The 60,948-nt window shown below is 48.5% G+C and overlaps 2 protein-coding genes and 1 long non-coding RNA gene across 8 annotated transcripts; 1 reads left to right on the plus strand and 2 right to left on the minus strand.

Annotated features, from left to right (window-relative positions):
- Positions 1-6,644: 6,644 nt before the first annotated feature.
- Positions 6,645-23,961, minus strand: TGIF2 (TGFB induced factor homeobox 2). Of its 5 annotated transcripts, none has more exons than XM_057702192.1 (3): positions 23,923-23,961; positions 19,138-19,363; positions 6,645-9,433 (listed from the first exon to the last, which is right to left on the minus strand). In XM_057702192.1, the coding sequence occupies exons 2-3, from the start codon at positions 19,327-19,329 to the stop codon at positions 8,912-8,914; spliced, it is 714 nt and encodes a 237-aa protein (XP_057558175.1). In that variant the 5' UTR covers positions 19,330-19,363; positions 23,923-23,961; the 3' UTR covers positions 6,645-8,911. The 5 variants fall into 5 exon arrangements, with proteins under 5 accessions (XP_057558175.1, XP_057558172.1, XP_057558171.1 ...); XM_057702189.1 differs by lacking the exon at positions 23,923-23,961 and adding an exon at positions 23,794-23,898; XM_057702188.1 differs by lacking the exon at positions 23,923-23,961 and adding an exon at positions 23,700-23,876.
- Positions 23,962-24,061: 100 nt separating this feature from the next.
- Positions 24,062-32,062, plus strand: LOC130832845 (uncharacterized). Of its 2 annotated transcripts, none has more exons than XR_009048384.1 (3): positions 24,062-24,340; positions 25,979-26,084; positions 31,750-32,062. It is a non-coding gene; the product is annotated as an uncharacterized LOC130832845 (long non-coding RNA). The 2 variants fall into 2 exon arrangements; XR_009048385.1 differs by having other exon boundaries at positions 31,796-32,062.
- Positions 32,063-52,345: 20,283 nt separating this feature from the next.
- On the minus strand, positions 52,346-59,799 carry MYL9 (myosin light chain 9). The gene is made up of 4 exons (XM_057701756.1): positions 59,665-59,799; positions 56,372-56,581; positions 54,029-54,190; positions 52,346-53,125 (listed from the first exon to the last, which is right to left on the minus strand). The coding sequence occupies exons 2-4, from the start codon at positions 56,553-56,555 to the stop codon at positions 52,953-52,955; spliced, it is 519 nt and encodes a 172-aa protein (XP_057557739.1). The 5' UTR covers positions 56,556-56,581; positions 59,665-59,799; the 3' UTR covers positions 52,346-52,952.
- Between the last annotated feature and the right edge of the window lie 1,149 nt (positions 59,800-60,948).

The raw sequence follows: 60,948 nt of genomic DNA on the forward strand, positions 1-60,948 counted from the left end.
TATGTCATAGCATGTCAGAATTTCCTTCCTTTGTAAGGCCGATTAAATAACTTTGTTAAATGTCTATGGTATATACATTTTGTTTATCCATTCATCTATTAAGGGGCATTTGGGCTGCTTCCACCTTTTTGCTATTTTAAACAATGCTACAGTGAACAAGAGTGTACACATATATGTTCATGTATCTGCTTTCAATTCTTTTGGGTATATACCCTGAGTGGAATTGCTGGATCACATGATACTATTTTTAATTTTTTGAGAAATAGCCATACCATTTTCCATAGCAGTTGCACCATTTTACAGTCTCACCAACAGTACACAAGAGTTCTAGTTCTTCCACATCCTCATCAACACTTGTTTTCTGTTTTTGTTTTTTTAACTGCCAATCTAATGGGTATGAGGTGGTATCTCATGTGGTTTTGATTTGCATTTCCCTGATGATTAGTGATGTTGAGCATCTTTTCACGTGCTTACTGGCCATTTGCATATCTCTTTTAGAGAAATGTCTATTCCAGACCTTTGCCCATTTTAAGTCTAGTCTTTTGGGTTTTTGTTGTTGAGTTTTAGGAGTTCTGTGTATATTCTAGATATTAACCCCTACCATGTATATAATTTGCAAATACTCCTGTTCTGTGGGTTGCCTTTCTACTTTGTTGATAGTGTCCTTTAATATACAAAGGCTTAATTTTTTTTTGTCCACGCCAAAAGGCATGTGAGATCTTAGTTCCCCGACCAAGGATTGAACCCGTGCCCCCTGCATTGGAAGCACAGAGTCTTAACCACTGGACCACCAGGGAAGTCCAAAAGTTTTAAATTTTAATGAAGTGCAGTTTGTCTAATTTTTTGTTGGTGTTGCCTGTGCCTTTAGTGTCACATTCAAATAATTGTCAACTCCAATGTCGTCAAGTTTTTCCATGTTCTAAGTGTTTTATAGTTTTAGCTCTCATGTTTAGATCTTTGATCCATTTTGAGTTAATTTTTTTATATGGGGTTAGGTAAGGGTCCACCTTCTTTCTTTTACATGTGGATATCCAGTTTTCCCAGCACCATTTGTTGAAGACTGTTCTTTCCCCCTCTGAATGGTTTTGGCACCATCTATGCAAGGGTTTATTTCAGGGCTATTTTATTCCATTGATCTGTTTGTCTGTCTTTATGCCAATACCACTCTTTTGATTACTGTAGCTTTATAGTAAGCTTTGAAATCAGGAAGCGTGAGTCCTCCAATTTTGTTCTTATTTTTCAAGATTTTTTTTGGTCATTGGGGATTCCTAGAGATTCCATATGAATTTTAGAATGACTTTTTCTGTTTCTGCAAAAAAAAAAAAGTCATTGGGATTTTGATAGAGATTTCGGTGAATCTGTAGATTGCTTTGGTAGTAACAATATCAAGTCTTCTAATCCACGAGCGTGAGATGTTTTTCCATTTATTTGTATCTTTAATTTCATTCAGTGATTTTTTTAAGTCTTTTTTTATGAATTAATTTTTTTGGCTGCATTGGGTCTTCGTTGCTGCGCATGGGCTTTCTCTAGTTGCAGTGAGCAGGGGCTAATCTTTGTTGCGGTGTACAGGCTTCTCATTGCGATGGCTTCTCTTGTTGTGGAGCACGGGCTCTAGGCGCACGGGCTCAGTAGTTGTGGCACATGGGCTTAGTTGCTCTGTGGCATGTGGGATCTTCCCGGGCCAGCAATCGAACTCATATCCCCAGCAATGGCAGGCAGATTCTTAACCACTGCGCCACCAGGGAAGTCCTAGTGAATTTTTTTTTTTTTTAGCCACGCCATGCAGCATGTGGGGATCTTAGTTCCTGGAATAGGGGTTGAACCCCCTTCCCCGCTGCAGTGGAAGCATGGAGTCTTAACCACTGGACCACCAGGGAAGTCCAATGTTTTGTAGTTTTTGACTTGAAGGCTTTCTCTTCCTTGGTTAATTCCTAAGTATTTTATTCTTTTTGATGCTATTGTAAGTGGAATTGTTTTCTTAATTTCCTTTTTGGATTTTTCATTGCAACAACAGCTGATTTTTCTGTCCTGCAGCTGTGCTGAATCCATTTATTACTTGAACAGTTTTTTGTGTGGAATCTTTAGGGTTTTCTACATATCTGATCATATCATCTTCAGAGATAACTTTATTTCTTCCCCCCCCAAAAGAGTTAATTCTTTATGTCATATTGTATCATATTTTGAAGCTCTGATCTTAACTCCAAGATTCACTAAGTTTCTATTTACATGGGAGGAGAAAGGGGTGTCACAGAAAGTTACATTTGGAAGGGTGCTTAGATCCTGCAGTCCAGCCCAAGGTTGCATGGCAAAGTTAGAGGTCCAGTAGGCATGTGAAACCTCATCTGTGTCCCTCCTCTTAGCTTTCTAGGAGCAGACAAAGCCAAGCTGGCAGCATGGAAAGCCCTTTCCTTGAAGGTATTCATGGGACTGAGATTTGTTCCCTTTCTTGCTCTCACCCAAAGCTTTCCTTATCTTAGGAAGTAGGGAATTTGGCTGAAACCCAGGGCATCCATCTGGTTAAAATAAACGTCCTGGGTGGTCTAAGATGGAAAAGAACTTGATGAAGAGTCAGATTTGCAAGAGGGAGAGACAGATTTAGAAGTAGGAGAAATGTTGCCTTTGTGAGGTTGGAGCTTTTTAGCACCAGTTAAACACATGATGTCAGTCTCGGGCCTGAGGGTGTCCTCCCAGTTGAATGCCCCTGCACCACTGCCAGCTGTTTGTAGCAGGGTTTGGAGGAAGGTGTGCTCTGAGGGTTAAGATTGTGGCTTCAGACAGAGAGAGATGGAATCACAGAAATCAGGAGCCATGGGTGGGGTTGCGGGGGGGAGCGGGGGAACCAAGGAGCTGTGGAAAGAGCACTGGCTGTAAAGCAGAGGCCTGAGTTTGTATCCCAGTCCTCTAATTTTTGCCTACAAGAAGTATTTTACTAGCATTATTGAGCCCTTAGCAGGTGCCAACTTTACTAAATGTTTTCCATACGTTTGTCTCCAAAACCTGGCTGGGCTCTTAGTCACTATACTGAACTCCTCTCCTTTTCCAGGAGCCCGTCCCTTATCCACAGGTTATGTGTTCCAAGACCCCCAGTGAATGCCTGAACTGTGGTTAGTGCCAAATCCTATGTGCCCTATGTTCCTTCCCAGGAGTGCATGCCTGTGATAAAGTTTAATTTATAAATTCGGCACAGGAAGAGAATATCTGAATTGCCAGCATCACTACTCTCGCACTTTGGGGCCCTTATTAACTAAAATAAGGGTTACTTGAACACAAGCACTGAAGTATAGCAACGGTGGATCTGATAACAGGGCAGGCTCCTAAGTGACTAACAGGCAGGGTGGGTAGCATACACAGCATGGATAGGCAGAACAAAGGGATGATTCACGTTCCAGGCCTGGAGGGCAAGAGATTTCATTATGCTCAGAAGAGCATGCAACTTAAACCTTATGAATTGTTTATTTCTGGAACTTTCTAGTTAATATTTTTGGATTGAGGTTGACCATCGGTAACTGAAACTGTGGAAAGTGAAACCATGGGTGGGGGACTACTGTACCTTTACTTAAAATTTTTCTAGGGGCTTCCCTGGTGGTGCAGTGGTTAAGAATCCGCCTGCCAATGTGGGAGATACGGGTTCGATCCCTGGTCCGGGAAGATTCCACATGCTGTGGAGCAACTAAGCCCGTGCGCCACAACTATTGAGCCTGCGCTCTAGAGCCTGCGAGCCACAACTACTGAGTCCACGTGCTGCAGCTACTGAAGCCCATGAACCTAGAGCTCATGTTCCGCAATGGGAAGCCACTGCAATAAAAAGTCCGCGCACTACAACAAAGAGTAACCCCCGCTTGCCGCAACTAGAGAAAGCCCGTGGGCAGCAACAAAGACCCAACACAGCCATAAATAAATAAATTAAAAAATTCTTTTTTCTACAGTGAATGTGGACTACTTACATAATTAAAATGAATCTCAGGAAGGCTACACTTGCCCTTCAGGCCACTATAAACTCTTAATAGCCGAGGGAAGTCAAATGGTCTTGGGGGACTACTTGGTGGTACCCTTCTTCCTCTCACCTTGTAACTTTGAAAGATGAGATGCTGTCTTCCCAACCCAGCATTTCCTGGGGCTAAGTCAGTGTCCTGATTATAAATGATCAGGTCCCTGGAACAACAGCATGAGAATCTCCCATGGCATCAGTGAAGGGTGCAGATTCCTGGACCCTCTGGGGGTAAGGTCTGGGAATTTGCATTTTTGTAAGCTCTCCTGATGCATGAGAACTACTTCTCTGGGTAGTCTCAGTTCTGCCACTTAAAAGCTATGTGAGGTCAGATAAGAACAATAACACATGGATTATCCTATTTCATCCTCCTAAGAGGTGGATATTACTATTCCATTTTATTGATGAGAAAACTGAAGCTTGAAGTGGTGAACTGACTTCCAATGGTCCCAACAGCTAATTAAGTGATAGAGCCAGAACTTGTACCCAGGGTTAGATCATAGAGGGGTGCTTTGGAAAACAGTAACACTGATAGTAGTGATTGTTTCCACATCTCCCCTGAGTTGCAGACCTTATTCTCTGAAGTTCCAGTGGCTAACATAGTGAGGTTACAGGCACACCGAGGCATACTTGGCGCCTCCCTTCTGGGAGCTTTCACTTTCGCAGCTTCCAAACTAAAGCTAACTTTTAAAATCCAGAGTCCTGAATCCTACCCTAGGGATTCGTATTCATGGGGCTGAGTTGGGTAAAAGTTTCCCAGTGGGGTCCATGAGGCTGGGGTCCATGGAGAAACCAGCACTGTCAAAAACAGTAGAAAGGAAGAGGCCTTCCTTGACCGTCAGTCTAAAGGCATACCCCGCCCCCCCCCCCATCATTACCACTTTTACTTTTTTTCCTTTACTGTTGGACACAGGGTCTAAGTTTACATGGATACCCAAGGGACTTGAAGCATCATCAGCGCTCCCTTGTGAAGAACAGGGGCAGAGATAGGTATTACACAGCCATCCTGACAGCAGGTACTCAAGACTAAGGAGCAGAAATGCCTTTAAAAGTTATTTCCTAAATGAGACTGTTACAGGAAAGGTAGATGTCCTTATATAACATTGCTAGCTTCAGGGGACTTCCTTGGTGGCGCAGTGGTTAAGACTCTGCACTCCCAATGCAGGGGGCCCAGGTGCGATCCCTGATCAGGGAACTAGATCCCACATACATGCCACAACTAAGGAGCCCATGTGCTGCAACGAGGGGGCCTGCCTGCCACAACCAAGTAAATACATAAATATTTTTTAAAAAATTCCTAGCTTCAGAGGAGAGGGGCCCTAGCCACATTACCCGTCACCTTTCATTATCTATAGTGCTTGCTCACTCCACGGCTCATCAGTCTGAAGCTTGATACAGAAGATACTTTTCAGTTCTTTGAAAAGTATTTGTAAGAAGCTCTCTCTCCTGAGACAGCTGAACCATCCAAATCACTTCCCCTTTTATGGGAATAATAGTACTAGTTTCCAGATGTATAATCAGTATCAGACTTATTTTGGAGAGTTCTTCTAGCATGTTCCTATTTTGCCAAGCCCCAGGGCCAAGTGTCCAGCTTGAGGGATATTGACAGAGGGAACTGGGAAAACCAGGACCCTAGATGAATGGCTAAGGGAGCTGGCATACTTTAATCTGGGGAAATTGAGCAGGGAGGCTCCACCTCTAAATTCCTAAAGGAGTGACCTGTGGGAGAGATTCGATATTCTCCATCCAGGTGTACAGGGGAGAGATCAGGAAGAAGGCGACTTGGTTCAATGGAAGAGACTTCTAGTGCTTAGCCCAAACCATGTTAGACAGCTGGATGCCAGTAGGCAGTAAACTGCCCATCGCTAGTTTATATAGGAGAGGGACAGACTTCAGGATGACCTATAGTAAGACAGACTTGAATTCCCATCCTAGTTCCACTTAGTACTGGCTGTGTAAGTTCAGGCAAGTGACTTAACAAATCCCATTTACCTATGAGAAGGGCATCTCATTTGTGTGTGTGTGAACATCTGTGTGTACAAAAGTTAAGAGAGAATGTTTGGGCTGCAATTACAATGCACAGTCATTTCATTATAACAGAAATGCAAGCCACAGCTAGCTTAAGCAAAAAGGGGAATTTACTAGCTTACATAATAGGGAAGTCCAGAGATGGTACTAGTTTCAGACACGACTCGAGTATCCATATATCACCTCTGCTTCTTTCTGTGCTGGCTTCATACTGTAGTCGTGCTCCTTCCTCATTAGGAGAGGGGGAGGACAAAGTTCCCAGCTCCCTAAGTTCCCTTACCACTTAGAAACCCCAAAGCTTGACTGTTGACCCCAGGGAACATATGCCAGCTTGGGATACATATGCCCCCTGCACACTGTGATGAAGAGATATGGAACGAGGGTGAGGCCAAGGAAATAGGGGCACAGAGTGTACAACACTAACAAGCAGCTACTAGAGGGAGGGTGAAAGAGGAAAGGCAGAGTGAAAACTCAGCAAGTGTCCCGTCTACAGGCTGGGCCCAGGGTCAGAGTGGATCAATCTTTCTGCTTTGAAAAATAAAAACAAAAAAAACAAAAACAAAAAAACAACTTTATTTGACAAAAGACAAAAAAAACAAAAGTTATTTACAGTAGTTTTTTGCTCAAATAATTCAATGGGATAACTGTGCTTCTCCTCCAGGTTTACCTCACAACCAAACCAAGCAGAGGCCACCCCACCCCTAGCCTCCCCATCTTGCACACAGGGGAATGCCAGCCAGAATTCAGCAGCATGGCTCCCTCACCCCTCACCCCCTCCACTGCTCAGTGCACTGTGGGAAGGGAAATTCTCACCCCAGCCCAATATACTTCCAGAGTCCCCTGCTACAAGTGTCTTGCAACAGTCACACCAGACCTGGGCTCACAGACACGCGTGGGGTGGAAGAGGCCGGGGTGGGGTGGAAGCAGCAGCTTCAACTAATCTTGAGGCTGCCATGTTCATTCTTCCCCAGCTGGGCCTCAGGAGGGTGAGGATCCCTGATCCCCCCGGGGCATGCAAGGAGGGGGCACGGGGAGGGGAGGAGGCAGAAGAGAGAGCCTAGAAAACTCGCCCAAAGCTCCCTCTCTTAAATAACCAATCCCCATTCCCACAGCAATGGGTGGGCCGAGCCTCTTAGAAGTTGGGGAGCCTCCCTGAACTCTTCAGGGATCATCCCAGAAAGGACAGAACACACATTGCTGCCTTTCTCCCGGCCAGACCCACCCAAGTCAGCCAACACCGAGGAACTCTCCCCCTGTGCCCAACCTGGCAACTTCAGGAAACTACAGGCTGAGGATCCCGACCTGTCTTTTGGCCCAGTAACAATGTTATTCAGAACAAAAATATTTCAGCTAATAACCTAGGATTAGTGTTTCTTAGGATATACTAGAAAGATGGGGTATATTGCTGTTGAATGCTATCAGCAATGAAACAGCAAAAAAAAAAATAAGGGGGGGGCGGGGGAGGAGGGAGGAGAATAAGACTAATTGTGATCTGTTTCACTGTGAAGTTCAGGGCAGGGGCTTTTGCAACTCCAATTTAAAGAAAGGTGCAACAAAAAGACACTCACAGGGACAGGCTTCATAACTGATTTCCAGCCCCAGCCTCCTCCCAAGGCAGTTCCACAGGCAGCTGGGGGCACTATTCCACGTTTCCTCTAGGAATAGTTTCCGGCCACCATCATGGGAAAAGCCGCCTGTCTGGGTCAGCTAAAAGGGCTTCCTGACCAGCAGATGGCTCACTTCTCTCCAAGCAGGAGCTACAGGGAGCTTTTGCTATTCTGGCCCCACTAATGCAAGTTTCCTAGAAGGAATTCAAAACTCAGGCCGTGGGGTGAAGCTTTCAAGGATAAAGAAGGGGAAACCATTAAAGAGGGGAAAAAAAAAAGAACAAACCAACCACCCCACTGCCTCAGTCTAGCTTCCTTTCCCTACCCCTACCCCCAACAATACAGTAAAAACAAAACAAACAAGCCAAAAAAAAAAAAAGAAAGAAAGAAAACAAAAACAAAAACACCCACACCCCTCTGTTTTTATCATCCTTCTCTGCTCCACACCTAGGTTTGGTCAGATTCTTGGTTGGACCCTCTGTCTGGCTGTGGCTTTATGCCCTTCTGTGCATGATGTAGAAAAGCCAAAGCCCGTAAGTTTTTTCTGTCTTTTGTTGTTGTTGTTGTTGTTTTTTTGTAAACCAAACCAACAAGAAAACAACCATCTGGAATTCTGCAGAGATTTAGCTGGTCCCCCAAATGAAAATACTCCTTCCTTGTAAAACAATCACCAGTTGCAGTGGTGGATTGTTCCCAGTTCATCAGACTCCATCACGCAATGCATTTTCATTCTCCACACCTGGGCTACCTACGCCTGTTAATGCAAACCACAGCAAAGAGGGAAAAATAAACACAAAGTTTAGCGAAAACCTAAACATTCAACTGGAGTCGGTTCTGTTGCATCTGCTGGGTTCCTCTTTTCTTTCATTCGCACTTATGAACCTGGAATGCCCACACTTGGCTTAACAAAAAGAGGCCCTGTCAGGGGCAACTTGGACCCAGTGCAGGTGTGAACTTGGCAGGTTTCCTGTGCCCAGCCCAGGAGAGCAAGCTGGGACACAGGTGTCCCAGGGATTCTCTGAAGCAGCAGCAGCAGCAGCACCACGCCTGTCTCCAAGCTCTCGGTCTCATCACTGAGGAGGCCTGGAGGAACGGCAGAGTCAGCAGAGGAGAGGTCCCATCACGGTGCAGGGACACCGGCTGGCATCTTCCTGCTAAAGACCTCTGGACAGAGGAGATGATCCCGATGTCTGGCAGTGATCCGAAGAAAACCCTCTGTAGGAAGGGGAACCAAAATGGAAACCCAGGACAGCTGGCTCGAGCCTCGAGCACCCCTGTTAGCAGATGCCTATTTGGAGTTTTCAGAGACTAAGGAAATGGGAGTGTGCAGCAACGGGGGCGACGGGTCCTGCTGCTTCTGGAGCTCCATCTCGGCAGCCCTCTGGAGCGCCACCTCCACCAGCAGCTGGAAGCTGCTGAAGTCCTCCTTGTCCTGCTCTGGGGGTGTGGGCGGTGGTGTGTTGAAGAGTCCACCCGTGGGGCTTCCAGCTTCAGCCCTGGTCAGCAGGGTGAGTGTGCTCCCAGGGGTCACCAGGGGCTTGGGGGGCTCCAGCTCCCCTTGTGGGAAGGTGGCTGCTGGCTTTTCTCCCTGGCCTGAGTGGAGCGGCATGGAGCACACGGACAAGGAGAGCACATTGGTGGGAGCTGGTACGGACACAGCCAGCACTGAGGGGCTGCTGCCTCGGGGGAGGGCCACATCGGAGGCCTTACCCCCCCGGCGGGAAATGGTGTACTGGTTGGGGTCTTTGCCGTCCTTCCGAAGCATGTCTGGGAGAAGCCGCCGCCGGGCGTTGATGAACCAGTTACAAATCTGGAACGAGAATGAGTATGAGAGGCTGCGGTCAGTTTTACTCGATCAAAACCAGCTACAAAGCACCTGCGTTCCAGGCCCCAGGAACACTGCAGCAAACAATTCAGGCACAATCCCAGCCCTCAGAGAGATGTATGTTGGGCAGAGAGAGTTAAAGAAATCACATAAATGAAAATAAAATGCAACTGTGATCTAGCCAATGAAGGGAAGGTATATGGGTGCTGCTGGAGACAACAGTGTGAAGACCCACTCTAGTTTTTGTGGACTCAGGGTAGCGGTCTCTGAGGAAACAGCCTATAAATTGAGATCACAGGATAAGCAGGAGGTTGGGTGGGAGACCAGAAGGGAGAAGAGCATTTGATTGAGAGGGATCAACCTATGAAAAGACCGTCTGGCAGGTGGCAGCTAAGTGCCTGTGAGGAGCTCAGAGTGGTAACTAGAGGTTTCCTCTGATGGTAGGGATTTGGTTCTTTATTCCAAGGGTGATGGGGAGCCATAGGGGGGCTTTAAGCAAAGAAGTGACTTCCTGTGCAGAGAACAGAGTGGAAGCAAAGCTAAAGGTTAGTAGTACAAATTCGGTTAAAGGAGATGTTCAGAAGATGACAAATGTTTGATCTTTTTGGGAAACTGGAAATGACAGGACCTGGTGCCCCAGTTGGATATGAGTGTATGAGGGGAGAGGGAATGGGGCCAAGGGTGATTCACTCCTAACATTCTAGAACAGTCTTGCTGTATGTCAGGGAAAGAGCCACAAAGACACTAAGGGACTCCCAGGTAGAAGAAAAGTTATTGTTTCGAAGCAAAGCCAGGGTCAGTGGTTCCACCTGAGTGTGCATTCAACCAACATCCTTAAATCCTTTTTTCCTACATGCTGCTGAGAGAGCTACTATTAACCTTGACCCCATTCCTGTCCGGCTGATTATTTAGATCAATCCTCTTGGGCCTCTGCATGAGGCATAACATTTCTTACTGTTAAGTGGTCTGCTGCAAAGCCAAGACATAACTAGCACTCAGTTCCATATCTGTCTGGACTCTGTAACAGCCCCCAGCTTCACAGCTCTCCAGTCCAGCCTCGTCACTGGTTATCACTCACTTTCTAAAATGCAGTACTGTTATTCCTGTTCTAGAGAAGTGCCACTTGTCTCCTACTGCCTATAGGAACAAGTCCAGACTCCTGGGCCTGGGTGTTAATAAAACCCTCCCCTGTTCATGGCCTATCTTTCCAACCCTTGTATTCTTCTTCATGTGAAATTGCTCACCACCCCTCACTGAGGCCCTGTGCTTTAAAAAGAAAGAAAGAAAAAAAAAGCTCCATGCCTTTTGCATATCACATTCCTTCTTTCCGGAACACCCTCTGCTCTACCTGGAGAATGCCTACCTACTCTTCTAAGTCTTGGCTGATCTAAGATATTAGAGATTGGGCAGGAGCAGAGGAAATGGTTTCCAAACACATCTCTCTTCACCTACAGCTGCTGTAGGGCCTAGCAGTTTCTCTTCATACTTGAATGAATGACACCATGAGGGTAGATAACTGTTCAGGAAGAGTGTGAATAGTTTTTGCACACCCCAGAGAAGGCACCTAGTCAAGGCATCATTATTGATCATCTGAAAGATCAGCCACTCACACCCTCTTTCCTCTCATTTACTACTAACAGCCTGGAGATGTGACAAGACCAATCCTATAAGAGCTCACCTGGAAATTATTTAAAAAGTTATGGCTTAGGGACTTTCTAGGTGGCACAGTGGTTAACAAGCAGCCTGCCAATGCTGGGGACATGGGTTCAATCCCTGCCCCAGGAAGGTACCACGTGCTGTGGGGCAACTAAGCCCGTGCGCCACAACTATTGAGCCCACGTGCCTAAAGCCCGTGCTCCGCAACAAGAGAAGCCACCACAATGAGAAGCCTGCGCTCGCCACAACTAGAGAAAGCCCATGTGCAGCAACGAACACCCAACACAGCCAACAAATAAACTTATTTTGAAAAAAAAAAAAAAAAGTTATGGATTAGACTAGAAAACAGTTTCTTAGCTGCATGGCTGGTGTAAGCTCATAAATACAAAGCCCTTTTTTCCTTCAATAGGCAAATACAACCCCTTATCATTTTTTCCATGTCCTTCTCCCTCTTGCTCTCCACTGGAGGAGCTGCCATAGGGGAAAAGCTGCCTAATCACTTTCTTGCTAACACAAAAGTAGCTGTAGAGAAGAAACAGAAACTGTGGGAGTGTGTTGGTGACGAGGCCTGAGTGTGGCATGGTACGTCTCCACACGTCTAGGCATCTCTCTGGGAGCCTTCGTTGAGAAGGGTTTATATAGCTGCTGTTTACTAAGCACTGTACATCCATGCAATTTTCTTCTTCCAGTTTTATCAGCCCTAGGAGTTTGATCAACTCCCATTTTACTGATGAACATACATAAAGCTGAGCCTGGAGAAGTAAGGTAGGATTCCACCTCCAGCCAGGGGTCCCCAAGCCTGGACCTTTGGATCTGGAGGAACGAGAATGCCTACTGCTCTCTGAATCTTTCTTTCAGGCTGTCGCAGGTCCGCAGAGCCCAGTTTATTTAGTCACTAGAATGGTCAAGTTAGAACTTCTCACCTTCCTGTTGCTCTCCCTTTCAAGGCTCCGTGTTCACTCAAATATTTATTGAGTGCTTACTATGTGCTGGGTCAGTTCTTGATGCTGGGGACGCTTCTGTGAATTAAATGGGTATGCACGCTGCCCTGTGGAACTTATAGTCCATCTCACTGTGGAGACTGGTGATGAACAAACATCACTATAGCTGCCAAGAAGTGCCAGGAAGGAAACAGATAGGAATAAAAGGGTAGTATATAAAGATAAGAGAGACTTCTGTAGATAAGGGGTCTGGGAAGGCTGAGACCTAATGGCTAAGAAAGAGCCAGCCATCCAGAAAGCTGCAGGAAGAATGTTCTAGACAGAGGGGACAGCAAATGTCAAGGTCCTGAGGCAGGAAAGGGTTTGGTTTAAGGAACAGACAGAAGCAGGCGGGGCTGATCCCATTAGGCCAGAACACCAGGGCTAACCACCAACGGGGCCTGAACAGTGGCTTGACTTCGTTTTCACACTGTACGTCCTTCCCCTGGTCCTGTCTTTTCTCTCCTCTTAGTTTATCAACAGATACTTACAGAGAATGAAGCGGCTGCTGTAGGAAGAAGAAAAGACAGGACCCCTCCCCCACACCTCCCCTGCACTGGGATGTTGGGAACTGTGTGGGCTGCAGCAATGCCGAACATTCCTCTAACGGGTGAATGGAGCAAAGGCCCAGCTCCCTTCAGGGCTCCTATTCCAGTTTCTACCCCATCACCTTCCTTGGCTCCTCCCCTCAGTACCACTACCCAGCCAAAGGGATAGTCATCTATGACAAGAGCTGGAGCCTGGAGCTGGCATGGCTCCCTGCCCAGCAGCCTGCAGCTGTATCTGTTCCACAGGTGACCCGAGGACAACACTGGGCTCCAGGTCCTGTCAGGCCGGGAAAGCTCCTGGACAGGGCAGCGCTAGAGCCTTTTTGTGGCTTCTCTCCCTCTCCATTCCAGCCTGGAATGACCCTGCCTCTGGGGTTCTCATTTTCCCCTCTTTACCTCTCTGGTCCTCTCAGAACAACCAAGCACACACATAACAGCAGGCATCAGCTGACACTGGTTGAGATGCTCGCTCCAATCCGGGCTGGAGTTACAGGGGAGCCCCAAGGGAGAAGTAAGACTGGACAGCTGGGTGGATGAAGGAACTCAGGACCTTTGATACAAGGTGTCCTGCCAACCATCTCACTTGCATTATGTGTAATCAGCACGCAAGCCTGGAAGGTAGTGAGCAGTGTCCCCAAAGTATGACAGAGGGGCCTGGAACGCCGACATGAAAGAACTTGCCCAAAGTCACAGAGCCTCCAAGTGCAGAGCTGGGATTCAAACCCAGGTCTTCTGGCTTTAGGGGCCCTATTGCTATTCTCATTCTGGTTTGCTGTGTCTCACCGAACAGAGGAACAAAATGGATACCTGAAAGTCATCATCATAATCCTAAAAAGCAAACACTTGTTAAACACAAAACCTATCAGGTGCTGTTCTGAACACTTCCCATCTAACTCATTTAATCTTCAACAGCCTATGGGACAGGCTCTGTGATGATCCCATTTCATTCGAACCACTGAAGAAACAGAGGCCCTGATCAGAGAGATTCAGTAACTTGCTTAAGGTCACAAGTGCAAATCCAGACATCCTGGTTCCAGGCAACTACTACTCTCAGGTGAAGATAAAAGACTGAAGAGAGTCAACCTGAGGCCTCTGCTCCTTGCTCAGGTGCTTCCATTTCCGTCCCGCAACTGCCTCCTCAGCCACCTGTGCTACAGGAGCGCACAGCACCTCTCCGCCTCACCTGTGTGCAGGTGAAAACGTGACCTGGGTCAAGAGGAGTAGGGACCACTGTTTTGGTTGAGAGCAGTCTTGGGGAGGGGAGCCTGGCGTTTACTAGCAGATGTGTGAGCACCTAGCCTCTAGCTGCACCTCCCATTTTGGCTTCTAATTCTGAGAAGAGAACGGCATAAGAACACCCCCTATGTGCTCACCTTGGTCCGCAGAAAACTTGGCAGCCTATTTACTGCCTGTTTTGTCTTCTCATCCGATAGAAATGCACAGCTGAGGGCAGCCGGGCAAGGGCATGAGGCCCAAGTGCACCAGCAGTGCCAGCTGTGATAATGGGCTATGTGGATTTTCTGTAGCCCCTTCCAGCTGCCTGACCCATGCCTAAGTCAGAAAAAAAAACATATGACTTGCCCCAACTCAAGGTCCTTGGGGAGGGGGTAGGAGAATGCCAAGGTGAATTCTCTGATTGATACAGCAAAACACAGGCTGGGTGCCTGAAAGGCTGTCCCTACCATAAAACAGGGCCCTATCTGAAAGGCTACTGCCCTGTTTTTTTTTTTTTAAATCAGTGGCCAAGATGAAGGACACAGGAGGAATCTCGGTGGCGAGTGGGAGGGGCACTAGGGAGCTGGTGAAGGCCATGAGGCCCAGAGCAGGGCTTCTGAAGGTGACAGAAGTGCTTTAATTTTAATGTCTTTTCAACTGTGAAAGAAGCAAAAGAGGGGAGTGAGGGCATGGAAGGACCCTTCCCGAACATCACGGCCCCTCCGCCTGTGTCGTGACCACCCCCTCTCCAGGTGCTCCTAAAGGCAGCTGGCTGTATTAGAATCATCTTCAGGGTGATTTTAAAAAAACCACTATTTCTCATCTGCTTTATAGATGGGGGGTAGGGGTGGGGGTGGGTGGAATCAGGAATGTGTGTTTTTAAACCAGCTCCCCAGAGTTCTGCCACCCAAGCTTAGGAGCCAATGGTTTAACCCACTGGTTGAACTTGTCCTTGTGCGCCAAACCCTTTACTTAAGCAAAAAAGCTTACATAAAAGCTCAAAAAATACACACAAATGAAAGGCCTGAAGGCGGGGAGACAGCGGTTACCAGCAGGAAGAATCGGGAGGCAGCTAGCTTTGGACCCAGAGTGAGGAGAGCAGCTTCAAATGATAAAGGTTCACTGAGGGCAGGGCCAGGCCACCCCCTCCCTACACAGAGTCTGCACCGGGCTCCTTTCCTGCCCAGTACAAGTTCCACAGGGACTGCCGCCCCTCACCTCCCAACCCTTCAAGTCTGTCAGGATTCCATTCACAGACAGCTTCCTAAGAGAAGCCTTGCCTACCAGGGCAGCTCAGCTGACACACACCGGTAATTCATTACACTGAATTCTTAGTGCTTTGAATAGCGTCTTCCCTCCCCCAGGGGGAGAGTGCCTGCTCTGCCGCTGTTTCCAGCACACAGCACTGGGTCCGGCACAGAGGACACCGCCAATCAACGTCACACGGAGGAGGAATGGGCACGAACCCTCCCCGCCACGCTTACTTACCTTCCCTCCCCAACAGGCAGCCCCTCAGAACAGGAAGAAAACACAGCAATAAAGTGGGCTTAGAGAGTGTCTCTGGGACCTGTGAAAATCCTTCACGAAGGACTTTTTTGGTTTTACCCTCCCAACTGCCTAGCCCCGGGCAAGTACCAGCAAACCAGTTAGTTAAGTGACTCATTGACTTGCTAATGAGATTGCTCCCGGGCCGGTTAAAGGAGACAATCAAGAGAGTCTTCCCTGGGGAGAGAGAAAACAAGCCTGGCAAAATGCTGATGCTTGTTGGAGCCAGGTGATTGGTGCCAGGGGCGCATTATAATATTCTCTTACTTGTGCGGTTATTTGCAAATGTTCTTAATAAACAATGGAAATTTAAAAAATTAAATACAGGAAAAAGAGATGTCTCCAGGGGCTGACTTAAACCAACTTTTCCAGATTGAGGAGCCACAACATTTCCTCATTTCTGAGGTCCTGCCTATTGACATGTCCAACACTTATTTTTTTGTGGGCCACAATGAGCGGCTTGTGGGATCTTAGTTCCCTGCCCAGGAATTGAACCCAGGGCCCTCGGCAGTGAAAGCTCAGAGTCCTAACCGCAGGACTGCCAGGGAATTCCCACCAACACGTTCATCTTCATTTTGTCACTTCAACAATTATTTACTGAGCGCCTACCAGATACCTGGCAATGAGCTAACACTTTGGATGTAGTGATAAGCAAGACTAGGCCTCTGGAGTTCTGTGTGTTCTAAAAAGCAGTCAGTCAAGTCCAAACGCTGAGCCAGCCCCGGTGCTGTGGGAGCACAGAGCTCCTCCAGGGGTCAGGAGTCTCCCTGGGCAGGGGTGGGAGCCAAGTGGCCTGGGGTATCCATCAGTGTGGCCGGAATATGGAGAGCCAGGGATGACGCCCACTATGCAGACTGGGACAGATGCTGTCGTCCACAGGTTGACAGAAGCCACGGAAGGGTTTTAAGTAGGGGAGTGACACGTGATTGGATGATGATAGGTTGGACCAGGGTAGGAAAGAAGCCATATTCCAGAAATATTTAAGGGGTAAAGGTGCAGGAATTGGTGAGACCAAAGGGGCTGAGAAAGAGCTATCAAAGGGAACCCTTTACAAAGGGAAGAACCCAGCTTGGAGAAACTACCTGTGATCAGTCAGGAAATCTGGGCTGCCTGTGAGACCTTCAGGCAGGGATATACGGCTGGCACTGCTTGGGATTCATGGTATAGTTTCCGTCAAAGAGTACCAGATGGTCCCCACTGCCTTTTTTTTTTTTTTCCTCACACCGTGCAACACGTAGAATCTTAGTTCCCTGACCAGACCAGGGATCAAACCACGCAGCGTCTTAACCACTGGACGGCCAGGGAAGTCCCCTCACTGCTCCTTAAATCTCAGCATGACTCTAGAACAGGGTGGCCACCACTGGAAGCCCTCCCACCAGGCCCTTCCTCAGAAGTCTCCAGCAGTTAATCCTTGCCCCAGACCTAACATTTCTGTAAGTGGGATCTGGGGGTATGCCGTCCTAACGGCCTACTAGTTCCCCACCATAAAGTTTAGGTTTTGTGTTTCCATTTTGATCACAAGTAGGAGTGCCGTGGCCTCTGGCAAGCCAGGGTTGCTCAACTCTGGAGCCAGTGCCTGTCACACTGCACACCACAGTGCAGTCAACAAAATACCACCCACCATTAGATGTTAATGCAGTTAGACAGAATCTCATTCATTTTATATCTATTTACCTTGGAAAACTGTTTGGTTATTTTATAGTTGTGTATAAGAGCAAAAGCAAGAAGTTTTTTTTTACCCAGCTTTAAGTGATGCTTAAGTGATGTGATAAAAATTACTCACGTCAACACTGTGAGGGAGGCAAGTCCATGAAAAATATTTTCTTTAAGAGCAGTCAGTACGTTATTCAGACTTGAGAAACAGTGTCCCTGATAAAAAGCAATTTCAATACAGTGTGACAAGTGATTTGACAACACAGGTAAGAGACACACTGGAATATGCAGCAGTGGCTTCAACCCTAGGCTGGGGGAGTCAGAGAACACTCTCACGAGAAAATGTTTAAACAGAGTGAGCCAGGCTCAGAAAGGTCAAGAAGAATCCAAGGGAGAAGGCCCGAAGGCCTGAGGGTTTAAGGGCCCCCGAGACAGGAAAAACTAGGCTGCAGGCAGGAAGACTAGCAAAGAAGCTATGGAGGTGATCCTGCCTCTTTGGCGCCAGTCTTTGGCCTGTGCTGTGCTGTGTCTTGTGAGTTCAAGTCCACCTCTTCCCGGAGGCCTTTTGAGGCTCCAGGCCTGCTCAGAAGCCCTGCCCTGGGTCTCTGCTGCCATGTGTCCCAGAGCTGATCACTTTTTGCAAACATCAGTGGCCAGGTCTTCCCCCACTATCCCATCCCAGACTAGACACTCCCTAGGGTAGGAATGTGTCTAGATCCTCTCTGGGGTCCCAGCTCTGCCCAGCACACAGAGCTCACTGGCACACTGTGAGGTGCTAGGGACTGCTAGGCAAGACTTACGATCTAGGGGAGGTGAGGATGAAAGGGAGAGTAGCAGCGCTCGTCCTGTGGCAGTGAGCCTTGACTTCTTCTTCTCAGTCCTGCCCCTCCTCCACAACCCTTACCTGCTATGAAAATGCTACAATCATCTCCCTTTTTCAGATGAGGAAACACAAAGCTCAGAGAGGAGGCAGTGACTTGGCCAAGGTCCAGACTTCCTCTTGTGAAGAAGATGGGATCTGAAGCCAGGGTCTGTAACTCTAGAGTCTTTCTCACAGACAGACTCCACTTAACCACTGCCCAGCGAGTATAAAGCCAGGTGATGGGAGTTCTGAGGGCTGTATACTCACCACAAGGCTTCGTGGAAGAGGGACAACAGCTGGAAGATGCAGGAGGGCTGGAGTAGGGTAAGGGAAAGAGAAGCAGTGCCATGGATTGGAGTAATGGGCCAGGAAAGAACAGAGGTGGAAAGGGAGGCGGCAGGGGTGCGGGTGGGGGGAGTGGGGTCCCAGCGGGCCAGGGGATGGGCCTTTGCTAGGCTGGGGGCCTGCTCTGTGTCTCCCAGGTAGGTGAGAGCCAAACTGGAGGCAAGGCAGTGGTAGTCCTGGGTGTCTTACCTCAGCACCATGAAAAGAGAACAAAAACACCTGCGGGTCAGCAACTGGGGCAATTCAAAGGAGGTAATACCTCTCACTCTCATCAAAAGTAGATAACATGATCTTTTGAGTGTGTTTATGTTCGTGGTTTAGAGCACTTTCACATTCAGTTCTGAATCTATTTCTCACAACAGTTCAGTCAGGCAGTCTAACCCCACTTTACAGATGGGAAATCAAGACGTGCTTCACAACTCCTGCGTGGCAGAATGAGGTTTTGAACCCAGAACCTCTGATTTCTATCCTTTCCTTAACCGTGATTCCAACTCATTTTTAACCATTCTGCAGATCACCAGCTGCCCCCTGAACCCTAACTGTCATCCAAGAACCAATCTGGGGTGGAAGGCCGAATCCCAGACGCTCAGTGACTTCTCACCCTCTCCTGGCCTCTAGTATTAATGACAACACCTAGACAATAACAATTCCTAGACAACAATAACAATTCCTTGCCTCTTCAGAACTCTCCAGAATCTGAAATCGAGCAGCAATGACTTCATGCAACTGTCTTTCCTTGAGGCAGAGAGGGTGGATGTTCTCACCTGACTCAAGAAGAAACTAAGGCCCAGTGAAGGGAGGCGACCAGCCCAAAGCCACACAGTTGAGTCAGTGACTGGGTTGGGATAGGACCAGAATCCAAGTCTCCTGCTACCCCCTCCTTACCTGCAGCACCGACAGGTTGGTCTGTCCAGAAAGGCTCAGCTTCTCCTGCTCTGAGGGGTAGGCGTTGTAGCGGTGCAAGTACAGCCAGTCCCGGAGGATCTTCACCGACTCCTTGGGCAGGTTCCCTCTGCGCTTCCTCTTGCCTGCCAGGGAGAGGAGGCCTTCATCCTCACCCAGGTCACTGTCTGACATGGTGTCTAGGGGCTAGGCTGGACCTCAGGCAAGCCTGAAACAGGTGACAAAGAGGACGGGGACACTATTACCACATGCTGCCCGTGACCCTTTTCTTAGTCTCCCAGCACATCATTACTAGAGCCTGGGACACCAGAAATGGCATAATCAAAACACAAAGTCACCCCACACTGGTCAGAATGGCCATCGTCAAACAACCTAGAAACAATAAATGCTGGAGAGGGTGTGGAGAAAAGGGAACCCTCCTGCACTGTTGGTGGGAATGTAAGTTGGTATAGCCACTAAGGAAAACAGTATGGAGGTTCCTTAAAGACTAAAAATAGAACTACCATATGATCCTGCAATCCCACTACTGCAATCCCACTACTCCGGGCATATACCCGGAGAAAACCATAATTCAAAAAGATACATGTACCGCATCGTTCACTGCAGCACTATTTACAACAGCCAGGACATGGAAGCAACCTAAATGCCCATCAACAGATGAATGGATAAAGAAGATGTGGCATATATATATAATGGAATATTACTCGTCATAAAATGGAATGAAATTCAGTTATTTGTAGTGAGGTGGATGGACCTATAGTCCGTCATACAGCGATGTAAGCCAGAAAGAGAAAAACAAAAAAACAAATACGTTTGTTTTTGCTAACACATATACATGGAATCTAAGAAAACGGTACTGATGAACCTAGTAGCGGGGCAAGAATATAGATGCAGACCTACAGAACAGACGTGAGGGTAGGGGTTGGGGGGAGCTGGGACAAAGTGAGAGCGTAGCATTAACATATATACACCACCAAATGTAAAATAGGGAGGGTGGGTGGAAGGCTCAAGAGGGAGGGGGTATGGGGATATATGTATAAATACAGCTGATTCACTTTGTTGTACAGCAGAAACTGGCACGACAGTGTAAAGCAATTATACTCCAATAAAGAGCTGGGAAAAAAACCCCAAAAAACTAGACAAAAAAACACCCCTCAAAGTCTCAGGCCATACCAAAGCCTGTGTAAGGTAAAGGAAGAGTCCAAAATGTCTGTTTCTTCAGGCCGGTAGATAACTACTAAAATAGATGGCAGATCATTAATACGCAGAACCAGACTGGAAGTAATTACAGCTACCACTGAGGCCAGTTTTCCATGCTCTGTACTGAGCACTTCGCAGATCTCAGTCCGTCCTTAAAAATGCCCTTGTAAGGGAGACACTAATATCATCATTTTATAGATGAGAAAAACCAAGGCCCAGAGAGATTCAGAAAGTCACCCAAGATACTATGGCTATTAAACAGAGTTACCATGTGACCCAGTAATTTCACTCCCAAGGTAGCTAACTATGAAGAGAAATGAAAACCCACGTCCACACAAAACCTTGTACAAAAATGTTTATAGTAACATTTATTCTTAACAGTCAAAGGTGGAAGCAACCCGAGTGTCCTCCAACAGATGAATGGATAAACAAAATGGGGTCTATCCGTAATAGGGATAGATAATACAGTAATACAGTAATAATACAGTAGAATATTATTCGGTCATAAAAAGGAAGCCCCAATCCATGCTGCAATATGGATGAACCTTGCAAATATCACGCTAAGTGAAAGAAGCAAGTCACAAAAAAATGTACTATATGATTCCATTTTTATAAAATGTCCAGAATGGGCTGCAGGAGGATAGAAGAGTGATAGCTACAGGGTATGAAGTTTCTTTTCCAGGTGCTAAAAATGCTCTAAAATTGTAGTGATGGTTGCACAGTTGTGAATATACTAAAAAACCATTGATTTGTTTGCTTTAAATGAGTAAGTTGTATGGTATGTGAGTTATATCTTAATAAAGCTGCTACGAAAGAAAAAAAACCACCTCTCACCTCCAGGATACATTATGGAAGTGGGGTTTGGACCCCCACCCCCCACCCCCATGCCATCTTGCTTCCCAGGTCTCCCAAGACCCAGTGAGGAGTCTGGAAACCCTATCAATCTCCACAGTCCTACAAAAATCCCTGTAACATTTACCATGTACCCTGCAGAGATGTTGAGTTATCCCTACTGGCTGTCTCTCAGACATTCTGCTTTGTTATCTAGCCCTTGGCCTGGTCCCAGAATCAGTGCCTCAAAAATCCAGATAAATGAGCAAGGCTGAGCTCTGGTTCCTCCAACTTGGCTGTGTGACCTTGGGCAAGAATCCTTCCCTCTCTGGGCTTGAGCCGCCTCTTCATCTGTCAACTGAAGGAAGGTGTTTCCCTAGACAACGCAACTCAGTTGCTCATCTCCCTGACAAACTTCTTGTTCGCACATGCAAAAGAGATTTACATTTTAAACCCAAAAGTTCCAGGACAAGTTGATGCCAGAATCTCAAAGCTCCTCCTTCCTCAGCCTTTTAACAGCTCCCTAGCAGGCTGGCCCAACAGACTCTGGCATCTCCCAGGTTTTGTTTCCTTGACTTGGGCCTGAGCCCAGATATCTGGGCTGGCTAGGCCAGGCTTTCGAGGGAAGGGTCTATCCTCCCAGCCAGGCCACCTGGAGGTGAGACAGGCATTGGTTAGAGGTGCCATTCCTCAGAGAGCACCAACAGCAGGCTGCTTTCTGAGGTCAGGTTTCTGAGGTTTCACTGGCCAGGGCAGTCAGGATCAGCACTCAGGCAGGGATGCAGCCCTGGCAGACTGTGAGAAGTTTACTCAAGGTTATCTGTACAAATTCCACCCTGGCTGCCAGTCAAGTCCCAGTCTGCAGGGTTCCAGTGGGTGGCCTGCGGCGATGACCCCTCAGTCTACACAGACCTCTTTACCGCAGAGTCGGGCACCCCAGCCACGATATTTACTGACAAATACAGCAGACACAGTTTACAAATCCCAATCTGGGAGGCTTCCCACGTACACACCCCACACTCCCACCCAGCCTCACACCAGGCAACTCTCTAACAGCACTCAGATAACTGCCACCAACCCATCGCTCAGCCCCTGGAACTCCCATGATTTTCACCGACAAATACAGCAGACACATAGGTTACAAATCCCACGGCTAGCACGAACAACTGGTACCATGCAACCAACTCCTGGCCACACGCCCACCCAAGAACTTCAAGAGACCCACCCACCCACGATCTCTCACACTGGGCAAACGCCAGACGACATCATACCAGCGAAAGGTTCTTACCCTAACTGGCCCCGCGGCAGCACCCTCTCGACACGACACCCGGGGCACCCTCCTACACAACTCCACGACGCCGACCTGCAACCACTCCCGCACCAACTTTCTGACAACTCCCCCCGCTCGGCCCGACACTCCCCCGGGCCGAGCACTCACGCTGCATTCCCAGCAGTTCACACAAAGCGCGCAGCCTCCCCCGCGGCCCAGACCCGAGTCGGAGCACATGGCTCCCGGGGCGGCGGGGGATCGGCCTGCGCTCCGGGCGCCCGCACCCCTCAGCCCCCCACCCCGCTCCAGCCGCGGCGCTCCGGTTCCCCCGCGGGCCCGCAATCCCGGGGGGGCGGGGGCTCGGGAAGAAAGAAAACTCACGTGTCTGTCCCGGGGCAGGAAAAAGTTTGGTTCCCACCCCTTTCCCCCGCCGCTCGGCGCTGGCTGACTCTTCGGGGCGCGGGGCCGGCCGAGCCTGCGCGCTCGGCTTTGTGCTCCGAACTCGGCCCGGAGGGGGAGGGGAGGGGGCTGGGCTCCCACCTCCGCACCGCCCCCGCCCCCCCAGCCTGCGCCCAGACTCCATGTTGGCCGCCCCCTGCCCCGGAGGCGGCGCGCTTCCCCCGCCCGAGGCTCGGCTCACGCTCGGCCTGCCCGAGAGACCCGGCGTGCACAAACTTTCTTCGGGTCGCCGGCCCCACGCGCCCCGCTTCCTCGGCCCGCCCGGGAGTGACAGATGCCTCAGAGACAGACTTTCCTTTGTTCCAAAGGAAAAGGGAACTCGCGCGGGCTCCCCGGCCCCCCCGGCTCCGCGACCTTCCCGCGGCCCCCCACCCGCAGCTGTCACTCTCGGGGGGCCCCTCCCCGGCTCGGCGCGGCTGGGGGCGGGGGGGGCCACCGGCGGTTAGCAACGTGCACTTTTGAAACCAAACAAACCCGCCCCCCGCGCGCTCAACCCGGCCCGGGGCAGGGGCGGCCCTCTACCGGGTGGGATCCTAGGGAGCCGGGTCCCCTCAAAGGGCCCCGGGCGAACTTCCTCGGGGAAGGGGGGGGCGCGGTGGGACAGGCTCCCCCCACCGGCCCCCGCCAGCACCCCGCAGTCGGGACTCACAAACACACCCGAGCTCACACACCCACGATCGCGCGCCCCCTCCCCCGCCCGGCCGAGAGAGAAGAACTTTCCAAGTTGTCCGCGCGCCCCCCCCCCGCCCCCCCCGGCCCCCCCCCCCCCGCGCCCCGCACTGACTTTTCCCGGCGGCTTTTCCGTCCGCGCGGCCTGGGGCCCGGTCCCGGGGGTCCCGGCAGGGGGCGGGGGGCGCCGGGGGGAGCGCGCCGCGTACCTGCCGGGCCTGACACTCGGCCTGACAGTTCGCGGCTGGAAAGCACCTCGCGGCCTGACGTCAGATCCCCTCTCCGCCCCTCCGCGCGCTCCTCGCCCTCCCCCACCCGCCCGGAGGGAGAAAACAAACTTTGTGAGGAGCGCGGTGCGCTACGCCCACCCCCCGCGGGGCGGGCCCGCGGCCGCCGGGGGCTTCGGCCCGCCCACCGCGCCCGGAGGGGGCGGGGCCGGCGGGGCACCTTCTTCCTGCGCCCGCCCCCACCCTCAGGAATGCCACATGGCCTCGGCAGAGGAGCGGTGGGAGTCCGGTCGCGAGAGTCCGCTTGGGGGCAGGAAGTGGCCCGCTCCTCCTTTCGGAGAGCGTTTCCGGAGCGCCTACTGTGTGTTCCACGCTGGGGGTGGGGGCCGTGACCAAGAGGAGAAATAATGCCCACCCTGACGGGAGTGAGTCCGTTCCCTCCACCAGGATCTCCCGCCGGCGGTTTGACTGCTCCCATTGCGCGGAGAGGAGACTGAGGCCCCGTTAGTCCGGGGATGTACCCCAGCTGGTAAGGACTCGGGTCTGGATGCGAAGTCTTTTCCGCCCTCGAGGGCCCGAAGAGTCGGGTGGAGGGCTCCCTCAGACACGAGCCCAGAGCACGTAGCCCCAGGGTCTGTCACACTGGGGGCTGCGGGAGGTGGAGACAGCCAGTGTTTGAGGAGTGTGTGTAACGCAGTGACGTGAAGCGGGGCACTGCGTGTGTGTCACCCTCGGGGTGTGTGGGTGCTATTATATGTCAGTCCTTGGTTTGCCCACGAGCTGTTCTTGACTTTGCTTCTTGTCGCACAGTCAGCCAGTGTCATTCAGCCCAGGTGAGTCGATAGTGGAGGCCGAGCCCTTATCTGATGGCCGAGCCCTTATCTGACTGAGACAGGGCGCTTGAACGAGGCAGACCACCGGACTTGGAGCCCTCAGCGCTGCTGGCTGGTTTCTTTTTCCGCTGTCCACAACGCCCAACTCCAGTATATTTCCCTTGGTCTTCCCCAGCCCTGCCAGCGCTCTTCCCTGCTCTTTGCTCTCTGGTCCACCTACTGTGAAATGCCTGTTGACCAACCTGTTGCCTTTCCTGGGAGACTTTGTGCCCCGCAGAGCCTAGCACAGAGTCAGCCTAAAAGTGGGCAACGCCTTTTGTGGGCTGCTGGTTCCGCATCAGACCCCAGATATCCAGGACCCTTGAGCTTGGAAATCAGCAGCATTGAAATGGCTTTTGGTCTTAATTGCACATTAGCTATGGAGAACTCAGGCCCTAAGCCAATCAGCATGCTGATTAAATGACCATTAAGGTGCACCTGGACTCCCCATTGAAGCCAGACTCACCTGCAAATGCTTAGAACCTGGTTATCCGCACTGCTCTCCTCACTGCTCTCCTCACTGTCTGTGCTGCTGCCCAGCGCTCTCTGCTTTCACAGATGGGGAAACCAGGCCCAAAACAATTTCTTGGGGGTGCTCTGTCCACAGCCTTCTGAGAGAAAAAAGGAGGCTTGGGGAGTCTCAAGTAAGAAAGGTAAAATCTCAGGGCCCGAGTCACTAGGATCACAGAGCATGTGTGAGATGGGGGCCTCTTTAAAGGGGGGGGCCTGGAAGGGAAAGCAGGTGCAGCCAGGTGAGCCTGGAGACGGGACTGTTCCCAGCACTTGGCGTGAGGCATTGTGCCCGAGTGCACGAGAGCCAGACTCTGCCCATTTGGGGGAAGCCACAGGGGACTGGGCTGGAGCCCAGAGATGTCCCAGCAAATTCAGCCAGCAGCAGCCCCCTAGGCCAGTGCTTCCCAAGTCTTGTGCTACTCGAGGTGCATCAGGACAAATGGAAGAGAGCAGCTCCTTCTTCCTTTCAGCCCACAGCAGAGCCACCTGGGAGCCTACAACAAAGCAGCTTTGGGAGCCCCTCCCCAAACTTCCGGGAGGGGGAGAGTTGGGAGGCAGAGCGGGGTGGTAGTGTGTCAGGATTGTGTATTGCAAACAGATTCCCCAGGTAAAGCCTAAATACTAGCAGAGTTTGAGGATTACCATGTAAAGTTTCTCAACTGGTAAGTATCAGAATTTAAAATGTGTGCATCCTTTAAGCCAGTAAGTGTACTTCTAGGAATCTATCTTGAGAAATAATTGCAGAATAAAGATGAATACTTACACAGGATTGTTCTTTGCAGCACTATTTATTTTGGTGGAAAATTTCAAACACCTACATGCGCCTCACTGGGAGTAGACTACTTGCAGTCACCCTGGGAGCTCTGCACAGCGGGGTGTCATAACAGGGTAAGTCTGTGACCGCTAACCTAGGAGATGGCCAAGGTGTATTTATTATGACACTTTGCAGTGTCCTAGCAAGAAGGGGCTTTGGGTGTACTTGGTGAGAACTTCCATGGGAAAACTTTTTCCAACTGGGAAGTTATTTTTATTGTCATTTTTCTGTCATCCAGTTTTGCCCCCTGCCCTCCCTTTTACACGTATGAAAAAACTGCATCCCTGAGAGAAGGGACTTGCCCCATGATGAATCTGGGGTCCTGACTCCTGAGTCAGATGTGGGGTGGGGCTTGGAGGGGAAAGAGAGGTGGGCGTGGCGTCAGAGCCCAGGCTAAACTGGTGGCTCCCCAGGAGACCATTTTAGGAAGAGTCCCAGGAATTCAAGGTCCCTCGGGCCATAAAAGGGACTGGATGGCCTGCATAAGGCAATTCTGCCTGTGTACCTGAAAATCCAAATTAGAGGCTTCTAATGATGGGGCTCTCTCTTTGTTGTGCCTCTTTCTAGTGAACTTGGTTATTGCAGAGGTTCAAATGAATGTCATGCAAATCTATTTTCATTGAAAAACAAAAAAGGCCAGCCATTACCCTTTTTACCTGGGGTTGATGGAAATAGGGAGAGAGTAATATTCACCGGAAGCCAACATGAGCCAAGGTGAGATCCAGTAACATAAGGGAGATGGGGTTCTGGGGAGTAGAGGGGAGAGTGCAGCAAAGGCCAGGGTGAGTGAGTAATTCAGGAAACAGCCAGATTTGATCAGCTGGTAGGGCCTTGAAGACCAGGGTGAAGAATTTGGATGTGGCAGTGTGTGGAGTCGGGAGCTCCTGCAGCTTCCTGAGATACTAGCTGAGGAGATATGGGAAGAGATTGGCGGTAGGGTGATCAGGTGAGGCAGCTCTAGGTAATTGAGACCAAACAGATGGAGACCTGTCTTTGAGGTCTAGGAGATTTGTGGCTCTCTTCCATGAAGTTCTGCATTTTCATCTAATGTGGAATTCAGTTTATAAACATCTTACTGTAAAAGTCTTGTAGTGTTTTGTTGATCAACTACAATTTGCTTAGCTTTCCCCTAGTTGTTGAGTATTCACTCATTCATCTAAGTTTTGAGTGCCCAATGCTTGACAGGCTATGTGCCTGAAGCTGGGGAATCCATCCCCCAGGCTGTCATGAAGGGTTTGGGCTGCAGTGCCTGGTGGTAGAAAGGTTATGGGAATTGGGATTTGGAGCCACTAGCCAGGTGATGGAGGCAAGTCATCCAAACCCGCTGAACCTCAGTTTTCTCATCTGTGGAAGCATATGGCTTCAGAAGGGGGGAGTCAAAGAAAAGGGCTGTGTAAAAACCCTTTGTGAATAGCATTTGTTGTTTATAGGAAAGCAGATACCATTATCAGGGTGTCTTAGCTCTGCTTCTAATAGTTGTGTGGTATTTGACAATCTGAGTCCTGTTTCTTTCTCTTCGTCTGAGAAATGTGAGGGTTGGATGGTAATCCTAAAAGTTTCTTCCTTCTTTGACATTCTACCATCTAAGGCTTAAATATTTTTGAAAGCAACGTATTGTATATATAAATGCCTGTTTGCCCACAGTTCAGGCAACACTGGGTTAAAGATTAAAACACAGGATTAAGATTAAAAAATCTTGGGAATTCCCTGGTGGTCCAGTGAGTAAGACTCCTTGCTCCCAATGCAGAGAGTCCGGGTTCCATCCCTGGTTGAGGAACTAGATCCCACCTGCTGCAACTAAGACATGGCTCAGCCAAAATAAATTAAAAAAAAAAAAGATTACAAAATCTTTTTTTAATTTTATCTTTCCTGGGTTAAGTGGTGAGGAGTATTACCTAAAAACTGTATATGTCTGCATAGCTTTCTTAAATAGTTTTCTAGTTACACTTGATTATCTGATTTTCTTCCTGTGCAGTTTGCATTTCAGGCGGGCGCCAAGTTATAGCATTTTAACTTAGGGATGTCGGTGTGGCAGGGATGTGGAGGTGACCTGCAGATAGAGATACCACTGTCTCTTCTCTTGATGCCTTCTGGGTTCTAGACAGATTAGTTAGTGAATGTTGTGCTTTTCATTTGGGGATTGAAAAAAATCCCTTTAAATTTTTCTGGTAGTATGCTGTTCTACCTGTTAAACCACGGGTTACCGGTACTTCCAAGCACAGCTGTAGAAATCAGCTGTCAGAATTGGCTATGGTGGGGCCTGGGAGATTTAATGACTGTATTTTTCTTCATTCTTTTTATTAGGGTCCCAGGTGATAGGATAGATGGGATCAGATTCTGTTTGGCATAGTTTCATCTTTTTTATATGTGGGAACTTTCTTACCTCCTGGAGTACTTTTTAAATTGCAAAAGCAAATACACTGTATAAATTTGTTAAACAATGTAAAAGCATGTAAAGAAAAAGTGAAGAACCTCTCCCCTCATTCCCATCTTCCTGCATTAGCAGTGATAACAGATATGTATTCCTCCTCACCTTTCTCTGCGTTCACGTAAACACATGCAGATATGTACACACATCCTGAGAGATGTTGTCTCTCCTCCCTCTTATTTACATTTTTTCCCAATTTTCAACAATTACAATTAACGTTTTCTACATAAATATCTTTGCAATTCTGAGAATTTCCTGAAATAGAGTCTCTGAAGTGGGCTTACTGGGACAAAGAGTAAGAATGAATATTTGTAAGGCATGTTACCGAAGCGCTCTCCATGACAGCATTTGTAGTGTTTGAGTGCTTGCCTTACCCCGTCCTCTGCCAGTTCTCCACCACATCGTGTTAGCAGTTTTTTTTTTTTTTTTTTTTATAACATGGGTGAACCTTATTTATTTATTTATTTATTATATTTTTTTTTGGGCACACGGGCTTAGTTGCTCCGCGGCATGTGGGATCTTCCTGGAGCTGGGATCGAACCCATGACCTCTGCATTGGCAGGCGGATTCTTAACCACTGCGCCACCTAGGAAGCCCCAGTGTTAGCAGTTTTATGTTATTCTTTGCTCAGTTGGTGGCTGAAGAATCGCCTTTGGTTTTATTTATTTTTATATATTTATTTATTTATTAGCTGCATCGGGTCTTCATTGCTTTGTGGGTTTTCTCTAGTCTTGGTGAGGGGGGCTACTTTTCCTTGTGGTGCGTGGACTTCTCATTGCAGTGGCTTCTCTTGCTGTGGAGCACAGGCTCTAGGTGCGTGGGCTTCAGTAATTGTGGCACGTGGGCTCAATAGTTGTGGCTCACAGGCTCCAGAGCACAGGCTTAGTAGTTGTGGCGCCTGGGCTTAGTTGCTTCGCTGCATGTGGGATCTTCCCGGACCAGGGATCGAACCCATGTCCCCTGCATTGGCAGGCAGATTCTTAACCACTGCGCCACCAGAGAAGTCCCGCCTTTGGTTCTTTCAATCTGCTTTTTTTTTTTAAATTATTAATGAGATTGGATATCTTAAAATTTCACAATTATTGGACGTTTGTCACCCGTGAATTATCTCCACGTCTTTTCAGGTCATTGAGTCTTTTTTTCTGACCTGCAGGTTGTTTTTAGTGATAAGGATGCTTAACCCTTGTTTGTCATATTGATTGCAGGTATTCTTTTCCCCGAAGATTATTGTTTGTTTTTTTCTAACACATTTCTAAGCCCCCCCCCCCCCTTTTTTTTTTAAGCTTCTCACTTGGTCAAATGTCAATCTTTGTGATGTTGCCCATTGCTTTTAGGCTCAGAAAGAATATCAGTGATCCAAGGATATTCACCTAGACTTTCTTGTTGATTTTGTTTAATTTTAACAAATTAATTAAATTTTTGGCACTTAATGCTTTGCTGCATCTGGAGTTTGTTTCGATTTACAGTGTGAGGTAAGAATCCCAATACTTCTTTTTCTGAGTGGCATACCATTTTTATCATTCCTGTGTGTGATGCCGCTTCTTCCAAGGCATGGAGTTCTTACATGATTTTTCATGGTATATCCTAAGGAGAGGATATCTGGAGACTATATTTTAGAGGATGAAAAGACAGATTTCGGCCAGGGAAGGAAAGCCTTTGAATTTCTATAGTGGAGACAGATTCTCCTCCATGAAGCTAATGATGTTTGTGCCTTAAGGACCCTTACTTGCCCTTGCCTCTTCCAAGGCCCTGGAAGAGGTCATATGCTTTCATAAAATGTACAAATTAAGAAATTGTCATTGTAGTCACTTAAGACCACTGTTTTATTCTACTGTGTCTTCCCTCCTCACTGTTCCCCTCCTCCTAAGTGGCCTTCTATTGGCTCTGGACATTTTTTTAAAAATTTAATTTATTTATTCTTTGGCTGTGTTAGGTCTTCGTTGCTGCATGTGGGCTTTCTCTAGTTGTGGTGAGCAGGGGTTGTCCTTCATTGCAGTGCATGGGCTTCTCATTGCAGTGGCTTCTCTTGTTGCAGAGCACAGGCTCTAGGCACACGGACTTCAGTAGCTGTGGCTCACAGGCTTAGTTGCTCCGAGGCATGTGGGACCTTCCCGGATCAGGGGTTGAATCTGTGTCCTCTGCATTGGCAAGTGGATTCTTAACCACTGTACCACCACGGAAGTCCATGGACATTTTTGTGGACCTGGCTAAGGGTTGAGTTAGAGTTCATTTAGGTTGGGTTTATCTATTTATGTGGTTTGTAGTCACTTTCACTAACAGTTCAAATGCTGACAACTGTCCTGGTAGAGGAAAGGCTTTCATGAGGCAAAGTTGCAGGAACAGAGGTAGTGACACGATATAAAGGTGTGCTATAGCATCCACACCAGAAGTACGTAAGCAAAGGAAGATAAACAAGGTTTGAAACATTGAGTCAGAAGCTGGTCTGTGGCAAATTCTTACAATCATAAAGATTGTAAAAATGGAAGCAGAGGACTCAGTTTTTACCAACGCTTATTAAAAATGGAACTTTGTGGAAATTCCCCGGTGGTCCAGTGGTTACGATTCTGTGCTTTCACTGCCAAAGGCCCAGGTTCAGTCCCTGGTTGGGGAGCTGAGATCCTACAAGCCATGCAGTGTGGCCAAAAAGTAAAATAAAATAAAATATTTTTAAAAAATGGAACTTTTCAGGCTTCCCTGGTGGCACAGTGGTTAAGAATTCGCCTGCCAATACAAGGGACACGGGTTCGATCTGTGGGCCAGGAAGATCCCACATGCCACGGAGCAACTAAGCCCGTGTGCCACAGCTACTGAGCCTGCACTCTAGAGCCTGCGAGCCACAACTACTGAGCCCATGTGCTGCAACTGTTGAAGCCCGCACACCTAGAGCCCGTGCTCTGCAACAAAAGTCACTGCAGTGAGAAACCCTTGCACCACAACAAAGAGTAGCCCCCGCTTGCCACAAGCAGAGAAAGCCTGTGCGCGGTAACGAAGACCCAATGCAGCCAAAAATAAATAAATAAATAATAAAATAAATCTTTAAAAAAAAAGGAACTTTTCTTCTGCCAAGAATGTACTCGATAATGCAGTGTATACGATTATAAATGTACACATCAGAAGACTGTCATCTTTATTTTTCTCTATAAAATCAAATTATGAAACTATTATCATATAAGGCAAATCACAGAAAATACCCCAAAAGTAGGAAAAGAGACTTGAGAGGTGTTTCAGGCAGTTAATTCATAAAAATACTATGTTATTTTTCTGGATTTTGTGATGTTTGTGATATATGTTAGTTTTTTAAAAATGTGTAGGACTTCCTAGGTGGCTCAGTGGGTGGGAATCTGCCTGCCAATGCAGGGAACACGGATTCGATCCCTGCCCCAGGAAGATCCCACATGCCATGGAGCAACTAAGCTCGTGCACCACAGCTGTTGAGCCTGCGCTCTGGAGCCCATGAGCCACAACTGTTGAGCCCATGTGCCGCAACTGCTGAAGTCCACGTGCCTAGAGCCCGTGCTCTGCAACAAGAGAGGCCACCGCAAGGAGAAGCCTGCGCACCACAAGGAAGAGTAGCTCCCACTCACTGCAACTAGAGAAAGCCCCTGCGCAGCAACGAAGACCCAACACAGCCAATAAAATAAATAAATAAATAAATTTATTTAAAAAAAAGTGTAGTTTGCTATCTTTTTTTTTCTTATTTTGAATAGTCACATTTGTGCCAAATTTTATATATTTAATTTTACATTTTTTTTTATGAAGGCCCCCCCCCCCCCCCAAATTATATAAGTTTCAGTTCCCACGAAACCTGGATCTGCTTCCAATTCTTAGGATGAAGTTGTTGGCAAAGATTAAGCCTTTGCGCTTAAGAAGATCTGGTTATAATTTGTCCCCTCTGGCCCTTTGAGAATGACATTTCTTGCCTTTTACTCTGATTTTGACACAGAAGTAAAACTTTGAAGGAGTCATTAAGTGAATGATACTTTATGCATTCTGTTCTCCATCTTGCCTTTTTCACTTAACAGTATATCTTAGAGGCCTTTCTCTCTTCATACGTGAAGAGCTTCTTTGTTCTTTTCAGCAGTTACCGCTAATTCCTTTGTATGGATATAACATATTTATCTTACTGCTGTCCCGTGGATTGTCACGTGGGTTGGTTCCAGTATTACTATCACAAACAATGCTACAGTAAGTAACTTTATACATGTCATTTCACAGAGTACAGTCGTAGGATAAATTTTCAGGATTTGCATTCCCATGAGTGTATGAGAAAAGTTTAGGTTGGAAATAATTTTTCTTCAGATTTTTTTATTGTGGAAAAATATACATAACACAAAACATACCATTTTAACTATTTTCACGTGTATGGTTCAGTGATATTAAGTACATTCACATTGTTGTACAACCATCACCACCATCCGTCACCAGAACGTCTACATCTTCTCAAACTGAAACTCTGTCCCCATAAATAGTAACTCCCTATTCCCCACTTTCCCCAGCCCCTGGCAACCACCATTTTACTTTTTGTATCCATAAATTGGATTACTCTGGATATCTCATAAAAGTATAATCATACAGTATTTGTCCTTTTGTGTCTGACTTATTTCACTTAACGTCCTCAAGGTTCATCCGTGTTGCAGCCTGTGTCAGAATGTCCTTTTTTAAGGCTGAATGATATTTGGCTGCATGTATGTACCATGTTTTGCTTATGCATTCATCCATCCATGGAAGCTTGGGTTGTCTCCGCCTTTTGGCTGTTGTGAATAATGCTGCTATGAACATGGGTGTGCAGAAATCTGTTGAGTTCCTGTTTTCAATTCTTTTGGTATATAGCCAGAAGTGTCATCAGATTTTGAAGGCATTACTCTCTTGTCTCTCAGCTTTCAGTATTGCAGTTGGGAAATCCCAAGTCATTCTGAACACTGATACTCTGTGCATGACCTACTTTTTCTTCTCTAGAAATTTCTAGACTGTCCTCTCATCCTTAGTGAACTGGAATTTCTTGATGATGTGCCCTGATACGAGTCTGTTTTTTTTCCCGTGTTGCTAAGAGTTCTGGGAGTTGAGTGGGGGAATGAAAGCTGGGGGGTGGGAGGGTCTCACCATTTAGTATTATGAGCTCTATGCCTCGCTGGCAGTGTTCTCAGAGCTGAGCGGAGGAAGAGGGCTGAGGGTCTGGACACCTTCAAGAGTTAGTACATGAACTTTTGTATAATCGCTTTGTTGGTATCTTCTCTGTCTCCTATGCCTAGTGGCTACCTGTCCAGGGACCTTCTTCTATCTTCTCCTAAAAATAAATTTCTGATCTGCCAGGGTCTGGGTTGCAGCCAAAGTGCACGGGCAGTAGTGTAGGGAAGGGATCTAGGAGTCTACTGTTTTATATTTTAAGCTGATTTTTTTTTTTTTGGCCCCTCTGAAAGGCTTTCAGGATCTTAGTTCCCTGACCAGGGATTGAACTTGGGGCATGGCAGTGAAAGTGCTGAGGCCTAACCACTGAACCACCAGGAACTTCCCTAAGCTGCTTTTTAAGCCCTCTTCTGCCAATCTTCGTTCCTATAGCAGCCCCTCCCCCAACATCACCTTCCTGCTCCCTTCTAGAGGTGCCACTAATTTCTGAGTCTTTTGAGGATTCTGTGGTATAAATCAGGTTAAATGTTCACCTTTCCTTATTTCCTGCTTAGGTTTGCATCTGATAGTACTTGTCCATTGACTTTCTACCCTCAACGATTTTGTTGTGGTCTGCTCTCCCATGCTCCTCTTTCTTGTGGGTTTATGCATTTTGAAAGTAGGGTTTCAAGAGGGAGCCAAGTTACATACCTTTGATAAATCCACCAACTTCAACTTAGTTTTTCCCTACATGGCTTCCCAATGGTCCCAACACCCTGTGTTGACTGGTCTACCTTTCTACCTCTGGATCGAGATGCTACCCTTATCATACACCAAACTGAAAGTCCCATTTGTGTGTGGATCCTATTTAATTGATCTTTCTCTTCTGTTTCAACAGATCTTTACTGAGCACAATCTACCTGTCAGACTCCGATCTAGGCCAGGCCTTGATCTAGGCGCTAGAGGTAAAAGCAGTGTATAAAGTAGAGCCTCCGCCTCATGGAGATTACATTCTAATGAAGGGCGACAGGCAGTAAATAATGTCAGATAGTGATAAGTACTAGGAAGAAAAATAGAGTAAGGCATAGAGAGTGAGAAGTTGAGCCACTGTAGATATGTTGGTCAGAGGAGTGCCATCTCAGGAGGTGAGTAGAATCTTTAATAAATTGGAAGCTACAGCCATGCATGGATCTTTAGAGAGGGGGGTGTTGTGGGCAGAGGAAATACCCAGAGCGGAGACCCTGAGACAGAAACCAGCTGGGTGAGGAACTTCCGTGGTTGTCCAGTGGTTAGGGCTCCATGCTTCCACTGCAAGGGGCACAAGTTCGATCCCTGGTCGGGGAACTAAAATCCTGCATGCCTCTCGGCCAAAAAAAGAAAAAGAAATGAGCTGGGCAAGTTTAAGGAGTAATAAGAATAGTTGGGGAAAGTGGTATCTGGGGCCAGGTTTTGCAGGGCCAGGTAGGCCATGGCAAAAAGTGTGTATTTTATTCCATACACAGTGGGTAGTCATTGGAGCATTGAGAACAGAGGAGTGGAGACATAAGCATCATTGCATGTTAAAAGCATGGCTGTGATGATTGTGTAGAGAACAGACCATAGGAGGAGGCAGGTTTAGCAACAGTTGGGCTGTTGTCCTAACCCAGTGAGAGAGAATGGTGACTTGGACTAACTAGGGGTGGGGTGGACGAGGTGAGAAGCTATTGGTTATGGAATATATTTTGAAGGTAGAGCCAAAGAGCAGATAAGCTGAAGGACTGGATGTGGATGGAAAGGAAAAGATTGACGTTATCAACTAGGAGAGCGACAATGATTAGTTGAGCTTGACCAGGTACTTGACACAGATCCTTTCATTTCCTCTTCATAACCCTTTGAGAAAAATATCTTTTTTGGAGAGTAGAGGAAATGAAGGCACAGATAGTTTAAGTAACCTGCCTGTGATGACACTCTGGTCATTGGAGGAGACAGGATTTTACTTCTGCAAGGTCAGTAGTAATGTCCCCTCTTCTCTTTCTGATTCTAGTAATTTTGAGTCTTCTTTTTTGTCTTGGTCAGTCTAGCTGGGGATTTGTCAATTTTTACAATCTTTTCAAAGAACCATACTTTTGTTTTTGTTACTTTTCTTTATTGTTTTTCTGTCCTCTGTTTAATTAATTTCTGCTCTAACCTTTATTTCTTTCCTCCTGTTTGATTTAGGTTCAATTTTCTCCTCTTTTCCTCTTTTCCAGTGTGTTAGGGTGGGAGATTAGGTATTGATTTGAAATCTTCTTTTTCAAAAAATAAGCATTTACAGCTGTGACTTTCCCTTCAAGCACTGTTTTAGCTACATCCCATAAGTTTGATATTTTCATTCATTTCATAGTATTTTCTAATTTCCATTTTGTTATTTCTTCTTTGCATCATTTGTTGGCTATTTAGGAATATATTTAGTTTCCATAGATTTGTGATTTTCCCAAGTTTCTTTCTGTTATTGTTTTCTAATTTCATTTCATTGTGCTCAGAGAACATACTTTGTATTATTTCAACCCTTTTAAATCTGTTGAGGTTTGTTTTATGGCTCAGCATATGGTCTGTGCTGGAAAATGTTGCATGTGCACTTGAGAAGAATGTGTATCGTGATTGTTGCGTGGAGAGTTCTATAGATGTCTGTCGGGTCTAGGTGGTTTATAGTATTGTCTAAGTCTTCTATTTCCTTGTTGATCTTTTGCCTAGTTATTCCATCCATTATTGAAAGTTGGGGGCTTTCCTGGTGGCACAGTGGTTAAGAATCCGCCTGCCAATGTGAGGGGCACGGGTTCGAGCCCAGGGCTCGAACCCGTGTCCGAGCAGATCCCACATGCCGCAGAGCAACTAAGCCCATGTACCACAACTACTGAGCCTGCACTCTAGAGCCTGTGAGCCACAGCTACTGAGCCCACATGCCGCAACTACTGAAGCCCGCTCGCCTAGAGCCCGTGCTCCACAAGAGAAGCCACCAACATGAGAAGCCTGTGTACCACAGCAAAGAGTAGCCCTCACACGCCACAACTAGAGAAAGCCTGCACACAGCAACAAAGACCCAATGCAGCAAAAATAAAAAAATAAATAAGTAAATAAAATAAATAAATTTACAAAAAAAAAAAAAGAAAGTTGGGTATTGAATTGCCCTATTCTTTTTTTTTTTTTTTTTTTTGGCAGCGTCAGGTCTTAGTTGCAGCATGCGGGATCTTTTGTTGTGGCATGAGGGCTCTTTGCTGTGGCACACGGGCTTCTCTCTAGTTGTGGCGTGTGGGTTTTTCTCTTCTCTAGTTGAGGTGCTTGGGCTCAGTAGTTGTGGCATGTGGGGTCTTAGTTCTTTGATCAGGGATTGAACCTGGGTCCCCTGCACTGGAAGGCAGATTCTTTACCACTAGACCACTGGCAAAGTACCTTGAAGTGCCCAACTCTTCCTGTTGAATTGTCTTCTTCTCTCTTCATTTCTGTCAGTTTTTGCTTCATGTATTTTTGTGCTCTTTTGTCAGGTACATATATGTTTAAAATTCTCATGTTTTCCTGATGGATTGACCCTTTTATCTTAATAAAATGTCCCTGTTTATTACTAGTAGGGGATAGTATTTTAAACCCAGTCAGTGTGATTTCCAAGCCCGTGTTCCTAACCCCATACCAACTGTCCTGCTTCTAGAAGGTGCACCTTCAAGTATTCCTTCAACTCCTGTGTTCTTAGTCATTTCAGACTCACCCAGGTGTTCTGTCAGCTGAATCTTCCTGCCCTGATTCTTTTTATTTTTATTTTTTAATTTATTATTTTTATTTTTGGCCATGCCGCAAGGCTTGCAGGGTCTTAATTCCTTGACCAGGGATTGAACCCTTGCCCTGAGCAGTGAAAGCAAGGAATTCTAACCACCGGACCGCCAGGGAATTCTCATACCCTAGGTCTTAAAGACAGCTGAAATTCCATTCTGTACTCTGGGTAAGTCCCAAGCCTTTCCCAGGATGCCTGCAGGTTACTAGACATTCTCACTCTTCATCTTGGGCCTGGAGCCTGCTTGCCCACAATCACTTTCCTCTTCACCTCTCCGAGTGTCTCCCCTCAGGCTCCCTACCCCTCACCAAACCTTGCTTACACAGATGGAGTAAGCCATCTACTGTAGGAGGGTGAGAGGAAAGGCGTACTTTACAGAAACACAGAGGACTTCCTTTTCCACGTTCTCCATCCATGGGCATCCTGTGGTGCCTCAGCTCCTGGAAGATTTGTCATGGCCCAATGGTATCCCGCCTTCCATCACCTGCTCCTGGCTCTGGTCTCCTCTGCCTTCTATTTCGAGGTCCTTCTTTATCCCCTCACCCCCTTCCTCTCTGGAGCAAAAACAAATCTCCCCCTCTGCTTTCTGCTGAGCGACTTAATGGCTGCTTTTGTTTTCTTTGTTTCTTTGGCTTCTCAAGGGTCAGGCTCTGTCTGCTTTGGTTGAGCCCCTTAAGGAATTTCCCTAAACCCAGACTAACTTAAGAGTAGCGTGGGACCGGCAGTTAGATAAGAAAACTTTCCACCTGGCTCTGCATGCTGTGTTTATTGTCCTGCCTTTCTGCTGTGAAATGGGTGAAATGTTGGCATTTCCTGGACATTTTGATGATTTGTGGGAGCAGAATATTTGAAGCCAGGATTTTCCAGAAGAGTCTCAGGGATTTGTGATGCTGAGTGAATCATCAGGCTGAGGCCCAGGGAGAGCCAGCAAGTTAGTAACAGAGCCAGTCCTCAAGCCCCAGCCCTGGGATGTACCTTGACCCTGGTGGACCCCGATGCTGGATGTACCTTGGGTCATTCCCTTCCCCTCCCTGAGCCCAACTTCCCATATGGGAAATGGGAATAACAGCACTGTCCTCCCAAGGCTGTTGTGAGAGATAAATGACAAAGTGCTTATGCCAAGCTCTGCCTAATGCTCGGCAAATAGTAAGGGAAGGTTACACACACAAAAATCTTCACTTTGCTACGTTTTGTGACTTCTTACAATTTTCTAGTCTGTTTTTCACAGATCATTGTGTGTGTGTGTTTCATATGGGAAGGGCAGGCTTCTGTAGTAAATCCATAGCAAGAGAATACTTATTTTCTGCATGGAATAGCAGGAGCACCACAGAGAAGTCTGTCATTTTTGGTAGAGAGCAAAGTATATGTCCACACAAAAACCTGTGCACGACTGTTCCTAGCAGCCTTATTCATAATGGCTCCAAACTGTAAGCAACCCAGATATCTATCAACTGGTGAAAGGCTGAATAAGTTGTGCTATATCCTTATAATGGAATACTACTCAGCACTGAAAAGGAATGACAGGTACATGCAGTAACATAGATGAATCTCAAAAAATATGCCAAGAGAAAGGAGCCAGACACAAAAGAGTAAGTATTGTATGACCTATTCATTTAAAATGCTAGAAAAGGCAAAGAAATCTATAAAAGATCAGTGGTTGCATGAACTGAGAGAGAGGGAGAAGGGCTCAACCAAAAAGGCGAATGAACAAAGATTTGTCAAAATTAATTTCATTTTGCACTTAAAGGAGATAAGTTTTATTTGAAACAAAAAAAAAAAACAGTGGGACACAGACAAAGCAGTAGTAAAGAGAAACAAATGCAACCACAACAAACGTTTAAATGTAACCATACATTCAGTTTAAGTTGGGAGTTCCCTGGCGACCCAGTAGTTGGGACTCCAAGCTTTCGCTGCTGAGGGTGCAGGTTTGATCCCTGGCCAGAGAACTGCAAGCCGTGTGGTGCGGCCAAAAAAAATTAAAAAATTAAAAATAAATAAATTTAAGTTGATCAACAGCTTATACACACAGTTAAACTATGCTCTTTGTTCACTTGGTTGTAAATTTACTTTCTCATCATCCCAGTTGGGGACATTTTATAGCTGAGCATCTGGATAAACAAAATCCTTTAAGAACCAAGTATCTTGTGCCTAACAGTTTCCCTGTAGCTGAAGTGGATTTCTTTCTTTTTTCTTTTTTTTTAAAATAAATTTATTTATTTATCTTTTGGCTGTGTTGGGTCTTGGTTGCTGCATGTGGGCTTTCTTAAGTGGGGGTGAGCAGGGGCTACTCTTTTTTGCAGTGTGCGGGCATCTCATTGCAGTGGCATCTCTTGTTGTGGAGCACAGGCTCTAGGCGCACGGGCTTCAGTAGTTGCTGCAGGGGCTCAGTAGTTGTGATGTATGGGCTTAGTTGCTCTGTGGCATGAGGGATCTTCCCGGACCAGGGATCAAACCCATGTCCCCTGCATTGGCAGGTGGATTCTCAACCACTGCGCCACCAGGGAAGTTCCTGACTTCATATTTTTCTTTCTCAAAGGCAAAGAGTGCTTATATTCTGTTTCTGGAGGGTTTTGGCCAGGGCAATGACATGGTCCCATATACTTGGGAAGAGCAACTGGAAACTGCCCTGTGAAGGATGGTTGAGAGGCAGGTCCGGGGAGAATCAGGAAGGCTGGTTAAGAAGCTAGTGCAGTTCATGGAGCTGTACGTTTCAGATGTATGCGTTTTTCCATATATAAATTATACTTCAGTTTAAAAAAAATGAGAACAAAAGACTGTCTCAGTAGTCCACATGAAGTCCATCAGCCAGAGAAAGGAGCTTCAGGCCAGCCTGAGAACTAGTGGGACAAGTGTAGGGACTTGAGTGCGATTCTGATTGTAGAACTGACAGGGTTTGAGGAGAGATTGGGAAACTGAGAGGAGGCACTGGGGTAGGAATGGGGGGCCAGGAGAGGGAGGAGGCCAAGTCATAGTTGAGCAACGAAGATGAGCATTTCTGGGGACTTCCCTGGAGGTCCAGTGGTTAAGACTTCGCCCCTCCAGTGCAGGGGGCGCAGGTTCAATCTATGGTCAGGGAACTAAGATCCCACATGCCGAGCAGCCAAAAAAAGTCAAGATTCCTTACCTTCTGTAACTATCCAAAAATAAATAAATAAACAAACATATTTTTTAAAGTTTTTTTTTTTTTTTTTCAAAGAGCATTTCTGAGTGGGGCTCAGGGGCCCTGGCTTACTTTGTAGCTCTCGGATTTTGCTCAGATGGGGAGCCAAGAAAAGACCTAGACCCCATCTCAAGTGTCATGGCTCAGTGGGGAGAGGAGACAGCCTTGGACCAGTTGGGGAAGGCATGGAGGGACTTTGGGGGAGGAAGTAGACATCCCTTCATGACCCCTCCTTCATACACCCTCCTTACCTGTTTGCCTCCCAGATCGGAGGGTGCGGGATTAGTTACCAAGTGACAAAGGTCTAACCCACCTGGGTGTGAACTCTACTTCTGAAGTTCCCTAGCTGTGTGACCCTGGACAGGTTGCTGAACCTTTTTGAGCCTCAGTTTCCTCACTTGTAAAATGGGGGTAATATCCTATTCGCTCGCATATGACTTGTGCCCCCCTTTCCCCAGGAAAATGCAGTTTGCAATTTCCCTGCTGCCTTGTAGTGTGCTCACATTGTAGATGGATGGGGATGGTGCAAAGGGTGGTTCTTAGGTACCTGGGTGGAGAATTCCTTTATTTAAGCTCCTGAGGGCTCCACAGGCCTGGGGCCACCAGTCCCTTGAGCATCTTAGAACAGAAGGCAGTTCTGGAAGGCAGTAGGTATGTAGGAAAGCAGAAGGGGCTGGGAATTGAACTCTGTCTGGAACTCTCTGGGTGACCTTGGGCGACCGCTAGTGGAGAAGAGTGACAACACACAACATGCCTGCAAAAAAGGATGTGTTTTGCCGCTTTGTACCAGATTTTGCTGATAATATATCCTTTTGCTGCAGGTACCAGGTAGAAATTCCTTCAGTATATTTTTGCATTGTGGCTTGATTTTTATTCACTTGGCTGCAGCTCTGGTGTTCTCATTTACACCATTTTATGTATGGGAAGGGGTTTCGTTTACTGACAAATCTAGTATATTTTGTTACTGATGTCTTTTTTTCCTTAGCTTTTGGGATTTTTGTCCTTTCCAGAGCTTGTGAATTCCTACTAGAATCCTCTAAACTGTATTTACAAAACAGAAGTGTTTCCTCCTATAAAACCACTTTAAGGTCACATTCAATGCATGTATTTAAAAATTCATTTTATGTAATCCCTTTTTAAAAAAGTAGCACTTTCTACTTACCAGGCACTGTTCTATGTACTTTATAAACTTATTTAATCCTCATAGCAACTCTGTGAGGCGAATATGATTATCCCCATTTTGTATAGCTGAGAGACTGAGCCTCAGAGAGGTTAAGTAACATGCTCAAGTTCATGCTACTAATAAATGGCAGAACCAGGACTGCATTTTGTCCTCTTACTTATTCCGTTGTGTTACCTATGACCTCAGAATTATTTCCCCAAAGCTTGCCATGTAAGATTGGGATGCATCTTACGTACTTGTGTATCACATAAGCCAATAAATATGGTACGAATAGCTGGACTTAACCCAACTTAACCTCAAGTCTGAGCCTCAGTTCCTCTTCACTGGTGACCCCAGGTCCGCTAGGCCTTATCTGTAAAACGGGGGTGGGCATGTGAAGAAGTATATGAATTGTTTTAAGGTTCATATATTACGTGACCATTATATGAATTGTTTTAATCAGTTATGTGAGTTGATTTATTTGCACTGACATCTGACAGGTTTAAGGCAACCTTGTGCTTGCCTCTGCCCTGCTCCGGGTCACAGCTGAGATACTGGAGGTCCTTCTAGCTGTGGTGTTCCCTGATATAAGTCCAGCCTTTCCATTTGATGTGTGAGGACGCTGAGGCCCAGAGAGGGACCAGGGATTTGCCCATATAATTTTACAGCCAGAGGAATTCTTAAAAAGATCCCTTTCACCCTTGAAATGAGACTGCCTGAATAGAATAATTGCTTATTAAATGTGCGCCATTATTTTATTAAGCAACATCTTACACAGTGATTGAGCGTGGGTCTTGCTCTTACTAGTTGTGTGACCTTGACTTGAGTAGGTCATTTAACTTCTTCCCGCCTCAGTTTCCTTAGGTGTGAATTGGGTTAACACAGCCCGTCTTCATGGGGGAGTTGTACAGAATAGAATGCGATCATCCGTGTAAAATGTAGAGCTTGGCACATGGCCCATAGTAAGTGCCCAATAAAAACGAAAGTCTGTCCCTGCTTGAAACCTTCCCGTGGTTCCCATGGCATTTATAGTCCTATCCAAACTCCCCCAGGGTCCTAGAAGGCTCTGAATTCATGACTTGGCCCCTGCCATCTGGGCCCCTTCTCTCCTCTCATACCAGCCTCAGCCCCCCTTACTTCATGCCAAGTTCACATCCATGGGTTGTTTTGTTTTGTTTTGTTTTTAACCTCTTGTTGTTTCCCCTGATTTCAGCTTGAATGTCACCTCCTCAGGAAGGCTGTCCCTGACCACTGACGACTGGTCTTCCTTCGCCCCATTAATCTTTCCTACATCACACTTAACCTTGTTTGTGAAGGTGAGTTTTGTTGTCTCTCTCTCCTGCTCAATGGCAAACTGTTTTGTTCACTGCGGAATCTCCCAGCACCTGAAACCTTGCATAACAGGCTCTAAATAGTTGCTTGTTGTACCTAGTACCCAATCTCCAGTAGAGTCCCCTCACCTACATCTACATTGGTCTTTCTTGGGCAAACTCACCAAGCTCTGTCCTGCTTGAGATGCTTCAAAGACTCCTTGGTGCTCTGGGGTGGGCAGGAGGAAAAACCAAATACTCTCACCTTGCATTCAGGTCCTTTCAGATCTGGCTCTGTGTCTTTCTCCCCACCCTGCCCCACACTCCAGCACTGAGACTGTGGGCAAAGTCCTTTCCCCTGCTTGGCTTGCTTTATTTCTCAGTTAAGTTGACCAAAGTTCCTTCTGAACTTCAGATAAACCTCACTCATTTCTCGTATACTTTTTTTTTTCTTCTAAATTTATTTATTTATTTATTGGCTGTGTTGGGTCTTCATTGCAGTGCGTGGGCTTCTCATTGTGGTGGCTTCTGTTGTTGCAGAGCATGGGATCTAGGTGCACGGGCTTCAGTAGTTGTGGCTAGAGCACAGACTCTGTAGTTGTGGCACACAGGCTTAGTTGCTCTGCGGCATGTGGGATCTTCCCGGCCCAGGGCTCAAAACCATGTCCCCTGCATTGGCAGGCAGATTCTTAACCACTGAGCCACCAGGGAAGCCCCTCTCATATATTCTTCACTGCACGCCTGTCCTTGTAGAGATTTATCATCTGTCCATCAGGTAGGACCCTCTTAATTTCAGGTGCTCTTTCCTGTCTCACTCCGTTTCTCTTTTCCCAACCCAGGTGACTCCCACCTCCTTTTCCTCCCTGTCTCCTGAGCCCCTGCCCACCCTACAAATCCATTCTAAAATGTTTTTTTGGGTCCTTGGGTAATGTCCAGACGGTCCCTTGAGCAATCCTATGCTGGTTTTAAAATCTTATGCACCTTTTAAAATTACATTTCCGTTATTAGGCGACAGCTCTCATTCTGCTTCTCCTCCCCCACTCACATTGTTTTTAATATCTATCTGTGTTGATGCAGGAACGTTGAGTTGCATGGTCTTCCACAGCACGCATTGTCACATTTCACTTACTCATTCTCCTTGTGACAGGCATGGGGGTTCCCTCCAACGCCCTGCTGCCATCAGTGCTGCTAGCAGTGGACATGTTGTCCTGCCCCTTCTGGGCTTGCCCACAGTTTCTCTGGGAGATGTTTCCAGGTGTCGAGTTGCTCAGCCAGAGGGGCTTTACTTGTTCACAAGTACTGGCAAGTGCTGTCCCGTGTGGGGAACCAGTCTATCCCCGATCACCCAGCATAGAAGGATTCCCCTTCCTCTCTATCTTTGCCAGTGTTTGGTATTATCCATCTCTCTGATTGGCAATCCAATGGGTATAAAGTGGTGTCTTGTTTTTGCTTTCTGGACACCAGTGAGGTTGATGTTCTTGTTAGTTAAAACTACCCTTTTGTGAATCTCCTGTTGATATGCTTTGCTCATTTGCCTGTTAGATTCTATAACTTTTTTCTTGTAATATTGTAGGTATTCATTCCTTGTTTCATTTTAATACAGTAAAAATTCAGTTTTTAAAAGGTGAGTGTTACGAGCACAAGACTGTAAATCAACTGCAGTACAATATAAAATAAAAAATTAAAAAAAAAAGAGTTTTAGGGAATTCCCTGGCGGTCCAGTGATTAGGACTCCGCGCTTTCACTGCTGAGGGCACAGGTTCAATCCCTGGTCAGGGAACTGAGATCCCACAAGCCGTGCGGTGCAGCCAAAAAAATAAAAAATAAAAAAAATAAATGTTAAAAATGAGTTTTAACAAACACAAGCAATCATGTAATCACCACCATAATCAAGATAGAGAACAGTCCCCCCTGCCCCACCCCCACTCCAGAATTCCCTCGTGCTCCTTTTACTGTCAGTCTCTTTTCCCACCCCTAGCTTCTGGCAATCACTAAGCTGTTTTCTGTCCTGTAGTTCTGTCATATTCAGACTGTCGTGCAAGTGGAATCATATATAGCCTTCTGAATCTGCTTCTTCCTTTAAGCACAGTGCAGCTGAGGTTCACCTCTCTGTTGTGTGTATCAGTAGGCCGTTGGCTCCTTGTTGATGAAGAGCTTTCCATTGGATGAACGACCCATATTTTGTTTATCCACTTATCGTTTTGAAGGATATTTGGATTGTTTCCAAATGTGTCCGTTTGATTTTGATGTCCTTGGCAGTTTTGAGAGCTTTGGTCAGGGATTCTGTGCAATGTCTAAGTTCTTAAACATTATGCTTTGAGTTTTGGAGGACATCCTGCTGTGATGCTCCGTGGACTTAACTTACCTGCCAGAGCCAATTAAACTGTTGTCTGTGAAGGGGGTCGCGTGGGTTGTTTAAAGCACACCTTTTTTTCTGGCCTCTGAAGTGAATTTTAAGTGTCAATAAAACTTCACCTTCACTGACTTTGTTTCTCTCCTCATACCCATCTGTTTATTTTTTTAACTTTCTTTTTCCGTGTTGCTTTTTTTCTTTTTCTTTTTACTTTTTAAAAATATTTATTTATTTGGCTGTGCTGGGTCTTAGTTGCAGCATCTGGGATCCTTGCTGTGGTGTGCAGGATCTTTAGTTGCGGCATGAGAACTCTTGGTTGTGGCATGTGGGGTCTAGTTCCCTCACCAGGGATCGAACCCAGGCCCTCTGCATTAGGAGCTTGGAGTCTTAACCACTGGACCACCAGGGAAGTCCCCTTATTGCTTTTTCTCTGACTCTGTGTTTTGTTTTAGTTCAAGCTATTCTCATGGTGGCCAGCAATGACTGACAGTCGGTTTTATGGTCTGTTTGTTGATCTCTGTCAGGACACTGGAGGTCTATTCTCTATCCACTGGGAGATGAGGGAGAATCTGATTTGTTAGTCTTTTTTCTTTTTCTTTTTTTTGATAATTTGTTTATTATTTGTGAGCTCAAATCAGTTAAGAAAATATTGAGAGAAATAGCATTGAAAGAACAGCACATTGAGATACGGGCCAGTGGGTTTTTGTGTTTTTTTGGTTTATTTTGGCACATGGCTGAGATTGTTGAACTGAAGCTGAAAGTGTTCAGTGTTTCTATATGAGTCTGAAATATTTTCCTACCTCCATAGAATGTTAATTAATAAGTGAAATTATAGCTTTTAAATTTAAGGTTTATCAGCACTAATGGGGCTTACATAAATATATGGAAATACAAAAATTTCAAGAAAATATAATTTATTTAACAGTTTAAATGTGCTAGCCTTTGAAGAGAAAAACAACCACCACCACCGCCAAGCTTTACAAAAAATGTTAGCTTAGGGTGTTTGGGGTTTTTTTTTGACTATTATTTGTTTTAACAGCTTTACTGTTATATAATTTACGTATCATAAAATTCACCCATTTAAAGTATACAGCTCAATTAATTTTAGTAGATTGAAAGAGTTGTACGACCTTTAGCATAATCTAATTTCACTCTCCTTTTGCACCCTACCCCAGCCCTAGGCCGACACTAATGTACCTTATTCTCTATAGATTTGCCTATTTTGGACATTTCATATAAGTAGAACCATATGATCTTTTGTTATGGACTTGTTTCATTTAGCGTAGTGTTTTGAGGTGTATCCATATTGTAGCATGAATCAGTACTTCATTCTTTTTGTTGCTGAGTAATATTCCAGTGCGTGGATACACCACATTTATTAATCCACCCATCAGTTGATGGCCATCTGGGTTGTCACTGTTTTTTAACTATTTTGAATAATGCTGCTGTGAACATTTGTGTTCACGTTTTTATGTGGATGTATGTTTTCATTTTCTTTGGTTATATACTAGGAGTAGAATTGCTGGGTCATGGGGTAACTGTGTTTAACCTTTTGAGGAACTACCAGACTATTTTCCAAAGCAGTTGCATTATTTTACATTTCCTCCAGGAGTGTATGAAGGTTTGAATTTCTCTACATCCTCTCCAACACTTGTTATTTTTTGTTTTTATTATTATATTATTGCAATCCATTTCCTTAATGATGTTGAACATCTTTGCATTTGTTTATTGATGGTTTGCATATCTTTTTTGGAGAAATGTCTATTCATATTTTGCCCATTTTAAAATTGGGTTATTATCTCTTTATTGTGAGAATTCTTTATATACAAGTCTCTTATCAGATATATGATTTGCAGGTATTTTCTCTGTTTTATTCTCATTTTCTCTTACTTTTTTTTTTTTGGGCCACGCAGCATGTGGGATCTTAGTTCCCTGACCAGGGTTTGAAGCTGCGCCCTCTGCAGTGGATTTGCAGAGTCCTAACCACTGGGCAGCCAGGGAAGTCCCTTATTTTCTTTTTCTTGATATGAATCACTCTATTTGAATTTTCTGTTGTTTCTTATACTTCCTGAGGAAAAAAATCACCCATATTTTCAAATTTCTTGAGTTCTCTTTTCACCCTTTCAGTTACTTAATTAAAACTTTATACCTAGTTAACAATTATTTATATTAGATAAATCTCATTCGAAATAACCAGTGTGGTTTCCGTCCCCCTGGTTGAATCCTGACTGATAGAAATGTGTACTCCTTTGTGTCTGTTTTTTTTTTTTTTATCATTTATTTAGTTTTTGGCTGCGTCGTGTCTTAGTTGTGGCACATGGGATCTTTTGTTGTGGTGCGTGGGCTTCTCTCTAGTTCTGATGCGTGGGCTCAGCAGTTGTGGTGTGCAGGCTTCATTGCCCCATGGCAGGTGGGATCTTAGTTCCCTGACAAGGGATCGAACTGGCGTCCCCTGCATTACAAGATGGATTCTCAACCCCTGGACCACCAGGGAAGTCCCTGTGTCTTTTTTTTTTTTTCTGGCTTGACTTGATGTTTGTGAGATTTATCCACAAACGATGCACATAGCTGTAGTTCATTGTCATTTCTTTGTCCGTTATATTGGTGGGCAGATGGGGTTGTTTCTGGTATGGGGCTATTATAGTGGTGCTGCTGTGAGCATTCTTGCATCTGTCTTTGGTGAACAGGGCCCACATTTCTGTTGGATATTGAACATACCTAGGAGTGGAATTACTGAGTTACGGGGTAGATGTATGTTCAGATTTAATAGATGCTGCGAAATGGTTTTCCAAAGTAGTTTTACCTGTTACTCTCCCCGCCTGTAGTATGTGAGAATTCTAGTTGCTCCCCATTGTTATCCTCAGCAGTACATAGTATTGAGAGGGTTGGTTTGTTTTTTGTAGCCCCTTTGGTGAGTATCAGCTTCATTTATTGAGTTTCATGAATGTGTGGGTTTGTTCCTGTGCTCTCTATTCTTTTCTTTTTTTTTTTTAATATTTATTTATTTATTTGGTTGCAACGAGTCTTAGTTGTGGCAGGTGGGCTCCTTAGTTGCGACTCACCAGCTCCTTATTTGTGGCATGCATGTGGGATCTAGTTCCCTGACCAGGGATGGAACCCAGACGCCCTGCATTGGGAGTGCGGAGTCTTAACCACTGCCACCAGGGAAGTCCCTGAGCTCTTTGTTCTATTCCATTGATCATTTTATATATCCCTCCACTGACATCACACTGTCATTTTTATTATAGCTTCATATTAAGTCCTGAAATCTAAGAAGGCGCAACTTTCTTCCCTCTTCTTTTTCACAATTATCTGGCTATTTGTGGCCCTTTACTTTTCCACATAAATTTTAGAATCATCTTGACAAAGTTTCATGAAAAACATTCTCGCAGTTTTGAACATAATTGCATTGAGTCTGTAAATCACTTTTGAGGAAACTGATATCTTTGCTATCTGTAGATATGATTTATTTCCCCATTTACTTAGGTCTTTTTACATATCACTTAATAAAGTTTTATAATTTTACTTTAGGTCTTGCACAGGTATTACACACCTCTTGTTCAATTTATTCTTAGATGCTTGATATTTTCTTATAATGCTTTCAGTGTTTTTTCCTTTTAAATTATATTTTCTAGTTGTTTGCTGCTGGTATGTAGGAATGCAACTGACTTTCATGTGTTAATCCTATATCCACCCACTTGACTAAATTCTATTATTTCTTTTTTTATATAAGTTTATTTCCTTATTTATTTATTGGCTGAGTTGGGTCTTCATTGCTCTGTGTGGGCTTTCTCTAGTTGCAGCGAGCGGGGACTACTCTTTGTTGCAGTGCTTGGGCTTCTCACTGCAGTGGCTTCTCTTGCTGTGGAGCACAGGCTCTAGATGTGCGGTCTTCAGTAGCTGTGGCACACAGGCTCAATAGTTGTGGCTTGCGGGCTCTAGAGCGCAGGCTCAGTAGTTGTGGCACACGGGCTTAGTTGCTTCGTGGCATGTGGGATCTTCCTGGCCCAGGGATTGCACCCGTGTCCCCTGCATTGGCAGGCAGATTCTTAACCACTGTGCCACCAGGGAAGCCTTTCTATTATTTCTAATTATAGATTCTTTGTAAATAGTCAAACCTGCAAATGATGGCAGTTTTATTTCTTCTTTTCCAATTCTGAGGCTTCTGTTTTTTTTCCCTTGTCTCTTTGTACTGGACCTGGAGGGTGGTCTGGGTCTTCCAGTACAATATGTTTTTTGTTTGTTTTTCCTGTTTACCAAACAGTGTTGAATAAAGGTGGTGAGAGTGGGTACCCTTTTCTCAATCCTGATTATAAAGGGTCTGCCTTTAACTTTTGTCTCTTTAGGATGCTCTTTGGTTGGTTGGTTTGTTTATTATTTAGGCTGCACTGGGTCTTAGTTGAGACATGCGGGATCTTTGTTGCAGCATTCAGGATCTTTAGTTGCGGCATGTGGGCTTATAGTTGTGGCATGAGGACTCTTACTTGCAGCGTGGGATCTAGTTCCCAGACCAGGGATTGAACCTAGGCCACCTGCATTGGGAGCACGGAATCTTACCCACTGGACCACAAGGGAAGTCCCTAGGATGCTATTTGATCCAGCTTTTTTCCTTGGATATTACTAATCCAATTAAGGATATTCTCCTCTATTCTAATTTACTAAGAATTTTTAACATGAATAGTTGATTTTTTTAAATTATTTATTTTATTTATTTTATGTTTGGCTGTGTTGGTCTTCATTGCTGCACACGGGCTTTCTCTAGTTGTGGAGAGCCGGGATCTTTGTTGTGGTGCACGGGATTCTCATTGTGGTGGCTCCTCTTCTACAGTGCAGGCTATAGGCATGCAGGCTTCAGTAGTTGTGGCACGTGGGCTCAGTAGTTGTGGTGCACGGGCTTAGTTGCTCCATGGCATGTGGGATCTTCCCAGGGGGAAGTCCCTGAAGCTCTTTTTGTAGGATAGTGTTGTTGACTCTTTTTTTTATTAATCATTCTACAAATGTTTCCTCCCGAACTGTATTTGGTTTTAACTTTGCTTATGATTTCTTTAGCCCTACAGAAGCATTTAGGCTTCATGAGTTTAAATCCACTGGTCTTTTTGTGTGTATGTGTGGCCTCTGAGTTTTGTGCCAGACTCTGAAAGTTCTGAGGGTGCTTCACTGCTATGTCCAAGTGTTGCCTGTGAGAAATAAAACATTCGTTGCTGCTTTTCTAAAAAGCTGCTGTGAGGGACTTCCCTGGTGGTCCGGTGGTTAAGACTCCACACTCCCAGTGCAGGGGGCCTGTGTTCGATCCCTGGTCAGGGAACTAGATCCCACGTGCCACAACTAAGACCGGTTGTGGCCAAATAACTAAATAAATATTTTTAAAAAATAAAAATGCGAGATGTTAATAAATTAATGGGTGAAAAACTGCCTTCTTCCTGGCTCCTGAGTGTACGCCACATGCATTCCTGCTGCCAGACTGCTGTTCAGGCCATTTCCACGCCCTGCAGCACCGTTTCCCTCCTAGCGGCCCCTGCAGATCCCCCCCCCCCACCCGGCCTGCCGGTCCTGCCCTTCCATACAGAGCACTTCCCTTTTCCATCGCCTGGGTCCTGTTCCCCCAGGCCAGCTCTGAAACCAGTGAGGCTGCACTGGTTCTGTCCTGCCCACACCTGGGTGTGAATCCTTCTGTCACTCTGGGGTGGAGGGGGAGCAGGCTTGTGACAGACCTGGGGGTTGGGACCGAGGTTTGTTCCCGACCACATGTCCCTGCCTTCTTCCAGGAAGGCCTTTGGTGCCACAGTGGCTCTGCTGCGTGACCTGTGACCCTCGTGTTGGGCATGCGTGGCCAGTGCTCTGGGAGGCCTGGGAGGCCTCCGCCGTGAGTGGGTGGCCAGGCTCAGCGTCAGGTTGGGGTGACGGTTGCTCAGGGCCCACATCCTGGGGTCAGGGCTGGGACTGAGTCTGGGGAGTATTTGGGCCTGGTTGGAACTCGTTTGCGGCTGCCTCCATCTGAAGTTGAGATCAGGGAGTTGTGGGGCTCGATTTGGAGGCAAGAGGAGGGGTTTCATGGGGCTCTGACCAGGGCTCGGCTGGAAGGGGCCTGCGCCCAGGTAGGGGCAGAGGCCTGTGGGAGGTTAGGCCTCCTGGGCCAGTGCAGGGTCCCCTTAGTGTTCAGAGCTCCCTTGGCTCTGATCTCACACCTTTGTTACGTGCTGTGGCTGGCTGGCTGACCCTTAGGGAACACAGCAGGACCAAGCTGGGCCCAGCATCTGCTCCCTGTGTCCAGCTCGGGCCTGAGCCCCATGAAAGGTCCAGAGGCCAGGGTGCAGCTCTCCCTCTGCCCCAGAGCCACTGGGTGACCTCAGACAGTCCTTGTATCGACTTTCTCTGTTCATTCAGCAATATTTCCCCTCCCCTTTTGCCCCAGACACTGTTGTCAGTGTCCCCATTTTTCAGATGTAACAGGGATCCCACTCCTGCCTGTCTCTTGTGTGTGTGGGATGTGGAAAGCTGGGGCTTGCTGTGCTGCTGGTCACGTGGCTGAACTGACCCTCCAGCTGCAGAGGGCGCAGCCCAGAACACACCTGGTAGCTGCCCGAGCTGCCCACAGGGAACCCATTCATTCTCATCTCTGCCCCTGAGCTGATAGGATGAGCTCTCCTCACTCTTCCCAAAGCCTCCCTGTTCTTCCAGGACCACCTGACTTTCCAAGAGCATTGAGGTGACCGTAGAGATCCAGCCTCTAGACCTGAAGGCTGTGACCTTGATCTCTGCTCCCTCAGAGGCCCAGAACCCTCACTGGGATTTGCTGTGGCGATTCCTGTGGGTCCTCCCCACTCTGCCCCCTCCCTCCCAGGAGAGTTTTCCCCCTCAGTACCTCTGTCTGCTCCCCACTGCTGGTCTGGTCTCAGCTGAGCCTTCCCTGGGCCAGGGTGGGAGTGGGGTGGGGTGAAGGATGAGGCAGCCACTGGGGATGGGAGGAGAGGGCGGAAGGGTGTTTGGGGCCTAGAGGCTCCTGTACTTCACCCCAACCACAGACACACAGACCCAAAGCAGTGCTCAGCCTTCTATTAGAGATCCTGCCTCCCGGAGACAAGCATCCACCCCCGTGCATCTTCTGCAGCGCACCCCTGGCGGGGTGGGCTGTGTGCGGGTGACTGGGCAGGCTGTAGGGGAGGGGACCGGCATCCTGTCCGCTGAGAGGGGCCTTGGTGAGGTTCGTGTGTTTGCGGCAGTGGCTGGGGAAGGGCTTCCGTGCCCTGCATGGGGGTGCACGTGAGGTGGTGTCTCAGACCAGGATGTGGGGCCCTTCCTGCGGGGAGCAGCCTGGGAGGGGGCGGGCAACAGCCGAGGCCTGGGCTCTCTTGAGGGGCCTTCCCTTGGTGCCTGCAGGTCCAGCCTCTGGCCCAGCTCCCAAGAAGATGGGGTTTCCTTGGAGGGGCACAGGGGGAACACCTGCCTCACGTTGGCTGTGCCTCTTGCCTGGCACTACACTTTCTCAGCCCGTTTCCTCCACTGGGAGCTGAGCCTCTAAGCCCTCAGAGGGAGGCTCCTCTGAGAGGGGCCCTTGGGCTCGTGGGCACGGAGCTGCTGCAGACAGTGTGTGCGGGAGCAGGTGACAGGGACGGGGGCCTGGGCACAGGGTGGGGGCTGGGGTGGCCTAGTCATCTTTGTCCTTGGCGCCGTGTTTGAGGATGCGGGTGAACTCCACGTAGTTGAAGTTGCCTTTCTTATCAATGGGCGCCTCGCGGTACATCTCGTCCACTTCCTCGTCGGTGAAGCGGTCGCCCATGGTGGTGAGCAGCTCCCGAAGGTGGTCCTCATGGATGAAACCTGGGGGCGGGGCCAGAGCCATGAGACACGGACTTGGGCCAGGACACACCGAACACCCCCCACCCCCAGGCCCCCCACGAGACCTTACAGACTGGGGATGGGCCAGGAAAAGACACAGCCCTGGTCTCTGTTCAGTTCAAGGTCGCCAGGGCCCAGAGGGAAGAGTTCCACAGTGGGACTGTCAGTGGTGTCTCTGTGAGGGACCTGGGGCTGGGGGGGGGGGGGGGGGCGGTTGCTGGCTGTGTGCTGCTTTAAGGGCCTGAGCCCCAGAGTTCCACTGCCTGAGTCTGAATGCTAACCCCCCCTTCTTTCTAGCTTTGTGACCTTGGGCAGGTTACTTAACCTCTCTTTGCCTGTTCGATCTGGAAAATGGGGATGAAAATATGCCAACCTGGTAGGGGACTGTGACAGCAGTCAGGAAAATGCTGGAATATGCTTAGGCCAGTGGTGCGCCTGTGGCCCTTCAGAAACTACCAAAGCGACTACTGCCAGCATCGCTCTGTCCCTGGGAGAAACCAGCTGTGGGATAGAAGCCCTTTGGAAGATTTGAGAATGGGGACTGGTTTCTGTACCTTGTTGGCCAGAGGGCCTGAAATGGTTTCGTTTCTGGAAGGGCAGAAAGCAGAGGCCTAGTGTGTTGGGCCAACAAGTGAATAGGACGTGGGAAGGCTTGGTGGATGTGGGCTGTGTCAGCCTCACATCTGAGGGAGAAGACAAGAAAGCAGCATGGCTTTTATAGTTCTGGCAACAGAAACCAGCAGACGGGTGATCTGTGTTCTGGCCTTTGGGGGCAAGGGGCCCTGAAGTCCTTGCGTGCCCAGGTCGCCCTGGCATACGCGGTGGTGCCCTGGGGGAGGTGCGCAGCCCCAGCCCCATCCAGGCCTCCACCCAGAGGCTGCCGACCTGAGGCCTCCTCGTCGAAGCAGGCGAAGGCGTTGCGGATCACGTCCTCGGGGTCCGTGCCGTTCAGCTTCTCCCCAAACATGGTGAGAAACATGGTGAAGTTGATGGGCCCCGGGGCCTCGCTCATCATGCCCTCCAGGTACTCGTCCGTGGGGTTCTTCCCTGTGACGGGAGGGCCATTCGTGCCTGCTGTCCCCTCCCGGCCCCTCCCTCCTCCCTGTCCCCTCCCTTCATGGCCCCACAGACAGGAGACAGCAAGTCTTGTACACTGTAAAGCATCTCTCCGGGACGGCTGGCTCTCTGACTGCTCCCTCCCCGCTCTCCTGGCGGCCTTGACCACTTTCCTCCTCGGGTCTGGGGTCTGGATGTCTGCCATCGGCAATGCTCGCGGAGGTATAAGAGCCCCCGTCTGCTGACGGCTCAGTGCATCCCGTGCACCCCTCTGTGTGCCTTGTGGCTTTACCTTTCACCACCTGTGAGGTCAGCATTCTTACCCCCCCCCCCCGACAGGTGTGGGAGGCACAGAGGTTAGGGCTTGTCCTCAGTCACACAGTAAGGAGTAGAGCCAGTACTCGAAGGCAGGCAGCCAGACCCCACATCCCAGGCACAGTTTCGAAAGTAGTTAAACCAGTGAGCTTTGGTGTCACCCAGGCTAGGGTTTGAATCCCAGCTCGGTGCCTGTGTCCCCTGCCTCTGAGAAGAATTGGGAAGATGAAGAAGGCAATGGCTGTAAAATGCGCAGAACAATGACTGGCGTGGCCCTATGGACTCAATCAGCTGCTGGGTTCAAATCCCAGCTCTACCACTTAGTCGCTGTGTGACCTTGGGCAGATTACTTAACCTCTCTGAGCCTCTGTTGCCTCATTATAAAGTGGGAATGATAATCACACCTACCTAATAGGATTGCTTTGAGATTTAAGATAATACCTGCAGAGATGCTTCTTGCTATTAGTATTTTATTATTTGCTGCTCTTGTTTTTTAACCTGAGGATGATGTTCCTTTTTTGTTTGCTTTTGGCTGCACTCTGTGGCACACAGGATCTTAGTTCCCCAACCAGGGATCGAACCCATGCCCCCTGTAGTGGAAGCGTGAGTCCTAACCTCTGGACCACCAGGGAATTCCCAGAGGATGATGTTCTTAACCAAAGGCCATGACTGATCTGTGGACCCACTGACATGAGCTATAACAGGAGTGGGGATTTTTCTGCGTAGGTGTCCAGGGCTGTCATCAAGTCTCTGGGGGTAAGGGCCCTGGGTGCAGATGCTGCGTCACAAATGGGAAGGAGTGTCCCTGTCTCTGAGCCTCACACACTGCTGTGTCCCCATGGGATGGCTGAGGCCTGAAGCGCTGTGACACCAGGACTCACAGCTCCTCCCTTCACCAGGCCTCCGTCCTCCCTCCTGCTGGTGACCTCCTCAGGGAGGGAGCCTTCAGGGGAGTCTGGCCTGAAGGTGGGAGAGGCATGGCACCGAGGGTGGGGGCAGTGTGTGATGTCAGCACTCCTGCTCCCTCTGCATTGCTTGCTCCTCCCACCAGACACCCTGGGGGTGCACACGAGGGCACCACTGCACAGGAGGGGAAACAGGCACAGAGCAGGGCTGCCCAGCTGGGAGGGTCGTGATTCAGGGACTGATTCAGGCCTATTTGGACACAGGCGGTCCAGGGGACCTGCCCCCCCCCACCGCCCCCCAACCAACGTCTAGCCCAGACGCTTTCACCTGGATGAAGCGGGTGCCAGGAGCTGGGGCTGAGGCTGGTTGTCTGTGGCCAGCACATGGGGAGGGATGCGGAGGCAGAGCCACAAGCTGGAGGCTGGTGTCTGGAGGCCTGGCCTCTGGGCCTCAGTTTCCCCATCTGAGCAATGGTGAAAGCTACTAGATTCCTGAACCCTTTCAGCTCTAAGTTCGGATTCTGGGGAAATCACTGGAGTCAGCCTCTCAGAGTCTGACACAGGTGACCTCTGAAGGAGGGGGAGGTGCCCTGGCCTCCCCTCTAGGCCTCAGTTTCCCCATCTGTACAATGGAAAGTCCACGCAGTTCAAACTTTCTTGTAGTTGCTGATCCCTTTCTTTAAATGAAATGTTACTGGGCAGCCCAATCTACACATCTGCCTGAGGCAGTCCTGCCCTGGAGTGGGCCTGTCTGGGTTCAAGTCCAGTGCCAAACTGCTCTGTGCCTCAGTTTCCCTATCTGTTAAATGGAGAAAGTGACGGCAGCTACCCTCCAGGGTGGTGCCTCCTGTCAGTACACAGGAAGTGCTCTGTAGGGATGGGCAGCCTCCCTGCCCGTTCCAGCTGCAGCCCGAGCTGGGCCCACTTAGACCCCACCCCCCACCCTGCTCACCCATCGAGGCCAGCATGTCATGCAAGTCCTCCTTGTCAATGAAGCCATCTCGGTTCTGGTCGATCATGTTGAAGGCCTCCTTAAACTCCTGGATCTGGGACTGGTCAAACATCGCGAAGACATTGGATGTGGCCCGCTGCGGCCGCTTCTTGGTGGTCTTGGCCTTGGCCCGTTTACTGGACATCTTGGCTGCAGGCGTGTGGGGCTTTCCTGCAGGCAGTGGGTGTAGGTAGAAGAGCCAGTTACCTTGGGCCAGAGAACCTTCTGGCCTAGCCATGCTCAGCTGTCAGTGCCTGGGCGTGGCCTTCGTGCTCCCACAGGCTTGGGGCTCCTGTCACCCAGTGCATCGCAAAAGGAGACAGTGTGGGCTCTGTGTGGCCTGAAACAACTTCCTCTGTCTCTCTGAGTGAGTTTCCTCACTGGGAATGGGATAGGAGTGCCCAGCCGAAGGGATTAATTGACTTAGTGCCCGAGAAGCTCCTGGCATGGTGCCCAGCACAGAGGAAGCTATCTTTGCTGTGACTGTTTGGGTAAGACACTTAGGATTGGGTTCGGTGCCAACCATTTCCGTGATTTATCTCCTTTAATCCTTAATAGCATTTACACTGTCCGTCTCTCTCCCAGTGACAAGGTGGGTTGCCTTGTGAGAGGCGCTGAGGCTCCCTGCCCCCACCAGCAGGAAGGAGCTGGGTCAGCGGTCAGCATTCCTGACATTCCTCCTCCTCTCCTCCTCTCCATCCCTCTGCCCTCCCTCCTCTGGGGGTTCTGGAAGGCCAGTGCTGTGGGCAGTCTCCCTTCCCCCGACCTGCCCACACTTGACCAGCCCCTCAGGGTGGATGATAGACCTGATTTGGGCCCTACTCCTGATTCTCACGCCTCAGTGCTTATAGGGTCATAAAGCTCCCCCAGGCTGAGAACTCCAGCCAGTCTCACCCATTACAGATACAGACACTTCACCTTGAAACCTGTGAGGGTTCCTGCCGTCCCCTCCTCCCCCCAGCAAGTCTTGGCCCCTCAGCCGGGCATCGAAGGCTCTGTGTGAACACCTCCTGCCCAGCTCTCTGACTGGCCATGGTGTCCCTCACAGCATCCGTCCTGCTATCTGCAGTCCTGCCAAGCTGGACCTCTGGCTGCTCCCCGCATACCCCTAGACTTTTCTTCTTGGTCCCTCCCCTGGAACGCCCTTCCTTCTCCAGCCCAGTTCTTCAGGCAGCCCTTGGGGAGCAGTTCCCCCACCCTGGCTTTGACAGTAGGCACTTAAAGGTGTCTCCTCCTCAGAGTAGGTCAGGGCTGGTGTAAGCCCCCGGATTTACACCTAAGCCCACGGAGGTGCTCACAGATGCTTGTTTAATGAATGACTGTGAAGGCAACTATAGCCAGTCTACTGGCCCCACTGTACAGATGGGGAAACTGAGGCCCAGCAAGGGCCTCTTTCCCTAAACCCTTGTCATGGCTTGTGGGCACTGTGCCCCCGAAGACCTAGGGCTGTGTGCCCCTCATCTGGGGTGGTTGTGGGCCTGGCTGAGGCCCCAGGACTGCTGCCACCCTCTTTCCTCTGCCCTGAGCCCCTTGGTTCAGGATCTGCAGGAAGCCTTAAGTTCTCCTCGATCTGTCTCCAGGCCTTTATCCCATGACCCTGTTCAAGCCATTCTCCATCTTTGGCCTTTGAGATCTTAAACCCTGAGCGGGACGCTGGCCAGCCCCAGCCCTTCCCCAGAACCATAGCTGTCTGTAGTTATAGACGGTCCCACTGGGCCCCCCTGGACCGACACACCTGGCCCCCCAGTGTTTCTCCTGTGGTTCAGGGTGGGTAGAGAAAAGCTTTTCCCACCCTTGAGCTGGGTGGGCGTCGGATGTTGCCGTCGGCTGGGAGTGCCACCCTGTCCTGTAGTGAGTGCTCTGAGGGGCCCCGTCTGTCCCTGAGCCGGGTGTTCTCTGGGAACTTTGACTTACGGCACCCACAGAAGGCAGCGGAGACGTGTCCCCTGCCCCCACCGCCTCTGTGACGTTCCAGGGCAGACATGGCAGGAGGAGAGAGAAAGCCGCAGCCCGAGGCAGGAGCAGCCACGAGCTCTGCTCTGATACTGGCTCGGCTCCCCTGCCTTCCTGGCCGCCCCATTCCCGCCTTCCTCTGTTGAGGGGCCATGACAGGGCTTGGAGCACGGAATTTTACAGCGTGTCCATCCCAGCAATCTTGGGAAGCAGGGTGGGGAGAGTGGGGTACCCCCCCGCCCCCCACCGTGCAGTTAAAAGAACTGAGGCCCGAGAAGTGGTGTGCCCATGAGAGGGACAGAGTCCAGCTGGAAGCCAGGACCCCCAGGCTAGGCTTGAGTCTGGGGGTGGCAAATGGCCTTTCATGGTGGGCTGGTGGCAGTCGAGGGACTGAAGACTTTCTGTGACCAGAGGCCGTTTCTCGTCTTGGTTGAGGGACTGGGGTCAGAGACAGGCTGGGCTCTTAGCCCTGGAGCCTTCCCCTCCTTCTCCCGGGGGCCCTGGACACCAGGGATCAGATATAGCTGGTACTTGGCCTGCTGCAACTAGGTGCCACCTCCCCCCCTTCTGGTGCCTGAAATCCCACCGTAACAGCAAAGACGAGACCTGTGTCCCCCGTTACCTCATGGACCCTATGGCTGGCAGTGCCAGATGCCTTGTTGGTAAACTCGCCTAATCTGAGGCAGAGTTATCTGACTGTTTCCTGAGAGTAGCCAGAGCAGCTAGAGGGCTAGGAAGAAGCAGGGACCAGTTCCTGCAGCCCTGGGGGTGGGGGGGAAGGGGGTGAGCCTGCAGGGCCCCCTGGCTGCAGCTTCCCCACCCAGCAGGCCCAGGTGGGCAGATGGCTCAGAGCGGGAAGCCCTGGTGCACGACACAGAGTCCTGGTGTGTATGGGCGGAGGTTACTCCGGTTTCCATCCCTCTCTCCTGCCCCAGGAGATGGGGGATGGGACACGGATGATCCGGAGGACACACCATGGATCCACTTCACCGCGACCACAACCCCCTCCCATCCTCCGGGGCCTCCCGAGTCCTGGGCTTGGCGTTTCTAACTTCACAGCAAAGAGGCAGGGCCAGGACAGTCTTCCCTGGCCACAGGCCCACTGGTTCCAGAGCCGGGAACAGTCTCCCTGCTGCCCAGCCCCAGCCAGAATCTCCGTCGGGCCGAGCCACCTGGCAGCCCCAGCCAGCCCCACGCGCTCTCCCTGCCCAGAGACCCTCCGACACCCCCCTGCGCCCCCCGGTTCGCGCCGCGGCCGTCACACCGCCCACTCTAGTCCACCCGGGCCGCCGGGCTCCCACCTGGTGCGGAGAAGGCGCTGGCTCGCTGCGCGGAGCGGGTGCGGCGCCGGGGCTGGCGGGCCGTCGGTGGGGTCTGGGCTGGGCGCGGTGGGGGCGCCGGGCGGGGCGCGGCGCCGGGCCTTACAAGGCAGAAGAATGTGCGGCGGCGGGGCGGGGGCGGGGCCGCGGCAGCCCGGCCTTATTTGGCCTCGACCCACGGGCCGGGAGGTGGGGTGTTCCCGGGTGAACCCTCAGGCTGCAAGGGCCTTCCCCATCGTGGGCCAGGGAGGTGACGGGGGTCAAGGGGGGCCTGGACAGCCCGGGAAAGGGGCTTTCTGTGGGCCGGCCCTTCCTCTCCTGGGAGGCCGAGGCCGGCAGAACATCCAGGGGCCTCCAGTCCTCAGATCCTATCCTCATCTTTCCCCCAAAGGCCCGCTGCCTGGCCTATTCCCAGGGGAGGGCTTCCTTCCACCTGGCCAAGTATGGCTTTTTTCCATTTGCAGAGAAGAGGCATGTCAGAGAGGACCCAGTATCCTCAGGCAGAGCCACCAGTCAGGCTCCGGGGGGGGGGGTTGGGGGGGGTTGGGTAGGACCACACTAGGGACAGCCCACCTCAGCCAAGGGACTCTCCTCTCCAGGTGCCCTCAGTTTCCTCACCTGTAAAATGGGAGGGTGGTGGTGAGAATTCAGTGAAAGAGTGGCCAGAAAGACCCACATAGACCATGGGGAGCTAGCAAGAGGAGCAGGGGCTAGGGACCCCAGGAGCATCCTTGCCAAAGCGGCTGCACCCCCAGACTCCCTCTTGTTGGCCTGAGTCGGAGGATGGAGTCTGGGAGGACAGACCCATCCTTTCTGCCATCGGGCATCAGGTCTTATCCATTATTCTGATCTGCGAAGGAACAGCTTGCACATCAGCCCCTACCTGCACACCTGCCTCGCTCTCTCCCGGCTCGCTTTGATCCAACACTCAGTTACTTACTCTGTAAATATTAACTGACACCTGCTACCTGCCAGGTACTTGTGCTTGGGTGAACTAAAGTAATTGCACTCAGGAAGCATTTGTTCTTGCAGAGGGAAATACCACGAACAAGTAGCTACAACGCTTGGAGGGTAGAAATAAATGCCTTGAAGGAGAATAAAACAAGGTCAGGGGAGAGAGAGTAACAGGAGATGGGGGTTGCCTCCTAGGAAGTGACATTTGGGCAGAGCTGAAGGAGAGGAGGGAGTGAGCCCCGCCCAGTGAGCGCCTGTGGCAGGAGCCCTGTAGGGGGAGCTTGCCCAGCTCTCGGTCCAGGAGCCGCGGGA

Source organism: Hippopotamus amphibius, chromosome 12 (genome assembly GCF_030028045.1).
Source record: "Hippopotamus amphibius kiboko isolate mHipAmp2 chromosome 12, mHipAmp2.hap2, whole genome shotgun sequence".
NCBI lineage: Eukaryota > Metazoa > Chordata > Mammalia > Artiodactyla > Hippopotamidae > Hippopotamus > Hippopotamus amphibius.

Bases quoted from the DNA above. Each gene is read 5' to 3' on its own strand.
- MYL9 (XM_057701756.1), bottom strand. From the start codon at position 56,555: ATGTCCAGTAAACGGGCCAAGGCCAAGACCACCAAGAAGCGGCCGCAG. The intron at 54,191-56,371 runs GTGAGCAGGGTG...CTCCCGTCACAG, and splicing joins TGACATGCTGGCCTCGATGG to GGAAGAACCCCACGGACGAG. The intron at 53,126-54,028 runs GTCGGCAGCCTC...CCCCGCCCCCAG, and splicing joins CTTCGACGAGGAGGCCTCAG to GTTTCATCCATGAGGACCAC.
- TGIF2 (XM_057702192.1), bottom strand. From the start codon at position 19,329: ATGTCAGACAGTGACCTGGGTGAGGATGAAGGCCTCCTCTCCCTGGCA. The intron at 9,434-19,137 runs GTAAGGAGGGGG...TTCTCGTTCCAG, and splicing joins CCAACCTGTCGGTGCTGCAG to ATTTGTAACTGGTTCATCAA.